This window comes from Physcomitrium patens, chromosome 6, assembly GCF_059467195.1.
Source record: "Physcomitrium patens ecotype Gransden chromosome 6, ASM5946719v1, whole genome shotgun sequence".
Taxonomy (NCBI): domain Eukaryota; kingdom Viridiplantae; phylum Streptophyta; class Bryopsida; order Funariales; family Funariaceae; genus Physcomitrium; species Physcomitrium patens.
The window spans coordinates 4789200-4841959 of NC_143415.1; the positions used below are offsets into that span (position 1 = coordinate 4789200).

Consider the following 52760-nt stretch of genomic DNA (forward strand, 5'->3'; position numbering starts at 1 on the left):
CATATTACATGGGTGACCACAGCCTAGTTGCCATTGCTAGGGGATGTCTCCAACTTGAAGAACTAGAAATAAACTACTATCATATTATTGAAACTGTAGGACTTTGGACTGTGGACCAGTCTTGCTCGTGAAAAAAGCTTCTTTTAGAACAGAGTGAAATGTCAATATTTTTGAGTTTTTCATGCTGTATGTTGAGGTTTAAACTTACATCAATTTATAATGAAGCGATGATTATTAATCGTTGATACTTGTAGGAGATGTTTTGCAGTTGATGAAGGATTTCATATTGCAGCCTCATGCAAGATGAAAACAACTATCTTCATAGAGTTTCTTTGTTTGTACTAGGACCACTTTCACACCTTAGCCTCTTGCTTGACACACTCCATGTTTATTTTTGAGGAGTCATAAAATGTAAAAACATAAATTATATTATAAAAATAGAAAAAATTATAAGTTTTTAATTTTTGAAATATTTATATTTATTAATATTTTAAATAAAAAATAAGAAGAAAATTGCTTACAGATAGATTGATAATTAAATAAGATTTACAAACATTAGAATCAAATAACAATAGAATGCATAATTGTTTTGTTTAGCTTGCTATATAGGCTACCACTTGTGTATATATATAGGTTATTTTTTATCCATTAACTAATATTTCTTACTTACTTGATAATATTTGTTGGAATGGAGGTTATTCTTAGGTGATAAATTTAGATCCTATAATTAATATTTCTTTCATAATTGATAAAATTTCTATCCATTGAAGTTAAACAAAAGTAGTAAAAAAAAAATACAAACAAACATATACCAATCAAACATACATATATATATATATATATATATATATATATTTTCATAGTGGCAAGATTATGTTTTTTTTTAAGATAACATAAAATATCTAAAATAAATTTTTTTCAACTATAAATTTTTTAACTATAAGAAAAAATCAATGATTAAGTAATAATTAGTCTTATACTTATTTTGATTTTTTTATGTAAGTTGTTATGATGTTTTCTACAAAGAGAGATAATCCACTTTCTTTTAGGAAAATATCAGTGTTAGAAAATTTAAAAATTTGTTCAAAAGTAGGTAGTCTATAACCTTCAAAACATAATAAAAGAAGTTGAATAATCCACTTATTTTTAAAACAAGACAAAAACAGTAAATTAGCACTATTATCAAATTGTCAAGGATATGAATTTCAAGAAAAGAAAATCCTTAATACACTCTTGTATCACTGAAAGGAACTAGAAAGTCACTCAAAGATGATATAATATTGAACTAGAATGGCTATTGCCAAAAACAAAAAGACTAGAAAGACTTGAAACAAGACTAAGAACTAGAAAAGCATTGACAAGAGTAAAGAAGGCTTCACTCTTGTCTCCATATATACTCTTAACTAGGAATTATGTGGCAATGTCCTATAGCACCTCCAAAATATGTTGACTTTGCAAGATACATATCTCAACTTGCAAGGCAAGTATTCTATATGTGCGCCACATAGTTAGCTTGTTCCATAAGCCATCAACATGTAGTTAATTTGTTGACCAACTTTCTAATCTACCAATCAACTACAAACACATGTAAAGTCAGAATAGCATCTATAAAGCTTTTAGGAAGCTTTTCTAAAAAGAATTATTAAATTAATCTAATTTTATTTATTTATATCTATTTTTATCTAATTTTATAGATATTTATTAGAATATCTATGTACATCCATGACATTTTTTTTAATTTCTTCAATTAAAAATACAGTCATACTTCAAGATCTTTTTAGGTGGTGTTGTCTATAGATTTAAGAAAGACCAACTTTTGGTTAACTTGATCCACTGCCTTCAATATCTACATCTCTATTATATTATTTGTAGCCTATACTTGTTCGTATAATGCCTTTTTTTCTTTGCTTTGATTGCATCTAATTATCTTTGATTGCATTTGTAATCCATGATTGATCCATAAATATCCTCTTTATTTTTATAATCCTTACATGTTCTTATTTTCATATCATCACCCTTGTATCCAAAATTTGTCTTCTTTTAATTTTTTTGCCTAAAGAACATGTATACAAGCCTCAACGTATTGTCTGTACTTTGCTTTTGTAAACCTTTTGCACTTGTACATAGACTTCTTTCCACTTATTCACATTGTATTTTACATAGCTCTATTTTATCATTAACAAATATTGCAACCTCCTACCAATATGCCTATATTCATTGTATTGATTTAAAATGCACTTTCAAATATCCCAACTCTTTATTGGTTGTCAACAATCTTATTTTGCAACACATACAATACAATTGTTCTTTCTTCTTACATCAATATATCATATCCTTCAGTCCAAAGAATACTAGACTTCCTACTTTTGTAACTTAAGATATTAATTTATTTCCTACTATAATTAAGTCCATGCAAAAAAGAAAAAATTTGGTCAAAATCTTAATGCTTAGGCACCCAATATAAAAAGAGTCTCCATAGCAAGCTATTGAAGACATCTTCTTTCTTACCATGGCTAATCTTAATTTGACCATTTAACAGTCTATAATTGAACTTATTATTGATTCCAAGGATGTGCATGAACTAATAGACTATCCCTTCTTATATGTGAAGGTGGATATATGTTTGTAAATCTTAAGTAAAAGCCATCACATATATCAAATTTTAAGCCTTTGTTCCAACTAGTTTCTTATAAAAATAATTTTGATTTGTTCTCTTAGGCGTATATTATCAAAAGCTCTATAATAGCTTTATAGAGTGTTCACTAGATTTTGCAATGTAATTGATTATGTTTTTAAGCTCTTGGATTTATTTTTGGTAACTTTTGCTAATCATGATAGTAAATGGATCAATCATCAACATAATAAGCTTAAAAAAAGTTTTTTTTTCAATCCTAAATTTTAAATATTTAACATTTGAAAATTCATGCCTCTAAAGTTTTGAGCTACATAGGATATTATTGTACTTATGCAAACAAGAAATTGCTAATAATGAATTAAATACTTAAATATAACGTTGCCTTCATGTTGATGCTTAGACAATTAGAAAAGTAAGTGATGCAATCTAATTTGAAATAATATTTGGACTTTATGTATATATATATATATATATATATATTACAATCAACATCATTTTTATCCATGAAAAATTGGAGCCATGTACAAGAGTCTTGTAGGTGAAGTTGTAAGAGATTAAGGTTCATTAGTTTCTTCTCTTTTATAAATATCAAAGAGTTTCTAAACATCTAATTAGAAATTCAAGAGGTTCTTTAAATTAATGAATTTATTTTTTTAAATTCATATTTTGATAGGTGAATTATTAGGCTCAGATTCTATGCCAAAAACTTATCAAATCTTCATGTTCTTTCATGTTAGTTTTGTTTCTTTAAAAAAAAATTCTACATATTGCAAAAAAATTAAATGCATTTAGTGACTAATAAATATTTCTCAAAATATTATTTCATATAAAAGGTATTTAAATGTTATAAGAAAAAACAACCATAAAAATAAAGTAGATAAAAAAAAAAAAAAAAAAAAAAAAAAAATCCACTTAAATTTGAAGTGCCATTGATATGCATCACTTTCATATCGCATCACTCTTTTTATAAAATCAAAGAGTATAAGTGATAACCAATCCACTAAAAAAAATAGTTTTATAAAGAAGCTCCATTTAGTGTATCACTTTCTAACATCACTTAACTTGGAGGCAAGCATGCAGATCAATTAGAGTGAACAAGAATCAAAAACTAGCACATAGAGCTTAAATTTCAAAAATAGACAATGAAACTTTCAATACTAAAAATGGAGTGGCAAAAGAAAGAAAAAGAAGAGATAGACAATAAGCAAATTCTATGTGGCTCCTCTTGGAAGAGTTGCCAATCAAATTCTTTGCAACATTATCCAAGATAGCATTGGATAGTGCTACTTTGAAGCCAAAGCAATCTTGAGATGATTTAGCAATAAAGCTAATTTGTCGACTCACTCTCTTGCTTTTGTTCTTTTTTTCTTTCTTTCTTTTCATGATTTTCTTTTTTGCTCCAATTTGCCATATCTAATAAGTTTGTCATATATATTCAAAAGTAAAAAAATAATAAAATATTAATTAATATGTAAATTTTAATACAAAGTAACACAAAAACAACACAGTCTATGTTCTAATGCATCACTTTTATCTCTTGTTAGACATATTTCTATTCCAGAAAAACTTTGTTTTTATAATCTCCATAATTTTGAATTATCTCAGTAATATTTTTTTTAGAAGAAAATTTCCTGCCTTATAATTCATCTATCACAACATAATGTACTACTGCTTTATTACACTAATACTTAACCATGTCCTAAAAGTACTGCAATTTACACTTCCATTAATTAATGTTATCTTTCTAAAAGTTAAATTCTTTCATTAACTTTGTATCCTTGAAGTTAAAGTTTGTTTGAGAATAATAGTTGATAATATAATATAAATTTAAATCTATGAAATATTCTACATCCAACAACTCCACATATTTGATTATCTTTAATTTTTTCTTTCTCAAAGGATTTCACAATATTGCATGACTTCCAAAAGTAATCAATCAAAACTATAGAATGCTATAAATGATAGAAATCCACATATTATATAGTAGGCATTGGATTTTATTGTGAAATTACTTAAGAATTTCAAATTCTTAATTAAATCCCTCAATATCATCCAATCTCTATATTATCATAACATGCTTGAAAATCTATGGAGAAGACTCCTAGTCATATTCATTGATTCATATGATTTTTCTTTGATAGTAATATTAATATAATATGAAGCTTTTAATATTTAAAAATTATATACAACTAAATTCTACCACTATATCAGTATCTTACAAGAGCATAACAACTATTTCATATGATTCAATTATTAACTTCAACTAATCTTTCAAAAGATTGTTATGAATCAATCTCAATCAATTAGATATTTAGATTTGTAATGAATAGTTGGTTTCTTTGACATCACAAATAGATGTTGGTATATAAGATAATAAGACTCTTTACTATGATTTGAAAAGGTTTCAAAAATATATAAAGCTTGAATATAAAACAACCCATCATCAATTTAAAATTAAAGATTGAATAATAAATCATAGATAATCTTAAATATTACTTGAATAATAGATGTATAGAAAATATATTTAATAAGTAATCAAACAAATCTATTTTAATTATAATATATATATCAAAAATTTAGAATTATTTCAAATTTATATTTTATAATTAAAAAATATATAAAAATTAAAGTATTCAATTTATTATAATATTAAAAAATACATAATTTATAATTCTTTACAAATATAATCTAAATATGTGTCTAAAGAATACGAAGGTATCATATCTACTTTATAAGCAATAAATACAACAAAAGTGCAAGTGAAACTAAGATTTAAATATTTATAATGTATTTCAATCGAGAAGGCTTGTAACAATATGCATCAATAATTTATTTTTAATAAGTTAGAAGAAAAAGAAGTCATTCAATTAAAATAATCTTTCATTTTAAATATAAGATTTTATGTTATTTTTTAACTACTACTAAAAAAAGGCTCTTGAATTATATTATTTATCTATAATATAGTAATCATATTTTTAGATTATTCATTTCAATTTAGTATATTTAATCTTTATGCATGTTTTAATTAGCATAAAATAGCTTAATATTTGATTGAAATTATATTAATATAATTCTTTAATGAGAGTTATTTTCTTCAAATTGTTGAAGAGATAGTTGAAATATTTATTCAAAGGTTAAAAGTTAAGTTTGATTTATTATCTGATGTATTATTATAATTGTGCAATTTTTATAAATATTTGATTATTTTATCATTTGAAATATTTATGAATTTTACCTTATTTTTTACAATTATTATATTAAGAGAAATTATAATATAAAAAATAATCATAATATTTAAAAATTTAGAAATAAAATATAATATTTAAAAATTAGTAATAAAAATCACTTATCTGACATGATTATTAGTATAATTTATTATCTTAGGTACAAAATTTTATCTTTTTTTCCAAATTTATAAATAATAATTTTAATCAATTTCTTCTTATTATACTTGAAATAGTTACTAAGCAGCTTAAAGACAACAATACTTATTCAAATCAAGTAGATTCTAATTTAGACCAATATAATTCAATATAGAATTCTTATTTAATTGATTCAAATAATTAAAAAATATTAATAAGTATGATATATCCTTGATTTGTATCAAAAATATAAAAGAAATAGAAATAAAAAAAATTAGAATTTTAGAGAAATATTTGAAGAAAGATATATAACTTTAAGACAATTTTTTTACTTTAATAATGTAATATTAAGTTTAAGAGGAATAATTTTTGGATTTTATAAAGAAATTTTATTTTTTTAATAAAAATTAAATTTTTATATAAAAAAAATTAATTAAAATTCACTTCTTAAGTCTAATAGTAGGTTATAATGATATAATAACAAAATTAGAAACTTAAATAAACTTGGTGGTTTTAAAAAAATATTCGACAAATAATAATGATTGTATGATGGTTTTAAGAAAACTACAACAATTTTGTGAAGAAGAACCTCTTTGACTTATACAAAACTATTTGCCACAACTTATATATTTTTTAAAAATAAAAATAAAGAAATAAATAAGTAAAATAAATAAGTAAAATAAATAAAACAAAATATATAAATTTTTTCAAATAATAAAACACTTTTTTATTAAAAGGGGGATCTTAGAACATAATTCAAAGAAATCTAATGCATTTGAAAAAAAATTATTACCTTATGCATTCTACTACATTTTTAATTAGTTTTGGACTTCTTAATTTTACTTCAAAACATCTACTTTATTGCATCTTATACATCTTTAAATCATGTATATTTTTTCTTATCCACATTTCATGCTCTTATATAGTATACTATTCAGTTTTTCATATAATAATGTACAATAAACATCTCTTTTATTCAAATCTATTTGGCAAGTCTTTTCATTCATCAACTAATGTTATTTTCTTTTTCTCACCACGTTGCTAGTTTCTATTAATTGTAATTTTTTTTTTAAATTAATACACTACAATTATAATACACACCATGTTATATTTGTCCACTTATTAAACCTTTATATTGATGTGATGCTATTCTTATTGATAATCTCTCTACTCTAGTTTTTTTGATAACATCTTATTATCTTCTTCTTCTTTCTTAATCATAGGTCTATTTCAAATTCCACCATTCTTCAATGACACTTTTAGGTGCCTTCTATAGTATTTTATAAATTCTTTATTGCTGCATTCTACTTATTGCTCTTACTGTCACTCTTATTGTATTCTTTTTGTGCTAAACTTCTTCTTGCTTCATAGTTGTCTTTCCACAATAGTAAATTACTCTCTTTTGTTCTTACATTTATTTTTTTATTGCCTCCTTACTTCATTTTTTTTATTATTCTCATTAGTTCGTAATTTTGTTGTTGTTTGTCTCTTTCATAGAATCCATACTTATTGTATTAAATCATTTCATTTTCAATCCAAACTTATGAAGTGTAAAATGTGTCCAACATGATTCTAACTCAAATCAGTTGTACGACAATGTATTATCTCTTAAGCCTAAGAAGAAATCCTTGTTCTGTTTTCTAATTTGCCTATTATTTGTTCTTCGATTATATTTGACTTTTGAATTTAGTAATCAAGCTTACTAAATGAATTGACAAATCTTTTTTTTATAGGGATGGTGATGAATTGCCTCAAGAACTTATTAAAGTTGGCAAAGAGATTGTAAGATCTTGTAATAGACTACCTTTGAGTTTCAAAGTTGTGGGGTCATTTTTAGGAGGACAAAAGAGATTAAAATATTAAAAAAGAGTTTTACAGAAGTTAAGAAGAGGAAGACCTTTGGGTGGAGATGAAATAGATAGTAAATATAAGCTATGGACTGTTTTGAAGATAAGTTTTGATGTCATGAAAGTTAAAGAAAAGAATATATTTTTGAACATATGTTGCTTCTTTTGTAATAATGTGAAATGGGATGGTACAATGAAAGAGACTATAATATAAATATGGACCAATAAAAAAAGTAGAGTTGAAGAGCAAGATATAAGTAATGTTTTAGATATGTTGGTTCATCAATCAATGATAAAAATAAAAAAAAAGATGGAATAATAGAAGTGCATGATCAATTACAAGATATGGGACAAAAGATTGTTGAAGAAGAAAAAGAATACAAAGACACACAAATTTGGAATGCAAATATGGTGCCAATGCATGGAATAACAACAAAGGTAAGACTTTCAAATAGTGGTAGAATAACTTGAATACAATTATTGATATAAAATAAATATTTAATGATAATAAAAGATAAGACATTTGAATTTTTATTAAGAACAATATTACAAAACTTGTGTGTTGCAATATAAAACACTTAGAGATTTGTGCATGATTGAAAGTACTTGATAAAGCTATGGATTATAATTTCTAATTATTTTCTTATCATATTGCTTAGTTGGAAGGTATAACTCTTGATTATAATATAAAAGATATGTTGAAAAGATTTATTATAAAAATAATATACTTTTATTTTCTACAAATACTTATATGTAACATTAATTCAAAGCAAAGTGAAGATGTCTTTGTATCAATGACATGAACTGAAAGAAGATACATAAACCTAAAAAATTTGTGTCAAAAGAAAAGTGACCAAATAGAAATAAAGAAGTATATATTTTAAAAGGAAATTGGAATGACTATCACCAAAAGATTAAAAAAAACTAGAGACTCTTGAATTTAGATAAGAAGCAAGAAAAGAATTGACAAGAATGAAGAAAGCTTCACTCTTGTCTCCATATATACTATCTACTTAAGATCTATGAAAAAACATTTTATAAGACCTCTAAAAACGTGTTGACTTTGCATGACACATATCTTGACTTATAAGCCAAGTTTTCTATATAGGCACCACATAATTAGCTTGTTTTGTAAGCTATCAATACATGTGGCACATAGGTAGTTTGTTGACTAAGTTTCTAACCTATCAATCAACTAAAAACATATGTAAAGTCAAAACTGTGTCTAACAAGCTTTTAAGAAGCTTTTCTAGAAAGTAGTATGAAATTAATTTATTTTTATCTAATTCTACTTATTCATATTACTTAGATAACAATTATTATAGATATATATCCATGACATTACCTCCATTTTTAGGGACGAGTTCTACAAGGAGTGGTGATCATATGTTAAGAAAGTCTAAGATGTAGTGAATTATATTTGCCACATACTCTGATCTTTCTTCCCTTCAAAAGTAGTTAATAGGTCCTCTCAGCCATCAATAATGTCCCATTCTAAGGCGAGAAGATCACCCTGTAATTTGATCATTGTTGAAACCTTTGTAACTTCCTTCAAATAAAACATTTGTAATATCATCAAGAGTTTGCCTACTTCCAATAAAATCACCAAGCATTGAGAGTCTTTTCTCACATCATGATGACAAACATGTTGTATCTTGTCATTTATTTGAGGAAGAACATGTTATTCTTGAAGGTCTTCATCTTTATTAAGTCGTCTTGAAGGTTGTGATAATTGCAATGTCTTGTTCAGTAAGTCATCAAATGATAGCTTTTAAGTTGAATCTGCCAACTATTGATTTTTCATTTTTCCTTAATGCCACAATTATACAGAAACTACAAATGAAGATAAAAGATAGAATGCAATCTTTCTTGAATTATGTATCTTTTATAGCAAAAGTTTGTTATCCTTCATCTTAGTTTTGATGGATGTTATTGATGAAAAGCCTCTATTATCTTTGTTGCATTTGTAAGATTCTTTATTGTCTCCCATGTGTATTTATTAATATTATATCTGCCCTAGTGGATAAGATATTCTAACTTATTTTGGGGCCGCCTTGAGTCTAAAACTTCTTCCACTTCAAACTCTTCATTATTATCTATTTTTATAGGAGGACGTAAAACTTATCTTTTTCTTAGTATGTTCAAACTCTTATATGGTTTAAGAAGAGACACATGGAATACAAGATGGATTTTTTTTTACTTTTGTAGATATAATTAATAATCAATTAGATTGATTTTTCCACAAATAAGAAAAGATCCAAGCTTGTAATAGTCCAACTTGTCACAAGGATGAATAGTCTTCATATTATGATGTAATAACCATACCTTGTCACCTACATTGAATTGTAGTTATTTCTTTTGATAGGCATTCGAATTGATCTTTGTTGTTCTTGAGCTTTCTTTAATTACACCTTCATTGTTACATATAGATCTAACAAATAATTTGTCAAATCTTTTATCGTAGGATTATTAACTTTGAAAAGTGAAAAATATCAAGTCATGGATGGTAACCATAATTAGTAAAGAAATATATTTGTTACATAGAAGAATATATTATATTATTATAAATAAACTCTATTAATAGTAAGATGGTTTTTCAATTGTCTTTTTGATAATTGATAGTATATCTTAAATATTATTCCAAAACTTTGTTTACTTGCTCTGTTTGTCCATCAATTTGAGGATGAAAGGCCAAAGAAAATTTTATGTCTATCTTTAGAACCTTAAAAAGGATTTTCCAAAATCTTGATATAAATTGAACCTTCCTATTTGAAATAATATCTTTTGATAATCCATGATATCAATAGATATTATCAAAGAAAAACTTGAGAGTTTCTTTACCAATGATAGATTTTGTGTATGATAAAAAATATATCATTTTGATAAAACAATCTACTATCACAAATATAAAATCATACAAACTTGATACTTTAAGATTCGTAATAAGATCCATAGAAACAAAAGACTATAGTTGTTCTGGAATAGGTAATGGCTGAAGTAGTTGATAAAGTTGATGATGAGGAGTTTTTGACCTTGAATAAATGTCACATGATTGAACAAAGTCTTTTACAGCCTTCCACATTTTTGGCCACCAAAAATCATTAGATATTAATTCCAAAATCTTGTTGTATCCAAAATATCCTATTACTAGAAAGTCATGATGTGCTTGAAGAACACGTAAATGTACTTCTCTTTTTGGAACATATAGTCATCATTTGAAATAAAATAGGTTGTTCTTGAACTCAAACTTTGAAGTATCATAAAACTTAGAAGAAGTATTCTTGATATCATGAACAAGAGGATCAGATGACATACTTGATTGAATTTTCTTAAAAAAAAATTGAATTAAAAATAAATGTTGATTTCACTACTCAAAAATGAAGTACTTCTAGCTTCAATAAAATTATCCTTTGTTAATCAAAAGGAGCATCTTCTTCTTTAGGTGTAAGATAAGAACATTTAAAAAGGGCATTGGACAAATCTTATTGTTTTCGCAGTTGATAAGTGATATTGAACTTGAATCTTGATAAAAATATGCTCAAAAAAGCTTAGCGATAATTCAAAATACATGTTGACATGAAATACTTGAGATTCTTATGATTTGCATATATGATGATTAAACTAAAAGCGCCTTCTAGATAATGATGTCATTCTTAAAAAGAATCAATAATTGCAAGAAGTTCTTTGTCATGTATCTCATAGTTAATCTTGGCTGTTGAGAATTTCTTAGAATAAAAAGCTATTGACTAGAGCTTGTCATCTTCTCCTATTTGTGACAAAATAGTATCCATAGCAAAATTTAATGCATCTATTTCCAAAAAAAATGCCTTCAAAAAGTCAATTCAATAAAAGATTGGTGCAAAAATAAATGTCAACTTTAAGGCTTTAAAAGATGCTTTAGCTTCTTTGTTCTAATCAAATTTGTCTTTGCACATAAGATGTGTAAGAAGAGCTGCAACTTAAGAATTTTTTTTTGATGAAGATCTGATAGTAATTGACAAAGCCCAAAAAGTATTGAACATCTCTTATTATTATTGAAATCTTCTAATCTATAATAGTTTGAACCTTCTTCAAATCCATCATAAGTTCTTTGTTTGAAATAATATATTCTAAGAATTTAACTTGAGTAGTATGGAATATATACTTTTTCAAGTTAATATACAATTTTGTATCTCTAAGTTTTTGTAATACATAGCAAATATAAACTTTATAATCTCCTATGTTCTTAAAATAGATGAAAATATTGTCTAAATAATAGACACTAAAATCATCTAAAAACTCATAAAAAATATCATTCATAAGTTATTGAAAAGTAGTTGGTGCATTTGTGAGTCCAAAAGGCATGAAATTATATTCAAAGTGCCCATACCTTTTTAAAAATATAATCTTCTATTCATCTCCTTCTTTAATGCAGATCAAGTTGTATGCTCTTCGTACATCTATTTTTATATAGATCTTACCTTGATTTAATTAATCAAGAAGTCTAGATATCAAGGATAAAGGATACCTATTCTCGATGGTAATCTTGTTGAGTCTTTGATAATCTATGCATATTCGTAGTGATTCATCTTTTTTCTTTACAAATAAGATAGGAGCTATAATAAGAAATTTTGAATGACGTATGAAATTCTTTGCCAAGTTCTCGTCAATGTACTTCTTGCGTTCGGCCAACTTATTTTGTAATAAATTGTAGATTGGACCAAATAGTGGATAACTTCTTTTTTTAAGATCGATTCAACAATTATATGGATGATATTTCAAAAAAATATCTTAAAAATCTTGATATTAACTTAGAAATCTATTTAAAGTCTTTTCATCATTAAAAATAGATGTGGCATAAATAACAAAAGGTGATCCTTCTTTTGTAACATGCAAGAAAGCTTTTGTAACTATAAGTATGGATTTGGCTATATTAATTTCATGGCTTTCTACAAAACTCTTAATAGTGCTCTGAGGAAAGTCAAATTTATAAGAAATCCAATCTATGAGAGGATTATATTTTTTTAGCTATAATAAACTTAAAATGACCAAATTAGAGAGAGATTTAATTATATTAAAAATTATGCAACAATTATAACTATTTATTACTATATCTACAGGAAGTATTTTGTGAGTAATATCTCTAGAAGATAACAGATGGCCATCTATGACTTCTACATGTATGAGTTTAATTTTTTTATATTAATGGTATTTTATAGCTTTTAACAAACTTTTCATATAAAAAATAAGATAAGACTCCTGAATCTATTAAAGTAGAGGCTTTGTAATTATTAGGTCTTAAATACACATCTATTGTAAAATAAAGAGAAGATTTTGAGGAGACAATAGGACCTTCATTTGTATAAGATTCCAACTGCACGGTCCCTATTGTAATTGGACAAATTCATTTTTTGATATTTTTTCATCTTTGACAATTTTACTCCTCATTTTATAGTTGCATCATTTCTTTAGACAATGTTGAGCAATGTGCTTAGCTTCTCTACAATATAAACATAGTCTTTTTTGACAATAACAAGTCTTTTCTTGTTGAATAAGAGGTTTAAATATACCGCATCAATTTACATGTATTTTACTTTCAAATGTTTAGATTGAGAAGTCGTTGGTGTTGTCATTGAATTATAATAACATGAAGATTATTTTGCACGATTCTCAGATTGAAACTTAAAAAGTTGATTGTCTTACTTCACAACAAAGTTAATTGCTTGACTCAATGTCTAAAGATCAAGTAAGTTGAGCATCAATTTCTTTACTTCATATTGTAATTTATAGAAAAATTGGATAATAAGGACAATATCATCCCATTTGACATCGATTGCTAGTTGTCAAAATTGTGAAGTATATGATATCATTGATCGATTGTCTTATTGCAAGATATGAATTTTATTGATTGCAACACAAATTGCATCATGTTTTTCATACATAGATCAAAACTCTATAAAAAAAGCCTCTAGATTATTTAATATTGGATCTTGTCATTCAAGAAAAGATGAAACCATAATAATGTCAAACTTTAAAAAAGTGTATCAATAAATCTAACTTATGATCTTTATGTTGAATAACTTTAAGATTAAAGTTCAATCACAAGTTGTACTTGATTGATAAATCCTCAAAACTTAGATCTTGTGCCATCAAACTTCTCGAGTAAGGCAAGTCTAGATTCTCTAATATTGAAAGGATGTTTTACAATAAGAGAAGAGATGTGATTTGGTGTAGATGTTGAAGCGGCTCCAATCATGTTTGTATCTTCACTTCCTCTCATTTTTGTTACTCTTGGTGGTCATAAACTAAGTGGATGCATGGCAATCATCAACTTCTTTAATTTTTCTTAAATTTGTGCCATTGCATTTTTCATTTCAAAAAGCTTTGCTGTGATAACATTTAGAAAAGAAAAAAAAAAATCTAATATTATTCAAGACAAGTAAAAGAGAGGACTTAAAAACAAAAAAAATACTAAGAACAATATTAATTTAGAAGAGGATAATTCGCAACTTTTAATATGCTTATGTCTTATCAAGAAAAAAAATAATCTACTCTTAATCAAGAGAAGATAAAGCTCTAATATTATAAGTATACTCTTGTCGATCTATCGAGGACATAAACTGAAAGAAGATACACAAACTTGAGAAATTTATGTCAAAAGAAAAGTGACAAAATAAAAATTAAAAAATATGTATATTAAAAGTAAATTGGAATGGCTAATGCCAAAAGATAGAAACTAGGGACTCTTGAATTTAGACTAGAAGCAATAAAAGAGTTGACAAGAGTGAAGAAAGCTTCACTCTTGCTTCTATATATACTATTTACCTAGGATCTATGTGGCGACATTCTATAAGACCTTCAAAAACGTGTTGACTTTGTATGACATGTATCTTGACTTGCAAGGCAAGTTTTCTATATAAACGCCACGTAGTTAACTTATTGTGCAAGCTACCAACACATGTAGCACATGGATAGTTTGTTGACCAAGTTTCTAAGCTATCAATCAACTACAAACATATATAAAGTCAAAATAGCATCTAAGAAGCTTCTGAGAAGCTCTTCTAGAAGATAGTATGAAATTAATCTACTTTTATCTAATTCTACCTATTCATATTACTTAAGTAATAATTATTGTGGATTTATATCCGTGACACTTTGAAATACTTATGATTTTGATAAAAAAATACAAAGAAATTAAAAGTTTTATTACTAAGAAATAATAATCATCTTTCTACTTTTTATATCAACAAAATAAAGCTATTCTCTACAATATGCAACAAAGAGTTTTGAGAAGTATTTGAAGAATTGACAATATTGAGTCTAATAGGATTAACTTTTAATAAAATACTACCTAAAATACTATTTATAATTATTATATTATTGAGACTTGATTTAGATGGATCTATTGGACTTAATGTAGTACAAAAAGATTTTAAAAATCTTAAAAATTTAACAAACATGAGATTATTTAATAAAATAAAACTTTAAATATAATGTCAAAAGAATAAACAAATCTAACTTTTTTAAAAATACTTAATATGAGAGGATGCTCAAGCTTGACAAGCTTGCCAAATGAATTGATAAATCTTTCTTCTTTGGAAGAGTTTTATTTAAATGAATACTCAAGCTTGATAAGCTTGTCAAATAAATTGAAAAGTCTTTTTTTTTTTTAGCAGCATTTCATTTAATTGGTTGCTCAAACTAGACAAGCTTGCCAAATGAACTGATAAATCTCTCTTCTTTGAAAAGCCTTAATTTGTGTAATTACTCAAGCTTAACAAGTTTTCCAAATGACATGAAAAATATTTTTTTTTTGAAATATTTTATTTGAATGGTTGCACAAGCTTGATAAGCTTGCCAAATGAATTGACAAATTTTTCTTCTTTGGTAGAGCTTGATTTAAATGAATGCTCAAGCTTGTGAAGTTTGCAAAATAAATTAGAAAGTCTTTCTTCTTTGATAAAACTTGATTTGAGTAGTTGCTCAAGCTTGACAAACTTATCATATGAATTGGCAAAACTTTCTTCTTTAGAAGAATTTTATTTAAATGAATGCTTAAGCTTGACAAGCTTGCTAAATGAATTGTTAAATCTTTCTTTTTTGAAAAGCCTTGATTTGAGTAGTTGCTTAAGCTTGACAAGCTTGCCAAATAAATTGAGAAATCCTTCTTCTTTGGAAGAGCTTTATTTAAAATAAATGCTGAAGCTTGACAAACTTACCAAATGAATTGACAAATCTTTCTTCTTTGACAACGTTTCATTTGAGTGGTTGCTCAAGCTTAATTTTCTTTAATAAGACTTTATTTGAGTAATTGCATAAGCTTGAAAAGCTTGTCAAATGATTGGCAAATCTTTCTTCTTTGACAATGCTTGATATAAGTGTCTTATCTAAAATGGCAAGGTAGTCAAAAATCCTTTCAAGGTTTAAAATTTGATATATTTACAATACTTGAATATAGACATTGTTTAAGCTTGATAAGCTTTGCAAATGTTTTTTCTTTAATAATACTTACTTTGAGAATTTTTTCCAATTTCATAGGCTTAACAAATAACTTAGCAAATCTTTCTTGTTTAACAATAATTGATTTGAGGGATTGATTAAGATTGTTATGCTTGTCAAATAAATTTAAAAGTATATCTTTTTTAAGAGGATTTAAGTAATGACATTACTTAAGCTTTGCAAGGTTGAATTATTAGTTGATTTTTTTATTTTTTGTTTTTAAGACTTAAAGTTATTTATATTTCTAAATTGACAAGTTTGTAAATTAGATTAGGCATATATTTTTTAGTAGAAATTTATTTTGATTTCATGTTTAGTCCTAATATAATAGCTATATAACTTGAATTTTTTTGAAATTGATTGAATTTTTAAATTACCAAGCTTTTTGAAAAAATTCCTTATAGTTTTATTTATGTTAAAAACTTTGTAAATTGGTATAAAAAAAACTTGTTGATTTTTATTGTATTTTATTTTTAAATTTATTCGATTTAGAAACTATTTATAATATATTTTTTAAAAATTCTCTTTTCTAAAACATCATGGTTTTTTTTTATGCTTTTTTTATAGTTCTATAAAATACATTTGTTAATGATACCTTGCTGCATTATTGTTTTTTGATTGTTAAATCAAACGTCGGTAAAATGATTGAGCTTGAGCTTTAATTAAACTGCAAACATACATACTTATTAGATCCTGAATGACTCTTTTTAGCATTGGAAGTATTAGATATTTTTTTTTACCATTTTGCTTCAGAAGCTCTTGGAACTATTTTCATTGCAATATAATTTAATTTCAAATATATTAATAGTTGGCATAGATATATTTATTATCAAATCAATCAAAATGCAAAATTGAAAATAAAAATGTGCTGTGCTCTTTTGATTTTTTAACAATGTGCAGTTCATGCATTCATCATAAAAAACGTGAGATTGATGAGAATCGAACCAGGAATGTGACTTTATAAGCCATAAATAAATCACGAAATATACGGGCTAAAATGCATCCGAAAACATTCAATTCTCATGGTTGCACAAAACGCTGTATTATCATGCAAAAGCAACAAAGAAGTTGTCAATGGAATGAGGGCAGAATACAAAAAAAATAAAATAAATAGAAACCATTTTCCAACGTTCAAAATTTTAGAACATATTCATGCACAATTACACCCAAATCCAAACCCTCAAAAATAGTGTCACATAGCAGAAATGTGCATTTAAATCTCAAGTTGCTTTACCGCAAAAACTTCCACAAGTCAAATCTCTACCTCGAACAAGACACAAAGTACTAAAAATAAATTTTGTATTCACATAATCAATGTGGACCACCACCACCAATACATCCAACAAACAGCGGCATGTGTCACAATGTGATGTGTTTATCGCAACCAAGCACCCCATCATCCACTTGAACCACTGTTTCAGCACACGTTTCAATGGGGAACTCAAATCCAACAAAGAAAGAGATAAAAAAGAAAAAAGAAAATCACATTGCTCAATCGCTTGTTCGCAGGGCACAGTGTTGTTGCGACAGAAATGGAAAAACAAACACCAAGCAGACGCCTCCTCGCCCATAGATGTAGAAATACAAAAAAAGGGGCTCCCCTATCAATGGACAGCTTCAAACCGCGGCGAGCCCCGCAATGGTTGCGGAGTCAATCGCCTTTGTCCCTAAGAAACAGGCGTAGCTCTGCACCGGGCTCCACTCTTGCCCCATCCCAGCCCAGCCTACCCCAACACAACTCTACACAACACGGCGCCAGCAAACTGTCCCGGCGACGAGCCCACAGACACCGCCACGAGGAGGAGGAGGAGGAGGAGGAGAGGCCCCGTGATTGCGAGGCTCTGGCTGCTTGACTTCAGGAGTGAGCGCCGGGTGGGGGGGAATCAGAAGAGCGCGTCCCAGCCCCGAGGAAATCGAGGGTGGACTACTACTTCCGAGGGACTCGGACCGCGGTGTTCGTGGTGCATTTTTCCCGCATTTGCTTGAGAAGGGAAGGGAAGAAGAAGAAGGTGGGGGGCGAGGGTGAGGAGGAGGAGGAGGGAATAGTAGGGGAGAGAAAGAGAGCGAGAGAGAGAGATAGAGAGTGGGTGCTGGTGCTGTTGTAAGGCTGCCTGTCTGCCTGACTGCATGCCTGCTGCTTGTCTGTGTCTTGGACGATTCTATCCTCCGTCACTCCACGTGCTGTTGCTCTGCAAGAGTATGCTCGTTCTGGCGCGTCTGCCAATTGCCGGGTAGCCTTTTTGGTGCAGGTTATTGCTTCCAGTGCCCGGCCTTTTCGTCGTTGCGGACTGATCTGTGTGGCCTGTGCAGGGTGTGTGTGTGTGTGTGTGTGAGAGAGAGAGAGAGAGAGAGAGAATGAATGGCGAACGTGAGAGACGGTTCCGAGGTGGCGGGTCGTGGTGCGTGAGTGATTGTGACAGGGATTGTGGTTCACGACGTGGTGCTTGGGCTGAGAGGGATGTTTGGACCTGCTGGATTGGGATTGTGGGGGGTGGTGAGTTTGGGTTTTCCAGGGTTCTGTGTTGCAATCGCGCGATTTGGACGGTTTCCGGAGCTGGGCTGGTCGTGAGTGGAGAGATTTGGATGCGGTCATGATGGGCTGGGTTCGATATCCAAGTCGCGGTGACTTTTATTTATTTACCTCCTCGGTTCCGTTAATGCGGTTCGAGAAGCGCAGAGTTTGGAGCGACGAGGATTTTTATCTTATTTTTTGATTCGATCGCCTCCCTCTGAGGGCAGCCTTGTCAATGGTGTTCAGCCATTGTGGATTTTGCCAGCTCGATTGTGATGTGGATCTGAAGAGGGAGGTTTGGGTTGATCTTTTCTGATTGATTGGTGCTCGGATCGCCTCGTTCCGAAGCTCATGACTACAACCATTGTTGCTCGGGAAGTGAGTGCTAGTTACAGTCGCCGATAGATTTTGTAAGTTGTGGAGGGTTGGAAACTGGGTGCATTAGCGAGAACGCGGCTATTCAGGTCCACACTTTCATAGGGGATCTGCATGGAGCAGGAGTCATAGTCACCATAGTCCTCCTTCGTCTGTTATGATTTGTAGTTCCTGCACTGGCATTTCAGTGTATTGTGAAACTGCAATGCCGTTGAGTTGTCTGAAATCTTTGTCTTCCATCAATTAGCCCTTTCACGAAGTGCGAGATGGAAACTGTTCAATGGTCCTTCCTGTGGTTGCGCTGTGGTCGAAGGAGCTCAGAGTTGAAGAGATTAGCAATTAATCTCAATAACATCATAATTTTTTCTGGGATTCGAGCATATCAATCATCTATTAGCGCAATTTTCTTTCCATTGAGGAACTCATATCTACAGTCTGCACTAGAGGGGTATCTCCGCATGGTTCAACCGATGGCGAGCGCCTGAAGTTCCTTGGAAGTCCTTAGATTGTTGGGTGTCCTTCTGGTCTGGTGACCTAGAGCTAGAATTGTAATATCTCTTCTATAGCTTCTCGTTGCTGACATTTTAATAGGTCTGATGTTACTTTTTTTTCCTACCTTGTGGATGGCAGGTTTCAGTTGTGCTGGAGAATTTAGGTTATGATCGAAGCATGTTTTAAGGTGCTGAAAGAGTATGTCCTATCTCTACTTGTTTTGGCATTTTACTGAGATTGCTCGAGTTGGGTTTAGCCTGCCAAGAAGGTGGACATTTGGCTGTAGGATGTAGTATCGTGACGATGCAATTGCATCGCAACTATGGCTTTTTGGTGATCCTGTGCAAAGACAAGCTCGTTTGCATCTGAGGCATTTTTGAATGTCTACTGGCAATCTAATGGGGGCACACAGCAAAGTATGAGATTAATGTTGTGCAAATATACATGGCCAGGTTGTACACTCTGTTATTTATTTTTGAAAACAATTTTAATTTTAATTTTTTATTCTACGAATTGCGATACAGATACATCTGCCTCGTAGATTAAAGAGAGCCCCTCGGTTGAATCACATTACCTTCGAAGTTTTTTTCAATTTGGTGGACGGTTATCGTTCAGTGAAGTTTTCTGGATTTATCTAGGACATTGGTTCTTAGATCGAGCTGGGTGGCGCTGGGAAAAGCACAGATGTCCGAAGGGGGATGTTTTAGGGAAAACAATCATGAAATGGATTGATCGATTCAGAGAGAAAGTCCACGCACAGTTACCTTTATCTCCGCGAGCTGCCCGACAGTTTTCTGAGGAGGGCGGCAGCCCTCATTTCAGGTGAGATTATGATACTGTCTCATATCTTGTTTGTGTTAAAGGTTTTAGATCATTCTGAAACCACTCTTTTCTGGATTGGACTTTCATCAGGCATGAAAAGGAATCTGTTGTTGTTAGTGATCATTTATTTCCATCTCTATATTTTTTGAAGCACAAAGCCTGTTGTTTTGATACAGCGGACATTCTCGATTGTCTCCGTTCTTTCTGTCTCGGAATGTGCTATTATAAGAAGACGTCATATACCACATGAGCTCGACTTGGTTGTTATGATCTGGCATCCATTCTTAGAGATTAGTGTCGTTGGGTTTCTCAATTTCTTCCTGTTAGTCTCTTGCTTACGTCGAACGTCGCATGTAAACGGGGGAGAGAGAGACAGAGAGGTCTGGAGGGTTATCGAAGTCTGGATTTGAAGAGCACTTGTTGGAGACACGTAGAGCGGAATTGTGCATCTGTAAATGGTTTATTACTGTCCTGGTTTCAGAATACGGAGTTTCTGTTCAAGCCCAATGTTCTCTCCTCTTCTGATCAAATTTCCCGTGTGTTGAGGTTGTCAGGGATACAAATGAGTCCGAACAGGACTTCAAGAGGGCATGGGATGACTTTCGCTCTGCAATCGAGAAGGTACATCTTTTTGTACAGCTTTCTGGAGGTCATTAGTTCCTAACATCTTGTTTTAGATGTTAAATTTGATTGAGCACTAGACGACGATGCTTTTTGAAGAATCTTCTAATACTTCATCTGTTATGTCATGCAATAGTTTTGTGGTTTTACTTTCTGGTTTATTCTGAAATTAAATGGGTATATCTGTACAAGTTCACCGCATATCTTACTTGTGGCCATGTTATATCTGTCTGGTCTAGAACTTTCAGCGGCTTGAATGTGAACACTTACGTATCTTACCGACCTTGCTGTCAACAGGGACTTTTTGTCGTACTGAATTTTTCTTCTCTGCACTTTTTGTTTTATGCAGGAAAAAGAAGAAGCTCTGGAGAATGTCATAAGCCTTTTCTGCAAGATCTCTCGGCGAACTGGCAATCCTGCCAGGCTTGCTCAGACGTACGGCTCAATCATAACCGCCTTCTGATACACTGATGTATACTCATTGAACTTGATCAGGTTCAGTTAGAAATCCATCAAAGACGAAACAATCCGTAAACACTTGACAAGGTCGACACCAATTTGTGAAACTGTTTGGTTGTTTGGCAGACTTGTTGATGGGCGAGTGTTCGCATTTGTGGTTGCGAAAGCACTTGTTACGGACATCGAGAAGCTGCTAAAGACCAGCCCCGATGAGCAGTTGCAGCCAAATGCTATTCTGAACTACTTTGGTGGAGAAATAAAAGTATGACCATTTGTCATATCATAGTTTAGTGTAAACAGAGTAGTATGTGACTAATTTTCTATGGGGAACATTGTATATGTTTTGCATCATGTTTCTTGTACTTATCCAAGTTTTTTTTTTCAAAGTTACTTCTTTCTGTGATAGAAGCAAGGGTTATGGGAAAGATTGGTAACTTCAGATTTATTAGTTTCTATTTCAAACTTTCACTCCTTTCGAATTGCCGAATATTTAAATTAATTATTTGAGTACATGTGCTGATTATCGTGGTTTGGTTATGTGTATGCAGGGAGACGTAAGTGCTGGTGGCAACCTGCTTTTCGCTCTTGAAGGCCTTGTTACACCGGTATTCTTCTCTCCCATGTCAGTGCATTGGCAGTTGTTGCTATTTATCGATGTTGAAATGGTTCGTAGATTGATTGCTGATGCTTTATCACCTTGGATTTTTGAAGGAGTTTTTGTTCCACTCCATAATTTTGGCTTACATGGGTTTTCGTCTTTACTACAGTAGGTGAAGCTGTTATTTTAGTTATTTTAACATTTTTCTTCACTTCTACTTGCACTGAAACAGTTGAGCCTCAGTATTACATTCTTTCTACCTTTGTATTGGTAGTTAACCAATGCCGAATGACAGTGCGATTCAACTAATTATGTCCTCGTTTACCATTGTTTCTTCTTTTTTGTGCAGCCATTGGACGTCCAGCCACTACTCGAAGCTGGCCTTCTTTCTTCTCTTGTTATTGTTCTGTATCACCTTCTCTACTCTGCTGACTCTGCCAGTTCATTTAAGGCAGTGGACAGTCCTACATCTCTGCATAGCCCGAGATCCACAGATGGTAGTGGAGACGAGAACAAGCGAACTGCGGTATGTCCACGAGGATTTCTCCCAAGATGAGAAGATTTGGAAATTTTCCTTAGCCTTTCTAACTTAATCATTTTGTTTGGAAGGGATAGTACAGCTATGTTATTATTCTCAACTTGTGTACATTACGTAGTTCTTCACGTGATTTCACTTGCTGATAGTTCGCTCCCGTTGACATTTCAAGTCTCAAGTGTTCTCTGGTTTTTCTGTGCAAAACTACGGTAGCAATTTAATCAGTGATTTAGAATGATGAAGTTGGTTTGAGGAGATCGATGCCGATTGAAAGCTCGAGTATATAGATGCTTATCATATGCTCTCACCAAGGTTATGCGACATTGACGAGAATCACCATATGTTCTGATGTTATGTTTTTGTTTGCACTTTCAATGTTTAGGTCTTTTCTAGCGTTGTTCATTTGATGAAGGCATTGGCACGGCATCCTGGGGCAGCACAAACTTTGGTAGAATCTGATAGATTTCAGCGCATGTTCCATATGGTTTTTATGGGATATAAAACGCCTTTGATACCCCCATCTCAGAACAGGGAGATTATAACAACCCACTTGGCACAGCTCTACCGCCACGTTTTACAGGTTGGTCACTTTCTGTACATCCGTAACCACCACAAGGATTTAATATTTGACAAATTTTTCTACGAATGAATTTAATTTCTTATGAAGGTCTGCATCTTCTTTAGGCCGAGATTTGACCACCTAGCTCTTGGACATACCCACAGTGGTGACTTCTAAGAGCATCCTGGTAAAATTTCGAACAGAGCTTCTCTTTAATTTTTCTTGTCTTTCCTCTGTAATATTGGTAATGATGCAGATATTGGAGTTGTTGCTTAATAGCGATAATGGTGGAACTGCACAGTATATTCAAAATCAAGAGCTGGTGCGTCTAGATAGGATGCATCCTTGTGTATTTGAGAAAGTAATCGCTGGACAATGTTCTTAATATATGATACACTCTGATGTTGCTTCTTTTTGTACATACCGAATGTCATAGAATAGCTGTTGTTACTAGAGTACTTCTGTATTTCTTTTAGCTACTGTTTTCTATACACGATTTCAGGGAGGGCAAAATCTTTTACTGTAAGCTGGACATTTTCTTAACGTTTCAAATACCAGTCATATATCCTATTGTGGAGTAACATGTATCTTAGGCACCTGCTTATTGTGACAAGTGGGTGTGGTGGTGTAGGTTAAAGTACTCTTGACTCCTGTTATGAACTTTGTGGAGCATTCTGGTGATGACAGCTACATCGTATCTGTTGTTTCCCTAATCAAGAATGCGATTCAGCTGTCTTGTCGATCAGGTATTTCCAGCTTTTGGGGCTTAAGTTTGTCTGTTGCTTCGTGCAGATTACACTTGCATCCATCCCAAGGCAGTACATGGTGTTAAAGTTTTGTCAAAGCTCTTGTCGGATTATATGTTGCTGTATTGTTTAATCTTAGCAAGTTCTTGCAACGTTCACTTTTCAAATTGATCATTGAAGATGTATATTTTTACTTTTACTTTCGTGATAAGATGTAGCACAAGAAGTTTGTGTCGGGTGCTCAGGCTTTATGTTTTTTTGCTATCAAACCAACAAGTAAAGTTGCTTATTAGCCGATACATAGTAATTTGTAATGCAATTCATCTACGATATCAAGCCACTCATTTACTTTTAACGACAGGTCTTGTGGAGCTAGTTTGTTGAAAGCTAATTGTAGGTGATCTATTCGTTGATTTGATACTTATTTCCACGTTGTTGTAACTACTTCGTCTTTTTCCTTTATATTGCAGAGGCTGGCGGAGTTTGTTTGAAAAAGAACCTTGAGAAAGAAAATGGTTATGATCTTTTTTTGCAGCTAGCGTTGAAACTTGCCGAATCGGCACGTGATATATCTACTGAGAATCAGACAGTAGATCGTGAAGTCATACCACCACAATTGTTGCGGTTGTTGGACATTATAGGGGAGTTAGCTCAAGTTGGGACCGGAAAAGTTGGTGTACATTCTGGCAGTGCAATTGCAGGAAAAGCTGGGAGACTCCCGTCAGGTAATCAGTTGAATTCGAAATCTGAAAGCACTGGGTCTCCTGTCGGAGCGTTTCTGGATGGGAAACTTCGAGATCCTAACTCCGTTCAGATTTTCCAAGATCTCTTCTTGAAAACAAACATTATCGCTTTGCGAGTTGAATTATTGGATCGCCTGCTTCGACTCTTTGCTGGTCACCCGGACAACTACGGTTTTGTCCAGGAACTCCGAACAATGGCTCTTTTTATCCAAAATATGGGAAATTATCCATCTGTACTACAGGAACGTGTTTTAAAGGTTCTAGAATATGCAGTTATTAGTGCCAACTGTGTCCCTGATCAGGAATTGTTTTCACTGTGCTACTTGGTCCAGCAACCATTGACATCGTCATTAAGAATAGCTATCTTAACATTCTTCGAGAAGCTTCTTTCCTTCGACAGGCAGTACAAGAAGGTACTTCGAGAAGCTGGAGTTATGGATTTGTTAGTGGACGATCTGAAGAAATGTGAACCGCCAGTTAGCTCTGCTCAAAGAAGTTTTAAGAGTGACGCGAATCCAATTAGAGCCAACAGTGTTGGTATTCTTCACCTTGAGCGGGAGTATTCGTCATCTCGTAGTCAATTTATATTTGAAGATGCAGCCACTAATGTGATAGCATGGAGTTGTTTAATCTCCCTATTGAGAAAAAGTGAGGGGAATCAGGTGATGTTTCGGAAGTTGAACGGGGTTGCGGCTGTGTTCCCACTTTTGGCAGCCCCTAAACATCGGACCAATGTGTTAAAGCTACTTTCATGTCTTATACTCGAAGACTCGAACCAGGTAAAGGGTGGCCGTCAGAATTTCCTCTCTTTTCCTGTCAATCCTGTGATTTATCACCCTCATTTAAGGATGCTTCATAATTGATGAATTTCCTGACGGTGGGCCCATTCTTGTCTCTGCTTATTTTCTTTCATTATGTTTATTAAAATACTCAGCTTTAATATTTAATTTAAAAACTGAGGATGTCGGACGACGTGTGCAATCAATTTATGATGACATTTATCAGATGAATCATTTGAGCATCCGCAACTGAGTGTGACAACTTGATATTGTTTCATGGGAATCTCTTAAGGCGCATAAGGAAGACCTGAAAGCTCTTATTGAAGCAGTCCATACGAGCTCTGTCAAGAACTTAGAAGGAAGACAGTGGCGAGTAGAGCTAGAAACTAAAGAGGATGTTTTGTGGATGATCTGGAAGGTTCTTGTCGCAAATCCCGCATTGAAGATTGTTTTTGGGGATGCTCAAGGATTTTCTCTTCTCCACTCAGTCCTTGAGAGCATTCAAGCTGATGATCATTCTGTAATATCAAGCCTCAAGTCTCGACTTGATGAATATTCTGGGGAAGACTCGCCCTCTCCTACTAGAGTAAATTTGCGAACTGAACTCTTCATTGCTCTTCTGCACGTCGTGGTTGCAGCTGTGGCTGAGACCCCCATGAATCGCAGTCTTCTGCACGAGTTTCTTCTATCGCATAATTTTAAGCGACTCTTGTGCTCTTCGGGATTGATCTGTAAAGATTTTGAGGAAAAATTTGTCGAGCTTTTTTTTGATCTGGCACTTGAAAAAGTTCACTCGCCTTCTCAGAATGCTCGAGGGCTGCCAATCCTGCTACATAATGACAAAGTTGGCCATGAATATTTCCAACTTCCTGGAATCCGTGGATCTTTTGTGGTTGATCTAAATCAAGCTCGGGATGAGGAAGAGGTTTTCAATCCATCTGCTATTGAGGTTCTTCTGTTTTGTCTGTTGCAGTTCTCTTTGAAACTGCAGATGCGGGTGCTCATACGTCTGAAGATTATCGCAGGGGCTAGTCCTCGCAATCAAGATGCTCTTAGTGCTGTTGGTAAGTGTCTGGCAATCATATATTTGGTTAATCTACCATCTATTTCTGTGGACAGGGTCTAGGTAGTCATATTATTGTCTTTGGTAGTGAAGCATATAATTCATAACTTGAATGTTGTCTCACTTTAACACCCAGACAATCATGTTTGCTAGTTCTTAACTTTTCGTTAGAGCAGGCTGCGTTGGCCTACTGTTGGAGGCGATTCGACTCATGCTGCCAAACCCTTCATCCCTGCTTACTTGCGCCCTTCAGATAGTGGAAGTACTGGGGTCTTTCAGGTAAGTTCCACTCTATAATTTTCATATGAGTCATTATCTTGCTCATTTTTTTAGACCCTCTTCCAGCTTTAGCATTTTTGTGTGGTGTGCCAGTGCGTTATGCGAATTGCTTTCATTGATCCTTATTTCATTTCCAGGCTCTCGTCGTCTGAGATCCGCACCCTAGGGAGATACATTTGGCAGAATCGTGATGGATCAGGAGGTCAAATTGGGAAAAGCATTCTGGAAACAGTGAGAAGGATGTGGTCCATAGAATTCGTTCCTGATAGTCTCTCTCTCTCTTCCTTCGTTGAATTTCGGATGTCACGTATGGGGCACGCATGCATTCGAGTTCCTTTCACTGATAGGTCGTGGCCGCCAGCAGCAGGCTATTCTTTTGTTTGCTGGATTCGCTTGGAAAACTTCAAAGATCAAATTGCGACTGTAATAGAATCCAGTGTTCCGAAATCTAATTTGGCTGGTAAAAAGCAGAGCAGCTCAGGTCCCGTTCTCCGGATCTTTTCCGTTAGCACAGCTGAAGAAAAAAGCACAACCTGTGTGGAGTTGTTTATGGATGACTCGGGGGGTTTAAAGCTGGTTACTAGTCCCACATCATTTTTATTCTTCAAGGGCGTTCATCTAGAAGAGGGCAGGTGGTATCACTTGGTTATAGTTCACAATAAGCCAAATGCTCTGGCAGGACTTTTTCAATCCAGTGTTGCTTACCTATATTTGAATGGCAAGTTATGTCACACTGGAAAGCTTGGTTATGCGGCAACTCCTGTTGGGAAGCCATTACAAGTGAGTGGATTCGATGACCTTAACCACTCGTTTGAGAATCATCGTTTCAAATCAGTATTTGAAACATGTGGTTTTCTACGTTCATCCAATCATCATGCTTGTTTTACATTATCTTTGAAGGTTATTGATTGTATCAATAATCGTGACGAGTACTAAAGTGTCCGTACTGTTAATCACAATGCATGTGTGCAAAATTGATTTAACACGTAAGAATAAATAGGCTTATCTACTTTTCATTGTGTAACTTGAACAGGTGATCATCGGGACACCTGCCGCTCAAGCTGAAACATGCTCAATATCATGGCAGCTTGGGTCCTGCTACTTGTATGAAGAAGTGCTCCCAGCAACTGCTGTTTTCTTCATGTATGTTATGGGGCGATCTTACCGGGGTTTATTTCAGGATCCAAATATTGTACGTTTTATACCTCAGGAAGCTTGTGGAGGTGGAAATCTTGCTGTCTTGGAAACTTTGGATATTGAACAACAATCAAGTTCTGTAGCTCAGAGAGAAGGATCCGTGAGGGGAGCAGGAGGTTCATTGAAGATAGAAGGCAGGGGATCTATGTGGGATATGGAAAAGTTTGCCAAAATTGCACATGTCTCGGGTCGGAAGTTGATATTTGCATTTGATGGTACTTTCTCAAATGCGTCAATATCGACAGCCGCCGTTACAGTGGTGAATCTTGCGGATTCTATGTCGACAAGCACCTTTCCGTCTGGCGGTAAGTATTCGTTTTTGAGTTTTTTATGGGTTGTTTAGGGGTGCTATACGCAATGCATAGCTTGATTGCTTGTAGAGAAGGTGTGAATCACTAACCTTCAGCTGATACACGTGATACTTGTATGCATGTTCCAGGTGTACCCTATGCTGCTGAAATATGTGGCGACACCCGTATCTGCGCTCCATTAAATATTGCTGACAATCTACGCAAGGTTGGTGGCGTAGCCGTGGTTCTGGCAATGTTAGAAGCTTCCAAGTCTTGGGACATGCTATACTTGTCTTTATCCCTACTCCACAGTGTACTAAAGTACAACCCTCGGAACGTTCGGGATATGCAGAGGTGCCATGGTTATCACTTGTTAGCCCTTTTCCTTCGCCTTCGCATGAACTATTTGGACAAGCAATGCCTTCTTTTTCTATTCAAGATTGCTAAATGTCAGGCTGCACCAGCCTTGAAAACATTTCCTAAATCGGAGAAGTTAGTACCCGCACAGAAATCAATGTCGACTCAAGAACCTGTTAGACAAATTTCTGGAATTCCAGATTCCATAAATAGACTTGTCCAAGCAGATTCTGATACAGATTTCGACTTAGATGTTTCCGGCAACCCTTCAAAATTTGATGATCAGGATTCATCCTACGGGTCTATGTTTGACTCTGTGGAAAGTTTTGGACAGGACAGCTCCATAGGTCCAGGAATCTCTGATCTTGAAGTTGTTGACACAAGCACCAATGATGATGAAAGCGATGTATTATCAAATCCTGATATAGTAGAACATGTTTTATTAGACTGGACCGTTTGGTCGGATGCCGACGTGAGCATGCAACTGACTATTATTGGGTTTATAAGTCGTTTAGTATCTTCTAAACGATATCGTGAATATAACATGACAGTCCTTCGCCGTCTAAATCTCCTGCAGCATCTGCTTGTGATATTGCAAAGAGATGTTAAAGATCGAGTTTGTGAAGCTGTGGTGGACCTTGTGACGTCAATCTTGAAAGATGGATTCATCTCATCAGAGCTTCAGCTGGTGGCAGATTTTGTGGTGATGACATTTGACCCCTCGCCATCGATCGAGGGCACTCCTGTTGTCACTCAAGAGTCCACGAGTAGCCAGGTATGTCATTCTGTCATCAAGTGCGTAGGGTTTATTACACTTGTTTATTTTTAATGCCATTGTGTGTTATAATTGTCAAGTTGGGTGCCTTACAAATCAAATGCTTCCGATTCAAAGGTTTGAGACCGAAAGTCTATTTTGTGCGAGAGTTCATGTGAAACTTCTTGGCTATTGCAGGTGAAAGTGCGAAATTTGTTGCTAGACAAGTTCATTGATCTACAGTTTTTCATCAAATCTGAAGAGTCTAAAACAGTCGAATGGAACAAGGTTGTGTCCGCGAGAGTGATAAATTATCTATTGGATGATGCTGTTCATCATTGTAGCATGGGACGAGTAATCACAATATTGGGTCTTTGCCTTGCGACATCTGCCACATTTGCAGCCAAATTCAAGAGTTCAGGAGGCTACCAACACTTAGCACGTGTACTGCCTTCTTTCTTTGATTCACCAGATATTTACTTCATTCTCTTCAAGCTCATATTCAACCAGTCTGTGTACCCGAGACAACCGGAAGTGCGAATGCTAGATTTTCATGCTCTGATGCCTGGTGATCATAAATCTGGAGATATTTGCTTCCCAGAGTTGCTGGAGGTAGTCATATGTATGTGTAAGGCTGCTTTTAATAAAGTAAGCAAACAATCTCTGACGGCTCAACAGTCTGGAAATTTATCCGAATTTAGTGCATCTTCACGGAGCTATTCTGGCGCGGTCGAAGATTCTGGCGAAGATCTTCAGGTATGGTATTTTTTCCCATGACCATGAGGGATGGCTCCTTAAGTAACTCATGAAAACAATCGCTACTGGGCTACCCTTTTATGTTTCTTCTCTTTGACAATATTCATCGTCATAAATTTGGATTTAGTTTGGCATAAATAATAGAATTGTTTGCACCTTGAACATCTTGGAGAGTGATTTGCAGGGCGAGGCTTTATTACACAAGACATATGCTGCACGGCTCATGAATGGAGAGGCCGCTGCCCCTGCTTTGGTAACATCAATCTTGCGGTTCATGGTCGATCTCGCCAAAATGTTTCACCCCTTCACCCTTGCATGCAGGCGCATGGATTTTTTGGAGTCCTTAGTTGATCTGTACTTCTCTTGTGCAAGGTAGGTTTGGTATACTCCATTTCTTCTAGTGCCATTATCACTAAGGTGTCATGGCTGACCATTGTGCTTTGGGGTTTACTGATTGAAATGTTTGAATATGATGGATGTATTCCCGGATGCGACAATTCTTATGGTCGTACTGGATGCATTTGTATTTTATTGTAATTGTGCTTTATGTGTGTCTGCGTAACACCACTTTCAGATGAAATATGATACTTCATCATCGTTATGTTTTCTCGCTTTTCCTTTTGTTTCTATGCTGAAGTATGTTGGTATTGGTTCACTTTCTTGTGAATACAGATCGGCCGGTGCTCTACAATCAGCTCAAGAAGCTTTGGCGCATTCGATGCGATCAGAAAATGGTGAAGAATTATTTTATGCTGATGGTTCTTTTTCCACACTAGTGGATGGAACTGATTATCAGAAGGTGAGTAGATTGAATGACTACGAAACGAAACTAGAGAAAGGTTTCTCTGGTGATTTGACGGCAAGTGAATTCTCAGAATATCCCGTCGACCCAGTCAACGACATGATTTATGATATTACCGTGGAAAGTTCGGGCTGTTTAACAAATTTTGATGGACAGTCACTTAAACCTTCAATTGGAGGTAGGTTTGAGTTGAGGGTTCGATGTTGAGCTGATTTTGCAATCACGTCATTCATATATACCTTTTCTTTCCATATGGCCTAGACTGCAAGTCTTTACATTGTGGTGTCGTCAAATATGCTTTTTTTGTTATTCGAAGCCTCTATACCTGTACTGAAGCTCATGTAAAGTTTGTATCCACTGCTACTATTGATTAATTTCCTCCAATCACTTTTTACTGATTCGTTTTGCAGGTCCCGAGTCCTCACCCAGATGGATGCAGGGTAACTCTCCGACTGCTTCCGAAGTCTCGAGCTCAGTAGCCACTCCCAAGGCTCAGAATGTGGGCTCCCCCGTAGGATCATTTGTTGGGGGTCCTCATGAGGCATTCTCTCGCCTTAGGACATTATCGTCATCCCTCACTGGTGCATATATAACCCGCAGTGAAGGAGATTCAAGTTCACGGCATAGATCGTCAGCATTCTTTTCTTCCACTCCACTAACTCCTCGCAGCGAAGCTGATTCTTTTTATAGCGATTTTGGAGCGGCTTCATCTGGACGTTTTACTCCAAGAGCCAGCCCTGATGCTATTGTTATACCAAAGCTCTTACTCCAATTAGAAGCCATGGGGGCTTCAGATGGCTCCTGCGCTTGTAGTGCATCTGCAATACTTGATCTAATTGGGGAAGTTCTTGCAGATACTTTGACAGAGCATCCTAAGGGGATGTGTGTTGTGGAGGCTGCTGTTGAGGCTGTTCCACAATACGTTGGATCAGACGGTATGCTTGTTTTTCAGGGTCTCTGCCTTGGTCGGATGATCAATTTCTTAGAGAGAAGGCTATTACGCGACGAGGAAGAGCATCTAAAGAAACTCGACAAGAATAGGTTTGGCTCTTTCTAATCTACCGCAGTAATGATGCCAAAGATTTTGTTTTGATTTTTTCTTGATTTTTGTTGAACATTTATGCAGATTGCCTTTTCTCATTGCAATGTTTCTTCTTGTGAAGACGAGGATTATGAACACTCAGAATGATGCTTTGTGATATTTTCTGCTTGTTCACACAGATGGGCACCTAACCTTGACACATTGAGCTGGCTTTTAGCCGATCGCGCGTTTATGGGAGCCTTTGCAGATCCCGGGGCAGCCATCAGGGTTTTGGAGTTCCTCCTTGCAATGCTTCAATTGGCTAATTCAGATGGGCGTGTTGAAGAGGCAGTCCCCGCTGGCAAGGGCCTCCTTGCACTGGCCAGAGGGGGGAGTCGTCAGGTGGAATCTCACGTACAAGCCCTACTGAAGAATACAAATCGTATGATCATGTACTGTTTGTTGCCGGCTTCATCGGTGGGAGGACTTGGAGAGGACTCTCTACCTTCGTCTTTCCAACGAAGTTCAGATAGTCTTCTTCGAAGCTTAGATAGCTTACGCTATGGTGCTGAAGGAGGCTCCGGAGAATTTAGTACTGCTTCGCAGGAAATTGACAAAGCTACTGTTTTGCAGCTCATTCTTGCAAACAAGAAGCTTATTTTTTGTGCGAGCAGTGTGGACCCAGAACTCTTGTGTGCGCTTTGTGTGAATGTTACTCCGCTTCTATGGGATCCTGAGCCAAGCACACGTACCTTAGCAGTGGACGTCTGGAGAGCACTTGTGTTGCATCGAAGCCCTGCCCTTGAAGACATCTTAATTTGGAGAGGAACTCAAGTATGTTTCCATGTGTTCTGGTCTTGTTCTTTTCTGTCAGGGACCATCTTATTCAGATTGTAATATTTTATTGAGTTCGAAATTGTGGCAAAGGTTTCACTTTGAATGCAACTGAGTATGTAACTCGACGCAGGGTGCGGCGAATGTGGATGTGCTTCACAACGGCTTCAATCTTCTGCTCACGGTGAGTTCTAAAGAGTTCTATGCATGGATTGAGGAATCCTGGGGTACAGTGCGCAAGGTGCTAGAACAACGGGCAGCTGTTGTGTGGAAAGAGTATTTGCAAGGTACCTTGCGTTTTCCAGGGGTCAGAATCAAACCTTTGGAAGGACGACGGAAGAGAGAAATGAACCGTCGTTCGAGAGAAATATCAAAGCTTGATCATTTACATTATGAGCAGGTCGCCAAAAGCCGTTGTGGACTTGAGCAAGGTAATTTTAGTTATAGCATCCCTACTAACCAGTACTGGCTAGTTGTTTCTGAACAATGTTAACTTCATTCAATCATGAATCCATCTCTGAGCCTTGTCTGATTCTCAGGAACAATAACTGGAGGTAAATTCTGAGAAAATATGAATGATTGGCTTTCGTGTGCGCAGTCCGGGAGTCTATTGCAGCCGAGCTGCGAATGCTACGGCAAGACAAATATGGTTGGATGCTGCATGCTGAAAGTGAATGGAAATCACATGTCCAGCAATTGGTTCATGAGCGGGGTATATGGCCAATGGCATCTGCTGCAGCTGATAGAAAAGCTATCTGGCAATTGTCTACCGATGAGGGTCCCTTCCGCATGAGAAAAAAGCTAGAGCGACAGACAATTAATCAAACTGACAACTACGATGCTAAGCTCGAGGTCAGTTACATTCTATAGACTGAAATTCTGTACTAATAAAATCCAATTGGTTTTTATCAAATCATGCCATCTTGACGGAAGTCCATAATTTAAGTGCATTGTTTTAATGCAAATGTTGTCATTCTACTGCGTTTCTTACGGTTAGGTATTGATTTTTCAGGGGGAAGACTCTTTTGGTCTTGAATATTGTCGCCGAGTGAGTATTGGAAGGGACAGAACTTCACCTTCCTTATCTACAGATCACCCAGACTTTAAAATGCATTTAAGAGTTCAAAGCAAGGATTTCAGTTTCCATGATTCATCCGTAGAGGATGAGGGTGATCCCACTAAAGCTGAAGGCTTGGAGGAAGATGATTCCTTGTCTGCTCATGGACAGTCGAGTGATGATCAGCCTAGCAGTGGTACCACCGCGGAGAATCAAGTTCCTGTTCGCAGGCGAAGTGAGGAAGGAAGTCAACCAGGTGGGAGGGAAGATGTAGATTATCTATACGGCTCCGAAGAATGCAAAAACACTGGGGATTCACAAAACAAGGAATTCGACATCCATGAGGATGGGGAATTTTTAATACGGCCATATTTAGAACCTGGAGAGAAGGTTAAATTTCGCTACAATTGTGAACGAGTTCTTGGGCTGGATAAACGTGATGGCATTTTCTTAATTGGAGAACAGTGTCTGTACGTGATTGATAATTACTACCTCGATGAAGAGGGATGTATCAAGGAGAAAGGGGACGAAGGGGACATATCTGTGATCGACCGGGCTTTGGGGGTCCCAATGACAGGGCCAAATGATTCTCAGGATGATATGAAACCATCATCGGGTAGTTTTGGTGAGACGGTGGCCTCTGATCGGCTCGGCGGTCGGGCTTGGGCATGCAATGGAGGTGCTCGGGGAAAGGAAAATGTTAGTTCAATTCTTCCATCTGTATACATCGTGGGTTTAATTTCATATCTTGAATTATCACTGCTCATTTTACAATCCACAATTACTCCCTGGGAAGTATTGAAATGTGTGCTGAAGGATCCAGGTAGCTTTTAAATGTTCATTCTCAATTTGACTATATTTTTGCACGTTTAGAATATTAAGTTAATTCTCTGTGGGTTTTCTCTTTGAAAGATTCTAGCTGGCCGCAACATGCAGCATAAATGGCACATGTGGAAGTTGGATAGTGTTCATGAGCTACTAAAGAGGCAGTACCAGCTCCGCCCAGTGGCCATCGAGCTGTTCAGTATGAATGGGGTTAATGAATTACTTGTTTTCCACAAGAATGAACGTGATGAAGTTTTCAAAAATTTGCTGGCTCAGGGCCTTCCGCGCAACAGCATGTAATTTGCCAGCTCAATGCAATTCTACTGATTGTTTTATTTCTGATTAAATGAAAATATATTGCTACTCCTGATTGTTGCACGCTACGCCCAGAAGGTTGGGCAATTGACATGCTTCGCGAATGACATTTATCTCTGTTTCTCGTGTTAATCAGGTTGGATACAACTATTTCGGGGGTTTCTAAGCAAGAGGGCAATGAAGGGGGGAGACTTTCCAAGTTGTTAGCTAAGTCTTTCAGTAAGAGGTATGGTGAAGCCAAAGTTCTTTATCTGCAGTATTCTGTCTAAAATGCCCCATTCGAATCTTCTCAAGTAGGGATATCAGAATCATGATTTCATTTAATGATTCGTATGTATTAGACCAAAGCACACTCATTGACTTGGATAAGATTTTTTTGGTATCTGGTATGGAGTTCATAACGCCATTATTTTCCTTTACACAATGGCAATCAACGTGTTTCTTTTTTGGTGCGGTGCAGGTGGCAGAATGGTGAGATTAGTAACTTTCAGTACCTCATGCACCTGAATACTTTAGCAGGGAGAGGATACAATGATCTCACGCAATATCCAATATTTCCATGGGTTCTTGCCGACTATGAGAGTCAAGAGCTGGACTTATCAAAACCAGAGACTTTTCGATGTTTAGAGAAGCCTATGGGTGCCCAGCACCCACCTCGTGAAGAAGCCTTTAAGACACGGTAAGGGCGCCAACCTACACGCTCAATCTACTTTGAACGCTGAACGCTGAATGCTGAACGCTGCAAATGCTAAAAGAGTTCTTTCAAAAGTTGAAGGCAATGGTGGGTACTAGTGTACAAATGTACAGATAAGCTTGTCTATCTAACTGTTCTAAACTCGATTTGGACTTCCGCAGGTTCGAGAATTGGGATGATTCTGATATCCCAAGATTTCATTATGGTAGTCATTATTCGAGTGCAGGAATTGTGCTCTTCTACCTCATCCGTCTCCCTCCTTTTAGCTGGGAAAACCAGAAGCTTCAGGGTGGGGGTTTCGATCATGCTGACCGTTTGTTCAGCAGCCTGCAAGAGACATGGCTTGGTGCCAGTCAAGGCAATACTGCTGATGTTAAGGAGCTTATTCCTGAGTTTTTCTATCTTCCAGAGTTTTTAGAAAACAGATGCGAGTTAGAACTTGGTACGACACAATCTGGAGAGAAGGTGAGAACCCTTTCGAACAATCTCCTGAAGAGATCGGATTGGGTTTATAATCATAAATGAATCGTATGATATTTAAATGGTGAATCGTTGAGGTAATTTTTTAAGGAACAGTCGCAATGCTGTTATATATTATTTTGCCCGAGTGAGAAACTGTGTATTACAGAGTATACTGTAATCTAAGGTATTCGTGAAAATATTTGTGATCGATGGTGAAGTTCTTCACTTTGCGTGCTTGTAACTTAGTTTTTGAATAGAGAATTTTCATAGCAGAACAAGATCCTGAACTACTGATATGGTTTTTGTCCAATTACTAGATTGACCACGTGCAGTTGCCACCGTGGGCAAAAGGCAGTGCAATAGAGTTTATTCGTAAGCATCGTGAAGCGCTGGAATCTCAGTATGTCTCAGAGAATCTGCATCACTGGATCGATCTCATCTTTGGGTTTAAGCAGCGCGGCAAGGTAAATCCCTAAAGCCAAGCTGGAAATTATTGTAGGCAATGTTTTGCATAATATAATTTAGACGTTGTATTACAACACCAATCGGTTTGTAATATCGGATGAACCTTGAAGTTGGTATTAAGGTGCCCTCACCTATTACTGAACAGGATGTTTGGCTTCTCTACGAGTCTTAAAGCTTCCAATTAATCACCCCGCAAAGGGAGTAGTAATGATTGAGATATTTGTAATCCGTGCAGACTTTCTATTTGCACCTGTTTGCAACAACTGGTAAATGCTTCGTGACCAGTCCGACTCACCAAATCACTTGTTTGCCAGACCTGAAACTTAATATTTATTTGATTGGCTCTGTTGTCTTCAGGCCGCAGTTGATGCCACAAACGTGTTTTATTACCTCACATATGACGGGGCAGTTGATATCGACAGTATTCCCGATCCGAACATGAAAGCTGCTATACTGGCTCAAATCAATCACTTTGGCCAGACACCCCGCCAGTTGTTTCCAAAGCCCCACCCGAAACGAAGATGGGTCCCAAGGCCCGCTCTCGCACTCATACCCTATTCTTATCATACTGTTGTTCCTCAGGTAACCATCAAACTCATCACCATGCTTCTACTTGCGTTTCAATGCTTGATTGCAATTTCTATCGTTTATGGAATGCTGAGATTTCATTAAAATTTTGTCCTGTATTTTGTTTGTTAGCTTATTAAGTTTATTTTCTTGTGGTCTTCTCCGTTGCATTTGCAGGAGATTCGTACAATGGGATCAAGGGTGTCTCAGATTGTGCTGCATCAAAACATTCCTCACATTGCCACTACAAATAGAGCACTGCGACCACCCTCGTATGACAAATATGTTGCATGGGGCTTCCCTGATCGCAGTCTGCGGTTAATGGCTTGTGATCAAGACAGAGTGCTCTCAACCCATGAGAATCTCCATGATGACGGGCCTGTAACATGTGCAGGCTTCAGTAGGGATGGCCAGATCCTTGTCACAGGTAAGACAACGTCCAGGTTATATCTGCAGATTATATCCAATTATATGTATTTATGTGTGTGTGTGTGTATATAGATAGATTGGTGGCTACATGTACTACATCCTGAGGCTTCCTGTAATATGCCTCATCACAATCTTGAAAACTCCGTTCTGCTTCTGCTTCTTAGGTGGAGAAGATGGAGTGGTAGCAGTCTGGCGGCTCACAGTTCCCACAAGCAACAATTCACCACTTCATCTGCAACGATCATTGTGTGCGCACACACAAGCTGTGACTTGCTTAGCAGTCTCCCTTTCGTACAGTCTGGTGGCGACTGCTTCGAAGGATCAGACTGTCATTTTCTGGGACTTGACTAAACTTGAGTACGTTCGCCAAATGCCCGAGCTGCCAGCACCTGCCACCGCCCTTCACATTAATGATATGACTGGTGAAGTTGTGACAGCCGTCGGCTCAGTGCTGACAGTTTGGAGCATAAACGGAGACTGCTTAGCTGCTGTAAATACCTCGCAGGCCTACTCTGATACAATTCTTTCCATTACAAGTCCACAAGTCCCTGACTGGACAGAGGCAGGGTGGTATATTACTGGGCATCAATCGGGGATGATCCGATTGTGGCGCATGCAGTTCGACAGTCAGTCCAGTACAAACAGGATGTCTTTGTTGCGCACAAAGAGTGGTGATCCGTATACAACCCCAGCTAAACGTGGGAACAGTGGCCGCACCAGTTGGATAGTTCCACCAGGGACTTCAGGACTCAGAAGGTTGAAATCAGGTATAGCGACTGCAGAAGACCCTACCAAGATGTGTATCACTGGTGGGACGCCTGAGTTCCAGCTTGTTCTTATTAAAGTGCTGTCATGGCATAAGGAGCCTGTGACAGCACTTTGTCTTGGTAACGATTTGAAGCAGCTGTGCAGTGGTGATAGTGGGGGTCATGTGGTCTCATGGACTTTATTGGATGATATCTCCAAGAACCCACCTCTGCTTGGATCACTTTCACAGGTGAGTTTTCTGTTGTATCTCTTTCTGTAAATTAGTACACGGGAATAGTTTCTGTAACTTGTTATTTATAAGCAGCAGATTGTTAATAGTGTAAAGCATGGATAAGAGTAATTTTTGTGCCGAATTTTTGAAAAGATTGAAGCAAATACTGAAGAGAATCTTAAGTTCATTGTTTCCCTTGCCGTGCAGTCCGACACATGCACCAACTGCGACACACATGTTATGGCAAGTGAGAGGAGATACTACTGCAGAAACTGTGGTCACGTTCTGTGTTTTGAATGTTCTGATTCTCATCAGCTTCCATTAGAGGATCTAGGGCATCTACTTCCTGTTCAGGTGTGCGAAAAATGCTACCAGTCGCGGAAGACAACCCATCCAAAAGTGTCTGCAGTGGTAATGGATCAACTAGACGTAGTAACGCAAGGGCCTTATTTAAAGAATCATTCCAGTCTTTATCGATTTGACAGTAGCAACATTTAGAAAGAATTAGATTGGGGTTGTGGATTAGACCCCCTCGTTAACCATCTAATTGTATATACTTCTAGCTACATGTGATTAAAACAGAACTGAGCGTTGGCAGGTGTAGGGTTTAGATGTATCTGCCGATGAGATCGAGCACGATACCGATCATTGTGCGTCCAAGTACGAACCGAGAATTGAGATTATTTATTCTCCAGGTACTTTGAGGGTGCAATTTTTTACTTTTATATCAGTGTTTTACACTGTCCTATTTTCTAATTTCACGATCCGTATTTTCTACTTTTCACGTAGTGTTGTCCTGCATGCTTGGTATGACCGTTGGAACTTGGCATGCTCACACTATTGCACTAAATCATGGACTAGTCACCCAACTTTAGCTTGAAACGTGATCCTTCAACCGAATGCACACGATTCATGGTCGTGTTGTAGACGGTTCATATTATGCATGACGTTGCACAGAAAATTGAACATAGGGACATACCTATTCAAATAGCCCAACAGTCCTAGGAATTGTCTGGATATCAAATAATAAACAAAAGAGGCTGTCTATCTACCACAAGACTTGCCAATCACCGACCTTCCACGATCCTCTTATTCTGTGGTTAGATACCGTGATTCGCTGGAAGTTGGATTATCTTTTTCCAATCAAACATCCCATCTTGCTTAATGTCGATTTAGATAATTCTACGAAGCTGCTGTTGCTTCATACTTGTGTTCGTGTCAATAGTGCTTCTGATGATAAATAGAATTGCCTCAGCTTGCTGGTACTTGCAGCGGACAGGCGACAAGCTTTACTGAATTAGTTGTCTGTTTTCAAACTCTTACCTTTGTCTGCACATTGCCAGAGGATGTCTCCTCTTCTCTGCACACACAAACCTTAGCACATGTGCTGGGTAATGAGATGCAAAGGCAACTGATGAATTCCGATAACATGCCATGTTTCAAGGTTTGGTTTAAAATTCATAATTAGATTAACTTATAGCAAACAGTACATGCCTCAAATCTAGGGAATTCTAAAGAAGTGAATACAACAAGAAAAACCTTTTCTAACCATGTATTTTTTATTTGTTTCCTGTGCTCTTAGTTGCCAGCTGACAATTTTGACTGGACTCATTGCGTCACCCACATGTCTCGAAATTTAGAAATAGGGGAGCTGGGGATCATATTTGAATGATGTGTCACTTCGACAAAGAATCATATTACTTACTTTGAGTTGTCATTTGAAGCTTAAGTTCATACAACTACAACAAAAGATGTTTAATTTATTTTGTCCTTTTTCTTTGCTAAAGTCTTCCCTCCTTCTAGCCCCACAGTTCCACCATAATCGTACTTATCCTACTCAAAGCCTTAGCAGTTGTGCCAATAGAATTTTTTTAGGCATGTCTCTATTTCTTTTTCTGCTGTTGAAATTCAACACATTATAGTACCCTGCGGACAATTTTGGCAAATAGCTGTTACACTTGCGACTTTTGAGGAGTTTCTTCTTTAGCTTTTCCCAGTTACACTGTTGAGTGGGGTAGGAAGCCATAAATATCTTTGACAATGGCCAAGACTCTGATGCTCAATGTGTGTCATTCATGTTCGTTTTGGAAGCACCAACAAGTCAGTTGTATATGCATAAGTAATTGCATAATAGAATGTATACACGGTAGTGGAAACTTGCGCCAATTAAGAACAAAAATAGATTTTATGCATTCTACTAGATTTTTTTTCTTCAAATAGATTTCATGTAAATTCCATATAAATTTTGGTTAACCTATATATATATATATATATAAAAAAATTTAATTTTATTTCTAGTGAACAGAAGTTTATATTCTAGTTTAGTAGAATTTATGTCGATGAAAAGTTTTTCTTAATTCTTTTGTTTGTGTTTTCAAAGTTGGTCTTTTCTATAAAAGTCTTCATTTCTATTACATAAAAAAATGGATATATTTGTTAGTGAGATCTTAGATTTTGCAAATCATCCTTGATTGATAATTACTTTGAAGAGTCTATTCAAAACAACAAACAAATTTATGAATTTTTTATGCTTACTAGATTGTTACCTGATATTTTGTAGTGCAACTTTGTTTGCCACCCTCAAATTGTTTGAAAAAATTCAGTTCAACTTTAAAATCTTCTTTTCCATGATCCCAACTCTACAATAAATTTATTTAGACAAATATAAATTATGTTCACAAGCAATTTTATTTTAGAAAAATTACAACATAGCATTAAAAATTAAGTTTATATCAATGTGGCTAGAATCCACAAGTGGCTATACATAATGATACTAAAGTTATATTATTTTAATTTAAGATTTAATTATGATAAAATTAATTTTTTTAAATCATAACCTCAATGGAATACATGTATATTTACGCTTCCTTGAAACTGAAATCAAATAAAATGTTATTACTTTGAAGATATTTCTTTCAAAAAAATACATCCTATATGATGAAATTGGCATGTGTGTAGAATTTTTAATGTAGATAATTTAATCAAACATTTGACCATCTATAAAGACAAAAGCACCAAGTTATTAAAGCTACAAAATATCTTCAAAAAACACCTTGTGTCATAATCCTCTCTGTAAATGATTATTCATTTTGATAAAACCATTGAAAATTAGACGATACAACTTATGTCCTCCAAAGGAACAACAAAAGCTTAAAAATAAATAATTGTCATATTCTAATAAAAATATGATTAGAGTATATTACGTCAAGTTTTGTTACCATAAAGTAACTACACAATAGCTGCAATAATCCCAGCCAATGAAAAGGCCTCTCAAAGTCTCATCTTATTCTACAGATGAAATCCTTTCTTCCCTACTACTTCACTAAATATGCACCCACAACATCGATTCATGAGTACTTGAAACTAATTCTCATATTTCAGCTATTGATACAACTGAAATCACAAGGTCTTTTACGATCCCTGATGCCGTTTTCTTTTTTCTCACACCTCTAAAATGATCCACTTTGTTTGTAAACCTGGTTCAAGAGCACACAGTCACTGCCAAATATCAACTTTGATTGTAAATAAATACCACCACACTTGTGATGCTGGTCAATGAACTGAAGAGGCCGCGACTGGGATATCACCAGATGGCTTCAAAAAGAATTTCTCGTGGCGGTCGTTTCCAGTTATGGGGTGATACAAATAAGCGTGTTTGAGATACTCCAGCCATAGGAAAGGCCGGTATTTCTGAGGACAATCTGTGGTGATGAGCTCAGGAGGGGCTGCTACAACACAGTCTAGTGGTAGATTCAGAAAGCATGCCATGGATAAACGCTGGAATTGGCCGTTCACAACTGCTCGGTGCAGCCCGCTCTTGTACCTTGTGTTGCTCAATATCTGCTCACAGCAAACACTGAGCGTGTTCATCCTACAGCACAAACCCAGAGTATGACAAAAACATGAGGTTTAGAAGTGTAGAGTGTTTCTGCATACCTGAAAGATGTCACCTATGTTGACCACAAAGCAATCTGGCCTTGGTTTGACAGTCACCCACTTCTCTGCAACTTGAACCTGAAGCCCTCGAACGGTGTCTTGGTGCAGGATTGTTATTAGATGGGGGTCGGTGTGAGCTCGGAGGCCGATTGCCTTGGAAGGCTCAGGGCAAGGGGGGTAGAAGTTGAGCCGCATAGATACCATTCTCTCTCTTTGAAGATGCTGACTGAAGTAGGCTGGAGGCAAACCCAACCCCTCGGTGAGAATCTCCACCACTTGAATTGCCAGATTCTGCACTGTCTCCATGTATTCTTCAACGACTGAGCTGCGCACACATCAGTGTTAAAACTCTTGTTGAATCTCGATGGATTAGAAAGTCGTAGACATGGTTTTAGTGTTGACCTGAATTGCTGGCTGGATGTTTGATCTGGAAAAAGCTTGGATGCCATTGCTGGGACGTTGGACATAGGTTTGAGCTGCAAATGGAAGCTCTCAGCCCAGTGCTGGACCTTCTGGTTGACCCAGGTATTGGAGCCGTATCCGAAGGAGGTTCCAGGGGGGCGATCGCATCTCTTCTTGGCTTCGAGAGGAAGCTGAAACATCCGAAGTGCCTCCTCCTTGCATTTTTCAATTAGCCTCTGATCGATTCCGTGGTTCTGAATCTGAAAGAACCCCCAGTTTTGACAGGCTTCAGCGGCTGCAGTGATAACCTCATCGTGGTGCTTTTTGTCGCCACTGAGCAAGGAAAGATCCAGAACTGGAAAGTCAAGTTCTGGATCCTCTGTCGATTCCAATTCTGCATTTGATAAGTGCTTTTGATCTGCTTCAACGAACTCTTGGGGTAATTGCGTCGAATTTTGAGGTAAGGGCGACACAAGCCCTGCATGCATTGAGGTATTCGCGTCGCTCATGGAAACCGCCATGTCCAGTGTGTCGACCAATTCAGATTTGGTAGTAAGAAATCAGCGGCGTGGTCGAATTTGTAGCGTTTGAAAAATCGTGAGAGCACTTGATGGAGGTAAACTTATCAGCTGGTGCAGATTTCCAAGGAAGTACCGCTGCTAAAACATCGGAGTCACCACCTGAAGAAAGATGAAATCAATCAAATAGATTTGTCTGCAGATAAAAATCAATCTCCACTCGGTGCGCACGCAATAATAACTAAAAAAATAATTGATCACTCATCCACCTATTCTTGAAAATCTGTAACTGTAACAGATTAGCAACGCTCATTAGCTTTCAGTAACGATAACGATTTCAATTCAGCCTCCACAACTCCTACGAGTTGCCAACAATCCAGAGTGTGCATGGTTTAAATCCTAACCACAACTCCATCGAAAATGACAGAAGACAATCATACCGGTTCTCTCAACATTCATGAATCCTTCAATGAATTCCAGGTCTTCCAAGAACTAAGGCTTGCTTCTGATTCAATTGCTTTCTCATTTATAACGTCAGGTCAGCTCCACTCGTGTGAGAAGAATAAGAGTCATACAGTGGGGACCCACTACATGTTCTCAGAAGCTGAACTTGAAGTGAAAGAAAAAAGAATAAAAGACAAGTTTACAAGTAAAAGAATTGGGTAGCTCTCCTTTCTGATAGTCTAGCTCAGAGTTTCGCCTCTTCAGAAAACTTCTGCACCCTTTGAAATGCTTAATAAGACTTGAGCCTATGCACGAATGGGACGTAAAGGGGTATGAATTCGGGATGGAGATAGAATAGTAGCTTGAAAATTACAATATAATGGAATCACCAGAAACGTGTCATATTCCTCCAAAGAACTGCTACCAACTCAGATAAAGACGGCGAATTGTGCGCAGGTACTTCTTGAAGGATAGAGTTAAGTCAATGACACAGTCTTGCAAACCGCATCTATCTCCCACAATCCGTGGGGCAAGCACCCAAACCGAGTTCCTTGCGTCAAACAAAAAAAGAAAGAAAAAGAAAAAGGAAAACACCATGAGTCTGGAAGGAATTGGAGCAGTATATGCGGCATTACCAGCACCACCCTGTGCTTCCCAGTTCATGCAAACCACTGGCGTGATGACGAAGCAGGAGAAGACGAAGACGCCACACGAGAGTCGTGTACAGGGTGAAAAGAATGTATCAGAAGTAAACCAGACAAGGGTGTTCCTTCCATGGAGTAGCACGGCAGCTATGGCGACAGGGACCCAGACAACAGCAGCAGCCGCAGCAGCTCTGACACTTCCTCGACCAAGACACAGACCTTGTCTCCTCCTCCGGCCCACTCCCCCACTAACACACAACACACTGCCTCTCTCCATGGCCCCACTCCTCCTCTTCCTCCTCCACCACATCCCCTTCACCAAACCCCCCTGGAATCACCCTCCGTTGCTTCTCCGCTCTTGCTGCTGCTGCGCCCACCAACTCACTCACACACTCACCCTCCTTAACGTTCTGTGCATGCCATGCTCTTCATCTTGCATCACCCTTTGCATGCTGCAACTGCCCACTTTGTTTTCTTTGTTGCCTTGGGTTCCAGTGCTACCACCCATCACCACAAGGCCATCATCCCCTGTTTGGAGTGAAAGCAAGCACATGGATACCATCATTCTTTGGATACATACTCCTTTTATGGTGGTGGTGGTGGAAGGGTGGTTTTCTGGGTTTGTTGGAAAGCTGTGTGTGGGTGGATTTGAGCTTTCAAACCCAAACATTTGAGCAGGAAATTGAGGATTTGTTGAATGTTGAATGTTGGGGATTAGTCAGTTTGTGTTGGGGAAGAGAAGGAAAGTGATACTGGGTGTTGCTTTTGTTTGATGTGTTTCTGTTGATTTGGTTTGTGTTGGAGTGGGTTGAGTGATGAAAGGCTGTCTTTTGCTGAGAGTTGAGGTGCCTCATGACACTTCCTTTGTGGTTGTTGTTTTGTGATGTAAAATAAGCCTTTGTTTGTTTATTGTTTTTAATAAAAAAAATATTCATTTTTGTTATAGTTGTTATTATTATTTGGATGAATGGTGGTTTTTTACTTCATGTGTGCAACTTAAATCAATTTTCACTGAGGGTTCACAATTTAGCTCAATTTGGTGTTTAATCAAGGTGGTGAAAAGATCTGCAGCAATTGTGTGATTTTTTGTTAAGTTATGTTCATAAATTCAATTTCATTGTATAATCTAAAAGTACTTTAATTCTGAATAAGATCCATTTAAATTACTTTATGCTCCAAAAATAAATTTAGAGCTTTCAATCAGCTGATATATTCTGCAGAAAAATCAATATTTTTATTTTTATTTTATTTTTATTTTTGAATATCACTTGTTATGTTAGTATCTTCATGCATCATCCAGGTTCTTGTGAGTCCAATAGCTACTCCAACTTCTTCATATTTTATAACATTTCTACCATTGTATTTAAAAAATCATATATATATTTTTTTCAAAATGAACTTGTAGAGATACATAAATACAGAGTTTGAAATTGAATAACAAATGTTCTTTTTGTAAAGTTAAAGGTGGTCCATATAATTCTGAGTTCTATGATAAAAAAAAAATTCATCGTTAAGTTTTGTCACATACTGTGAGAGGCCCCACTTGTTTATTCATTCATCAAATAATAATCTAATTCAAACCTCTCTTTTCATATTTCTCATTAGAAATTCAAAATTTTCATTGCCATGTTTATAAATTTTACCAATACAATTTGCCTTTTTAAAGTATTTTAATTAATACCATTATACACATAAAACATCATGAAATCTAACCATTAGAAAAAACTATTAATATATTTCCGGAGAATTTTAAAATGCTGTTAGCTCTATTTCTTTTCTAATTTAATAATGAAATTGTTGCTTTCTAGTTACCTCCATGGTGTCCATGCCATTAAAACTTTTTAAAAGTCGATAAATTTACCATCCATCCAAAAGCAGCTTATAATGTGACATTTATTTATTTATAGATTTACATGCTTAAATAAATTTGTCAAAAAATTCAAATATATATATGTATTCCAATTCAAAGATAACTTCTTGATATGCAACTAAAAAATGGCATGCCAAATATACCTCAATTCCTCCAGATTTTTTAGTTTCATTATTATAATTATACTCACACATTTATGTTCAAATTTAAAATAAAAATCTTATTAAATAACATTATTCCCTAAAGATATTAGGATCAATCAAGAACATGTTTCATAATCCTACAAAGACTATAGTTATACTATTTGATGGTATTTAGCCACTAATGCAACAAATAATCAGACAATGATTACAAATATCTTAATCACTGGAATATATAAATTGTAGCAATTAGATACTTTGAACTGATTGTAGAAAATAAAATTTACACTAAGAAAATACTAGTCTGAATCTTCTGTAAATTGTAAAATAGTCAATTAAATAATTGAAAGATTGGGTAACATTCAATTGAAAAACAGGGTAGTCATTGGTGATATTCATTCCTTTATGGATATAAATACAACCAGATAATACTTGAAGTTTTTTACAAAATAATTAGTTTAAAAAAAAAAATGTTTAGTATTTTGAAAAGATAGTACGGATAGATATTTACAGATGGTATAAAATCATGTTCAAGATTCCAAAAATTTCTGCTTGAAATCTTCTACAGTAATTTTAGGCGTTATGCATCAAAAATATATTCTAATAAAAAGTTACAAAATTCATAAATTCTTAAAATATAGTCTAGTTGTTTGAACTGTAGAGGCTAGACATTGTTTTTTTATTTTTATTTTTATTTATTGTTTTGGTATAATTTATTTTCAAGAAAAAAAATTGTTTTCAATCTATCCTAATACTTTGTAAATTAATACCTAAAATAATATTGACACCAAGTGAAATACAAGTATCAATATGATATTGTTTTTTCATATGTTTTACAAAATATTTTTTGACAGATATTATTGATAAACACGTCCTTTTAATATTAGATTCTAAATATATGAGCACATTGCTGTTGTGGATGTTAAAGCCTTCTGATTTTGACAACTAGGTTGAAACAACAAGTATTAAATGATCAAAAATAAGTCCAACTTTTTCACTGAAAGAAACTAAAAGAATTTACCATGCAGGAATGTCAATGTCAAATGAATTTCCACTTTTTCCAACAAAATAATCAAATTAATTGTTGTAGATTATGAGAAAAAACTACCATGTCTTTCTTAATTACATCTTCTTCCAATTATTCATCCAATAAATAAAAATAAAAATAAAAAATTATTGTAAATATCTTGACCAATTGAAAGGATATTTTTGGTAAATTATTTATTTTTTACTCAAAATTCATCCTTTCTTTAAATACATATTTGTATACATAGAAAGAAGTTTGGTATAATTACAATCCAACTTTGTGATGATATCATATGATGTAGCATTGGGTGCTAAATCATGTCAAATGAATGTAGTCTAATTTAGTTAATGGGTTTTTATACATTTAGTGTTAAATGTTAGTTGACCTTGTTAGTATCAATTAGGATTTGAGGATTTAAGTAGAGAAACACCTTTGACTTGATATTCTTTTCAATTCAAGTCTTGTGAACGTTTTTGAGAGAGAAAACTCATGGTTTTAAGATTTTGCTTAGCTATTGTAATTTAGCCATTGAGTAAAGTTTAGAATTTCTTCTATACACTTGCACTCTTAGATTCTCCCTTTGTGGTGTAAAAGATAGCTTGACAAAGTTTTGTTTAGATTTTCTTATCTTTCCTTGAGAATGCATTGCTTATAATTAACATCTTTATGTCACAAATAGGTAGAACTTGATTTGATGAATTTAAAATAGTTATATTACAATTGATGTAGATGTTATAAGGAGCTTATTACTCTTATTCTAGAAATTTATTTTCTTTGGTTTTTCTCTAATTGTTCTTGGATATGCAATGTTGATACATTTTATAATCATTGTATGTCTTGTATTCTAAATATTATCCAAATTAAGTGCACAAACTCTAATAGTCATACTAGATAGTCAACTTGGATATTGTGAAGTATTTAAAAAAATTGGTCAATAAGGTCCTTTACATTATGTGCTATGATTATCTATATAATATCTTTGATATGACAACAAACTAATATAAACCTTCATGAAATTTAACTTCAAAAAGATCTCCCTTGACAAATTCTTGTGAATCACTACACATCATCTTAACAAACTTGCTATATGTAAGAAGTCTTTCGATTCCACCTTGAATTGCCTATTAAATTTGTTCTCATTCTTAATCAAAAATGACAAATTTCTCTACATGTACTTCAATCCACTAATGCACTTAAAATCCTAATATATATATTAGATGAAGTTGAACATTGTGTGTATGGAACAAAATCAAATTTTCCAATTGAAGATGACTCAAAAAGAACATAAAAATTTAACAATTCTAAACAAAAAATGCACAAACAAATGATCTTGATTCTTGTTAGACCTACATTTATCAATGTTAAAAAGAAATCAATCCTTCAAATATATATATATATATATATATATATATATATTTCTTTTTTTGTAAATATGCAAAAAAAACAAGATTATAAGCTTACAACCTACAAGCAACCTCCATTCTAGCAAATTGTATTAAGTAAATGAGGAATATTAGTTAAGAAATATACATTATGCACTGTAGTACAATGTATATATATATATATATATATATATACATTTTCTTTCTTGTTACTCATTTCAATAATATATATATATATATATATATATATATATAAACTAGTGCACTTTTCAAAAATATATGCTGTTGAGCACAAAAAATATTTTCATGATGAAATAATTTCATGGCAATTATTACTACATGCCAAATGCAATGGAGTGTTTTTGTACTCTTGTGTGGCACATCCATATTTGCACCTCAATAATAAGTTCGTGAACAATATCTAAAAAATTCTTGTACAATACCTAAATAAGAATAAATATGTTGAAAATCAAATACAATTGCAAAAAGCTCAAAATCAAGCGAAAGAAAAAAAAAAAAAAAAAAAAAAAAAAAAAAACATCTTTTGTTCCAAAAAAAATAGTTTTCAAATTTGGTTTTAATCAACACAAATATTGAGTAATTAATATAAAAATGCAATGAAAACTATAATTGATATATCTGATTCAATAGGCAAGGTTTGTACAGCCCAATGCAATGTTGTGTCTCCATAGACAGAAGCCAAATTTGCATCCACTTCAACATCCAAAAATAATTAAGCAATTTTCTCTTTACCCACCTTTAATAGCTTTCATCCTAAGTACATTCAACAAATAAATAAACAATTGTCAATCCATATTCATGAAACAAACGTCCATTTTGTTCTATATATTTGTGTGTATACATACATGTAAACAGAATAGCATCAAAACAAAGTAATTGTAACCCTAAAATTATGTAACGATTTTTATAAGATTGAGAATCCATGAAGTAAGTTAATAAAATGGAGAATGGATGCGTAAGGTGGGATAAAAATAATGGTGCAACCAGCTAAACGCTCCATCCCTTCTTCCATCGCCATAGCCTCCGCTCTTTTGCATTTCTGTTGCCAGCACGCCTTTTGCACCCGCCCTGGCCATGTCATGCCATGCATTGTTACCGATTCCGATTCTCATTCCTGCTTTAGATTCCTTGCTAAGTTGTACTTCCTGCTGACACCTTCAGAGTGTGGGGATGGGTCAACTACCCCCTTCGATTGCGTCTAGGGTTTTCACTTAATAAATGACCGAGCGGAGGAGTCCCACGTTTTCTTATAGTACTCCACTGACACGATTGACCTTGTATTTTTGTGCTACTGTTGTGTTCAGGCGGCTTGAAATCGACTGTTGTTAGAGGGCAGCTAAAGTGGTTTTTGAAAGAGGGGTTGAGGAGGACGAGGACGAGGACGAGGAGGACGACGTCGTACTCTTTGTTGAAGTGTGCCCCTGCGGTTCTTGTTTGCAGGGGGTCTTTATTGCTCTCGACATGGTTCATGGGTATGGGTTTTTAGAATCAGTACCAGGAACGTCAGGACGGCTTTCTCATGGATGAGCTTTCATGAGCTGCAGTTTAGCTCTCAGTTGTCACCCTGTTCATGTCCTCAATGAAGGCTGCACGAGCTACAAGCACTGGACGCTGGCATTACGTTGTGAAGGAATGCCACCCACCAGCATAGGTAAAATTATATGATTAATGACAGAAGCTGTAAGCATCATCCGACAAATTCCAAGAGCAGTCCTCAGACATGGTTCTTTTGCAATTTCTGCCATGGAGATGACACTCGAGTTTCCAAAACTGGCATTCTTGGGGGATCTACTTGTCCTCAAGTAGCATTCCTGCTGTGTTGGGGTGAAATGTTTTTAGCAACGTTAAAACTCCGTGACAATGAACTATTGTTCCTGAGATGCAATATAACAATCGCAGTCAAAGTGGCCTTTGGTGTTGATATTCACACACTGTTCTATATTCTGATAGTTTCCAGGACATTTCACGGTTACATGATTTTCTTAACACATGAATCTGAAGACGTCCAGAGTGCTTGAGATTTTTATGGGACCCCACCCGACAGTGAGATGATCCAAGGAATTGAATTAACTTTCACGGCAACGGTGAGTACAGACAGCAGTCACAGAATATGGCTTGAGCAATACACTGCCTTCAGAGACACCTGAGACACAATCCTCTAAATTGTATCCATAAGGTTAACTGTAAAGATGCCTGCCCTGATTTTCATGTCGTGTCTAATAGGAGGATTTCGAGAACAATGCATGGCATTTTTCATGTACGTTAATTTGAGATGATATTCCACCGAATGTAATAAAAACTGATGCACCAGTTTTTATTGCGTTGATAAGTATGAGGAACGGCGACAAGGAATCAATCAGTAAGATTTGCTCACAAAATCCGATTGGGGGACACCACACACTTTGCATTTGCGTTGGCAACCCCTGGTGGGACACCCATTGCTCGCCCGTGCTCGTCGGAAGATCTGGCCGATTGCTCGCAGTGGCTTGCACCAAAGTATCCAACTCATTTCTTTTTTCAAGGTCAACACCACTAGTAATGTTGTTCATCGGTTCTGTCTGGAACTTGGCAAACTTGGCCGGGCGCCACTGTAATCTCCTAAACGTGTTTCTATCATCGTTTCTCAAAATACTCCGAATATTCGCGGAGAATTCTGGACATCCGAAGTACTGATTAAGTCGAAATTGGTTTGATCTGAAGGGGCAGAGAGGCTCAGCGTTTACGAATTCCAAGGGGGAGAAGCAAGTAGCGACGCAAGATATGCAACTGCAGCTCCCTCCGATTCAAATGATCTGTTGAAAAATGTGACGGGGCAGCTTGCTACATCAAAAAATAACTCTGATTCATTTCCAGCTACTGATCTAAGGTCGAACTATCGTATGTGCGGAACCATCAGAGATGAGCGTGCTGGCCTGGCTGTCGAGCAACGCTTTCGGGACTTCCAGCCATCAGATCTTCTGTGGATTGTAGTTCAGCTTGAAGTTTCCAAGCATTTCGGTATGTATCAAATTGATACCATTGATTCTCGTCTCTAAGAACTGATTCACAATGCCTTCGACAATCAATATTTTCTGAGTATATTATGCAATCCGATGAATGCATCGCAATTACGTGTTCCACTGTAATTGCAGAGAGATCGACGCCACCCGAAGTCTCCCTTTCGCCCTGGGATAACCTCCTGCGCACTGACTCACCTCATGTTGTGAAGCGTCCTGCCTGTCGCAGTAGAAATTGGAATGAAATCGAGAAGGCAAGACAAGGGAGTGACAGAAAAGCAGAAAATCGATTTGGAGCGCATGAGCATGAGCAACTCAAACAAAGCAGAGAGGATGGTTATCATAAAGGACGAGGAAGTGCTCACGGTCAACACAGAGAGAAAGGAAGCGGCTACGCAGATCATCGACATCTGACCGATCGCAAAGATAGGTCCATCATTAAATGTCGTCATCAATCAAGGGATGGTTTGAGGATAAGGAGAAGGACTCGACGAGTCGGAGCACGGACAACTCAAAACCAACCCTTGAAATCTGATGAAGGTTCTGGGATCTGTGGACAGGACTTGCCCGCTTCTACCAATGGTCTAACAAGAGATAAATTAGATCCGACATCCCGCACAGTAGTGCGCATGCTGAACGTCGAGAAATGGGATTGCTTAAACAAGATGGAC

General features: G+C 35.5%; 3 protein-coding genes across 16 annotated transcripts in view; 2 read left to right on the forward strand and 1 right to left on the reverse strand.

Moving 5' to 3' along the window:
* The first annotated feature begins 17801 nt into the window (after positions 1–17801).
* Positions 17802–39493, forward strand: LOC112283757 (protein SPIRRIG). Of its 7 annotated transcripts, none has more exons than XM_090251006.1 (34): positions 17802–18331; positions 19840–19899; positions 20226–20523; positions 21078–21144; positions 21494–21579; positions 21730–21865; positions 22152–22208; positions 22551–22727; positions 23119–23316; positions 23552–23617; positions 23927–24041; positions 24512–25563; positions 25856–26627; positions 26803–26905; positions 27043–27685; positions 27939–28407; positions 28542–29524; positions 29702–30259; positions 30444–30631; positions 30932–31239; positions 31472–32102; positions 32283–32916; positions 33050–33347; positions 33515–33768; positions 33929–34672; positions 34886–35094; positions 35250–35339; positions 35574–35792; positions 35969–36272; positions 36587–36733; positions 37092–37316; positions 37479–37728; positions 37895–38727; positions 38917–39493. In XM_090251006.1, exons 3-34 carry the CDS (start codon positions 20420–20422, stop codon positions 39205–39207), a joined length of 11211 nt encoding a protein of 3736 aa, XP_090107132.1. In that variant the 5' UTR covers positions 17802–18331; positions 19840–19899; positions 20226–20419; the 3' UTR covers positions 39208–39493. The 7 variants fall into 7 exon arrangements, with proteins under 7 accessions (XP_090107132.1, XP_073390709.1, XP_090107135.1 ...); XM_073534608.2 differs by having other exon boundaries at positions 20386–20523; XM_090251009.1 differs by having other exon boundaries at positions 19840–19888.
* Positions 39494–41859: 2366 nt separating this feature from the next.
* On the reverse strand, positions 41860–44054 carry LOC112283758 (fe(II)/2-oxoglutarate-dependent dioxygenase 1). The gene is made up of 4 exons (XM_024522863.3): positions 44006–44054; positions 43048–43727; positions 42646–42970; positions 41860–42549 (listed from the first exon to the last, which is right to left on the reverse strand). Exons 2-4 carry the CDS (start codon positions 43566–43568, stop codon positions 42262–42264), a joined length of 1134 nt encoding a protein of 377 aa, XP_024378631.1. The 5' UTR covers positions 43569–43727; positions 44006–44054; the 3' UTR covers positions 41860–42261.
* Positions 44055–49688: 5634 nt separating this feature from the next.
* LOC112283973 (uncharacterized) overlaps positions 49689–52760 on the forward strand; it is a 6464-nt gene continuing 3392 nt past the window's right edge. For 7 of the 8 annotated variants that reach the window (XR_016503221.1, XR_016503225.1, XR_016503226.1 and 4 more), the window contains exons 1-2: positions 49689–52090; positions 52225–52760. The exon at positions 52225–52760 is cut by the window's right edge. Coding sequence is in view for 1 of the 8 variants with exons in the window: in XM_090251011.1 (XP_090107137.1) it covers positions 51973–52090; positions 52225–52760 (654 nt within the window). In the remaining 7 variants the exon portion in view is untranslated. Of the gene's footprint in view, positions 52091–52130 lie in introns of those variants that run through there. The other variant, XR_016503227.1, reaches the window with a different exon arrangement.

Coding starts and splice junctions, on each gene's coding strand:
- LOC112283757 (XM_073534608.2), top strand. CDS start 19,868: ATGATCGAAGCATGTTTTAAGGTGCTGAAAGA. Junction 22,728..23,118: donor ACGAGAACAAGCGAACTGCG/GTATGTCCACGA, acceptor TTCAATGTTTAG/GTCTTTTCTAGCGTTGTTCA. Junction 30,632..30,931: donor CTGTACTTCTCTTGTGCAAG/GTAGGTTTGGTA, acceptor TTGTGAATACAG/ATCGGCCGGTGCTCTACAAT.
- LOC112283758 (XM_024522863.3), bottom strand. CDS start 43,568: ATGGCGGTTTCCATGAGCGACGCGAATACCTCAATGCATGCAGGGCTT. Junction 42,971..43,047: donor ACATCCAGCCAGCAATTCAG/GTCAACACTAAA, acceptor ATGTGTGCGCAG/CTCAGTCGTTGAAGAATACA. Junction 42,550..42,645: donor ACATAGGTGACATCTTTCAG/GTATGCAGAAAC, acceptor TGCTGTGAGCAG/ATATTGAGCAACACAAGGTA.